At 30.1% G+C, this 72089-nt stretch overlaps 2 protein-coding genes across 2 annotated transcripts in view; both read left to right on the top strand.

The window, feature by feature from the left end:
* The window catches only part of LOC107437261 (uncharacterized), a 24480-nt gene extending 12757 nt beyond the window's left edge, over positions 1–11723 (top strand). The window contains exons 9-13 of the mRNA XM_043044132.2: positions 1429–1479; positions 2865–3033; positions 7086–7311; positions 8612–8838; positions 11467–11723. Coding sequence (XP_042900066.2) covers positions 1429–1479; positions 2865–3033; positions 7086–7311; positions 8612–8838; positions 11467–11607 — 814 coding nt within the window. The 3' untranslated portion in view covers positions 11608–11723. The remainder of the gene's footprint in view (positions 1–1428; positions 1480–2864; positions 3034–7085; positions 7312–8611; positions 8839–11466) is intronic.
* A 2423-nt stretch (positions 11724–14146) lies between these two features.
* Positions 14147–65936, top strand: LOC122269722 (polycystin-1-like protein 2). Its single transcript, XM_043044131.2, has 25 exons — positions 14147–14316; positions 17052–17245; positions 19366–19629; positions 23173–23318; positions 25759–25921; positions 27525–27676; positions 29801–29923; positions 32552–32674; positions 34026–34134; positions 34516–34595; positions 36254–36384; positions 38633–38759; positions 39536–39914; positions 41206–41450; positions 43393–43617; positions 46980–47081; positions 49525–49640; positions 51450–51615; positions 53438–53716; positions 54838–54964; positions 57317–57327; positions 58004–58124; positions 59909–60159; positions 62226–62397; positions 63998–65936. The coding sequence occupies exons 1-25, from the start codon at positions 14156–14158 to the stop codon at positions 65482–65484; spliced, it is 5454 nt and encodes a 1817-aa protein (XP_042900065.2). The 5' UTR covers positions 14147–14155; the 3' UTR covers positions 65485–65936.
* The last annotated feature ends 6153 nt before the right edge of the window (positions 65937–72089 follow it).

The following is a 72089-nucleotide window of genomic DNA, read 5'->3' as shown; positions in this document are numbered from 1 at the left end:
TTTGTTAAGTCATGAAAAATTCTAGGAATTAGCCGTGAAAAGTCATGAATTTGAAAATCCAAAATGTTGCACATAGATACCCTGAAAATATATAGAAGCACTAATTTATTACATGTCTTTACAAAAAACTTGGGTATGGGAATGTCTGAACTTAGGACAATATCATTTGTTACAATTTGAACCCATTGAAACTTCCACCTTCATCACTGTCGTGCTGCATGATCCTTCAATTAACTCTATTAAAAGATTAGAACCTTGATCATGTGATTCTCCCTTTACGACTCACAAAAAGATGTATGAAACGAGCCTTTCTGATTCCTGCAGCCCAAGATCAATTCAGTACTCATGTTTTAGTATGTATTTGTGAGGCATCGACCATGTCAACCTTCATCTATGAATTGGTACCCCAACATATAATCAAGTTAACATACCTTATATACTAGTGATGTTGGAATTGTATTTTTGTTAGTGGTAGATACACTACAGTACTCCCGCACCAGAATTATAGCTGTGATAGAATTCGATGAATGGATACCACTAGTTGATTCATTGCTGTTTACTCGGCTGACTCATCTTCACTTGCTGTTCGGAGAACCGCCTCCTCGATGCGATGCTTGTAACGTTTCACTTTCAATTCATCATATTTTAATCGCTTGCCCATGTTTTAACCAACAACGCCTTACCTTCTTTGGAAGCACGATTTTATATATAAAAGACTTGTTAGATAAAAATCACCATCCTAACATCTTTGCATTTTTACGCGCTATTGGAATTTTAAGTTGTATATAATTGTTTTATACTATTTAGTGTTTTAGTAAATTTACTGTTTTATTGATTTGCATTTGATTAGTAAATTTACCGTTTTATTGACATGCAGTTTTATTGATTTTAATGTATGTAACTTTACAACATTGTTTTAGAATTTTCACTATCTTATCTGATTTTATACGTGTGCTTTACTTAACCTCTTAATCTGTTTTTAAAACCGTGTGTTTGGCGCAGTATGTCCTTTTTTGGACCTTGTACCACTAAACCCCACATTCAATCAATCAATCGATTCATTGCTGTTTCGTGAGAATCCGGAAGAGCTGTATTAAGATCACCGTACTTTTGTGTGCTGATCGTGAGAGCTGTATTAAGTCTCGGCCGTGGTCGCTCCTGTGTTGCCATTAGCAGTCGAAATATTAAAGTATATAAGGAAGAGGAATATAAATTAGCACAGTACATCATGCTACAGAGACAGCTTAGATTGTTTTGGCGAATGTAAAGTTCAAGTTCTCGATCGTAACAGTCATGATTAAGTTGAGTCGCCGCAACTTTTTTAGAATTTCACGATTCTTCATTGGTTAATCCATTCATGTCATTATGCACATCTTAGCTATAACCCTTCATGTATTTAGGGGTCTATCTTCTTTTTAATTTCTTTAGGAAACGGAGAGATGTTAAAAAGGCAGAGTGGAAAGATGATTCTACAATCAGGTTTGTATATTTAACTTCTTCAAAACTGCTTATATTTTTTATATTGAATATATTTAATTAATTTTTTTACTTATAGTGCTAAATATAATGTCTCTCAAATCTTCGTTAATTTTTCTTTATGCAACATGGAATCAAAATCTTCAAATAAGTTTGTACTTTTCAAAGAAACTTTTTCTGCTGTTATATTTAGCAATATTAGTGCTAAAAGGTTTCATTTACTTAAGACTCCTTCATAATTCTGAAACCGTCGTATTATGTTATTACTGTGTATTTTTTTAAAGTTATTAATTTTAATTTTCAGCCTGGTATTATCAGTTTAATACCCTAAGAGGAGTATACCATATTCATGTAAACACATCTTTTAAAAATTTAAATCATCAACATGATCCACTCTTCTGTTTATTGTTTAATTTTTGCATTAATTTAAGTAAGAAGACTAAAAGAGTCAATCTATAGAAATGAGTCACCAATGAAACTTCTTGTAGTTAAATTAACTATGTTATACAGACATTTTTCCTTCCATTTTACACACTCTTATAATTTATTATTATTTAATAAAACATACTTAATTTGATATGGATTTGAAGAATATTTTTATAATACAGTAATTTAATACCCAGTTATTCTACAAAACAAGCAAACTTTAATGGATAGAAAAATTCTTAACAATTTAACTTCTTGGCGGATTCATGTTCTACAATAGATCTATGCTTTTGAGGCCTCTCATTCTTTTTCGGTTTTCTTTTTGCATTAGAACTTTTTGTTCTAATTGTCCTGCTTCATGCAGATACATTCTTTTAAAGTTCATAAAACTTTTTAAGATCCTGAAAATGTGTTTGGTTTTAATTTCGAGTTCTTAAATATTATTTTTTTCTTAAAAATTTTGAAGTTCTTCATCGATTCTCAGTTCCCTGGTGTATTTTCTGATTGCTTACAAAATAATGTTGCTAGTATTTAATTACATATTTATTAGTTTTACTTATTTATTACTTTAACATATTTATTGATTTTAATTTTTTTTTATTTAGCATTATAAGATTCCTAATAGAGTCCTTCATCAAGTAAACCTAAGTTTCTGAACTCTGTAGCACTCTAGTAATCTAATTCTTTATTTCTTTTTTAAACGAAAATAAACAGTTAGTAACGTTATTTATTTTTATTACTTTAAACTCATGATCTCTTTTAAGTTTGGCATAGTACTTTACATTTAACCCAATTCAACCAGACTTGAAAATTTAATTACCTCACATATTTTTCGTTTACTTAATCTAAGTTTCATTTACCAATTTTAAATTTCATTTCTAAATATAAATATCATTATTTAGAATTATTTTTATTATTTTTAAATTTGTTTATCCTTTCCTGATTGTGAATTCCAATTTTAGCATTTTGTATGAGTATGCTTTCGGTGGAGATTTCCCAGCATCTGTAGATGTCTTTAACTCAGTTAGTAGACTCAAGAAAGAAACAACTATTTCTGTGTCTGACGGAGAATACGAGAATCCTTTACTTTGGATTGATAAAAACTCTACAGACAAAGAACGTCCTATTGAGGTAGTTCGATTCTTTATAATTTTTTATTAAAAAAAAAAATTATGTTTCATTTCCTAACATGTATTTTTAGAAAATTCATTCTTTTTTTCTTAATTTTCCTATCATTTTTGTAATAATTTCATATTACATTGATTGTTTTATAGGCACATATTGTTTATTACCAGTCTAACATCTAAGCTTCATAAAGCTATTTACGTGTATAATGCTATTATATCCAATCATTGCTTTTTCACATTTGACTTATAGGATGTTAATACTGTAGAGCGCTGATTATCCGAAAGCCGGTGTATTAGATTGTCCAATTATGCAGACCACTCAAGGACTATGTGTTTTTCCCAGCTTCTTCAGAATGGAAAATAACGAAAATACTTTTTAATTTTCAGAATATCTGAAAGGGTTCAAAAAATGGTTCTTTTGATCTTCCATGACCTCGAAAAGAATCTTGCTTTCTTTCTACCCAGCTTCAAGGTGGGTGGGAAGTATTTTCTAATAAAGGAACAGGTTTCTAATAAAATTTTAGAAAATTAAAACTTTTTAGCATGCTATTTGTAATATGCTATAATAGGCACTACTACAATTTAAAAACCTAAGCCTGGGAAAATATGAGGGGAAGTTACGTAAAAATATTCTCATTGCTGTTTTTTTAAGCTGTCCAAATATCCAGAATTTTTGTTGTCTGGATTGGGTTTGGTCCCGATTGAACTGGATAATCAGCGTTCTACCATTTGATATTTTAATTATACAGCATGGTCACAGAGCAAAAAAATCAAGAAATTACAGTGGGTGATCGGTTAACGAACATAATCCGTTCCAAGACTATGTTCGCTATCCGAATTGTTCGTTAACCGATCATCGAATCACCATAGACTTTTATGTGAATCGATTAATTCGTTCTGGAGACCCTAAAAATTACATTTAAAAAAATTTATGATTTCTTAGTAAGTTTTTTTAAAAATAATACATACATATAGTCTTACATATTAATCAGTCCTTTTCACTTTTTGCTTATGGGGCATTGAAGAACAGGTCCAATGTCGATTGCTTTTCTCTCTTTTTCAGGATGTTCCGGAAGTAATTAATAGCATTGTCATTGTAAAGATCTCCAACCCAACTGACATCAGCTTGGTTTGGGTGCCATTCTAAGACCATTGCTCTGACATCCTCTCACTTTTTCAAAAGATCTTTAATGGCAGATGTTGGCATGGATCCTCTTTCGTTTCCTCTTGTTCAGAAGGAGACACATTTCGCTGTGTTTCTTGGTGTTCTTCATTCAAAATTTCTTGGAGTTCTTCTGCCGTCAGTTCACCTTCATGTCCCATTATGAGCTCTTCTATGTCACCCTCATTCACCTCCCCTTCCAGATCTCTAGCAGTTGTCAAGATTTCATTCATAATTTCAGGGGTGTCTCCCTGATCACCTCCGTCTCCTTGAACGAAGGATGGACACAGCTTCCGCCAAGCAGAAATCAACTGTCGCTGTGTGACTTCTGATCACGCCTTTTGAATGATACGAATAGCTTCAAGAATGTCAAATTTTTCTTTCCAAAACTTTTTTAAAGTCAGTGTTGAGGAGAATTGGCTTGCTTCAAAACACCGACGAAACAGCGCGCGAGTGTACAATTTCTTGAAAGCCGCAGTAACCTCCTGATCCATCGGCTGAAGAAGTCGTATTCGGAGGTAAAAACTGAACTGTCAGTCAGGGAAAGTCTGTCAACAAATTATCTTCAAGATCCTTTGGGTGGCCTGGTGCATTGTCCAATACCAGCAGTGCTTTCAACGGCAAGTCATTGGCATCAAGGTAGTTCTTGATGCTCGGGGTACAAACTTTAAATAGCCATTCTTTGAAAAGATACTGCATGACTCATGCCCTCTGATTCGATCTCCACATTACTGGCAATTTGCTCTTAATTATGGAATTTGTTTTTAATGCTCTGGGATTCTCAGAGTGATAAACGAGAAGTGGTTTAAGCTTCATATCACCACTAGCGTTAGCTCCCAAAAGTAACGTCAACCGGTCTTTCATAGGTTTATGCCCAAGAACACTTTTCTCATCTTTCGTGATGTAGGTACGGTTTGGCATGCGCTTCCAAAACGAACAGGTTTCATCACAATTAAATATTTGTTGTGGACGATACCCTTCTGTTTCAATGAATTCTTGAAATTTGAGACAGTACTTCTCAGCTGCTTCTTTATCTTCACTAGCAGACTCACCACGCATTAATACATGTTTAATTCCAGACCTTCTTTTAAACTTTGTAAACCAGTCAGCCGTAGCTTTGAATTCTAACTCCTCGGACGACGAACCTGGAGTTTGCTCTTTCAATTTCTCTAGCCTTCTCTTGAATGATAGGCATACTAGTTACATCTCGTTTCATTTCCCGTTCATTTATCCAAACTAAATTAACTTCTCCATTTTATCATGGATGGCACTTCTTTGCGTTGCAGATGTGATTTTCGTTACTCCTTCAGCTTCTCATAATAATAATTATTGAATGACCTTTAAATTCATTGTTAATTCAAGTTTCATTTAGAAATTATTAACACTAAGTATGCTTTAAACATTTCACCTATCAGTGATATTATTTTGTATGCAAAATGATAATAAATGTTTAATATTAATTTTTCTTCTGGCCGAGTAGAGTTCGTTAGAATTCGTTTTGTTCATTATCCGAATATGTGTTCGTTGTCCGAACTCAAAAAATCTTTTTTGAAAGTGTTCGTTATCCGAATATGTGTTCGTTATCCGAACACAAAAAACTTTCGTGAAAGTGTTCGTTAACCGATCACCCACTGTATATTAATTTGAAAAAATCAGGAAATTTTACTAAAATACCCAGAGTCAGGGAAAATGAATAAATGTATATTTGAGGCAACTAAAAATTTCATATTTTTCAAAAAAAATGAGGATTTTTTAAGAAAAACATTTTTTTTCCAACCTAAATGATATGTATAAGTTTTATGTAATAATGATAAAGCATAACTGAAAATTTAATAATAAAATTTATGCCATCAGGTTCAAAAATCAGAGAAATTCAATAAAGTCAGAGAATTTTTTTCTGATGTCCCGTGCCCTTCCCCCTTAATCTTTTTTAAGTATGTATCTTTCTAGAATATTCTTTAATACAAAATTTAAAAATTCCGTAATTTAAAAATTTTCTAATTTAAATTTTAAAAATTCTTTAATTGTTAGAAAATTATGTTCCGGTTTAAGAACTAAGTCATGCTCCTGATAAAAGTTAAGGGCCATTCAAATATTATAAAGCATATTTAGGACTCTTTCTTTTTTATCAGTCAATATAAATAAATCGCTATCCCCCTCCCAAGGTGGATCTTAGAATAGTCCCCCGACGATTTTTCGAAATCTCATCAAACTAGGTTTCTGGAAGATATTTCAGGGTTTTATTTATTAATTATTTTTATTTTATTAAAAATATTTTAATAAATTTATAATAATTTATATTGTTTATTTAATAAAAAAAAAACAATGTTGATCCAAGTAATACTCGCCAACTTGGCGAGATTTAAAAAAGTCAACAAGGGGTGGGCTGAATTATATTACTATTTACATAAAAAGGCCGCAACCCTACCCGTGGTTTTTGCTTTATAATTTTTACTCTAGTATTCTAATTTTAGGATTAAATTTAAATAAAAAATGTTGTTTTGCATTAAGTAAAATTTGCATTTTAATTCATTTTGTAAAATTTTGTCCTTTTATGTTTTCTTTTAGTGTTCAAAGCTCTTGAACTCTTTAAAAAAAAATTCCAAAATTCAATTTGAATTCCAAATTTGAAATTCACCCCACCCCCTGAAAAATTTTTTTTAATTAAGTTGTTTTAATATATTACATATGTATTCAATGGATATACTACTCACACGTAAAAAAAATCATCACTGGTCAGCAAAAAACAAAAAAAAATTAAGTAAATAGAATAAAAAACCCTGTCTGCCGATTTAGGTTCTTACATAATATTTGATTCCTCTTTTCTTTTATACATTACTTAATTTTGGGACTCACATATTTCTAAATCAATGATATTTAACTTTTTCTTATAGCATTTTAGAGGCCATTCATTTAGGTGTGAAACTACAGCCATTTTTAGAAGTAGCAAATCTTATTTAGCCTCTCAGTTGTGGAGTGCTTATCAAATAAATGAAAATGGTGAAGAAGAAGAAATAGATATCAGTGATTTGAAAACTCACAATTGCTCAGCATTGAGAATTTCCAAACGATCCTTACCTATTGGTTTATATAAATTGAAATATACAATAACAGTTTATGGTAAGTTTAATTTCCTATTATTAATATATATATAAATAATAATATATATATGTGAATGTATATAGCATAATAAATAAATACAAAAAAACACGAAGAAACTTAAGAAAAACAGTAAGTTTTATTTATTGCGCATAAGCTGCAAGTAAATGGAACTCATAAAATAAGTTCAAAATATAGAGAAAACCTGAGGAAAATTACAGAACAATGAAAAAAGGAGAGTAGAAAAATAATAATAAAAAAAAACAAGAAACCGGGGGAAAAATTCCGAAAAAGGCTAAAAAATTTTAAAAAATACAGAAAATGAAATATATAATCTTTACGTCAGCTAACACGATTATATCCGCAAAAAAGAGCTATTTTTTGCGGATATAATCGTGTGAGCTGATGAAAAGATTATATCCTTTAGTATACCGATTTTTTAAAAAATTTTCTCCTTTTTTTGGAAATTTTTTTTGCGGTTTCTTGTTATTTTTATTATTATTTTTCTTTATATATATCTGTAAAATGATGGGTGAGCAGGACAAACAGGCATGGAATTTAAAAAGAGAAGTAAATTAATTTTATTTAACCTTCATAATCAGAGAATGAATATCCAAGTGACACATATATCAAAGTAGCCCCGGATAAAAATTCGGAAAAATCTTGGGAAAAAAAATCTGTTATATGTTATGTCTTAGGGAATAAGGGTAATCTGTGTAATTAAAATTGGTCTATTAAATTGGTCGAGGTAAAAAGTCTTTCTCACGGTTCAGGAAAAATCGAAAATGTTAATTTATGCATATTAAACTAAAAATAGATTAAAAGACAGGTTGTGGATGTTAAAGTGTGAGAAGGCATTTAATTTTGAATAATAAATGAAGAAGATTTAAATAAAGGAATAACATAAAAAGATTAGTTTAAGCGTTTTATATTACATATATCTCTCTATATATATTCTTTTGCTCAATAAAGGCAAACTTTGTCACCAATAATTGGTATGAAGCATGATGGTTCTGTTTATGTTTAAACTTTCTAGACATTTTAAAAAAGATCAAAAACAAATCTAAATAATTTAATGAGTTTTTAATTCTATAGAATAACAAAACTATTCTAAATAAATGCTTCACGTATAATTTATTCAACACTACTTAAATTATTATTTAAGACAACCTAACAAAATCAATAATAACTATAATGTTGCCAATAGATAAAGAAATATCCGAGTTTGTCATGCTACACGAGAGAAATATATATATAGATGATTAAAAATTAGATTCTTTTCTTAAATGTTTGTCTGCTCATTTATATGTTTTTTTTTCAGATGAAGTGGAGGATAATGAAACTGATTACAAAAACTTTGAGATATCGTTTGATAATCATACTGTTCTCGGAAGACGAAGTGTATTTACATATCTTGAGATAATTCCTACTCCTCTTATACCAATGCTGATAAAAGGTGGTGCTTCTTTTGTTCTTCGTAGTTTTGGTCAAACATTGCATCTTGAACCAACTATTTATAGTCAAGACCCTGATTACCCAGAAGAAAGAGTATGCTTTGTTTTAATAAATGCTTAAAATTTATTACAATACTTTAGTGCATTAAAGCCCAAGTGGATAAATGTTCTGAGTTACATGTTTGCATAATTATTATTTGAGTTGCATATGTGTTAATTAGTATTATATGTTGTCAATGGAAAATAAAGGATGCCTGACAGCTGAATGGTAGTATACTTAGTATACTACCATTACAAAGTATACTTAGTATACATACAAAGTATACTTAGAGACTTAACACTTAGAACAGATTGCTCCTGTACCTTAGAAATGTTCCTGTTCCTGTCCAATAAAAACTGGATTGGGCTTAGTAGACCTTGGCCCACCATGGGCTGTAGCTCCACTGAGATTAGTTTCGTTTAGAAAATGAAAGTTACGCTTTGTCTTTATTTCTTGTTTTCTTGTCTGCCTGCTTCCATACAGTGATATCTATATCTCTTAGACACGCATATGAACTGTTTGTGACTTAGCATTTTAATATGCTGCAAAAAATAAAATGTTTTCAATGGTTGATATGGAAATATGTTTGCAAATTGCACTTAAAACCTTCTTCCACTCATAAAACACTCACAGATAGTCAACTTAGTACCTTCATCCACTAAGAAATCAAAAATTATAAAACGCAATTGCGCAAACAATTATAAAATTCATTTATCCAAAGGTAATAAAAATAAAATTTTTAATAACTTTTTATTATTTTATTTAGTAATGATTGAAAAAGTTTAGAATTGTAAGATATAAAATTTTTTTAAAGATTAAAATTTTTTTTATGGCAAAATGTTACGTTTTAACAAACAATTCTTGGAAAATTGAATTTTAAAAAAGTCCGATATTTCTAATTCAATATCTAACAAACTGTATGACAAATTTTATTAATATTTTGCCTTTTACCGTATAAAATTACACTCTTTAAGATGATGTAAAAAACTTTATACCTTACAATTCAAAATAGACTGACCAGTATTAAATAAAATTATAAAAACTATTAAACAGTGATTAATAATTACTTTTTGCATGGAATTATTTTGGGATAAACGAATTTTATAAATGTCTGCAAAAAATTTTCTACTCTCTTAAAAAGTTCTTGAGATATGATGAAATGTGCAGAAAGCAAAATTTACATTAAGTGATCCAAACTTGTGACCATCTTTCCCAAATTGCGGCCACCCCTTAATGTTTGGGATAAGGAATAAAAATCGGTCAAAATAAAAGTATGTTTATATGAAGAAAGTACGTTTTTGTGTCTATTTTTCTAATTTAAAATATTGTCTGCACATATTAATTAGCATATTTGCAGTCAACCTCTCGAAGATGGAGTCCTAAAATTCAAAAATCCGACCATTAGATAAAAAGTTATTTAGGGTGTTTTGTTTATTTTTTTGCATTTTGAATTTACTAAGGAGTTATTAGAAGAGAATTCGAAATCGATAACTCAATCTCGTACATTCTACGTGATATTTATGCATTACTACAATTTTGTCAGTATTTTAATGATTTATTTTATTTTTTGAAATTTTATAATAAAATATATAAACTTATTACAAACCACTTGTGGAACTTATTTCTGTAAAAACTGTAGCTTAAACTTTCCTGGCAGTACAAATCTTGATTACAGTTTTCCCTGCTAACAAGGTAAGTACGTATCTCAAAAGTGCCTGTGAAAACAAAGTTATGCTTAAATTAAAAAGCATTACTCAATACCTTGGATACAGTACAAGTTAACCACCAGATTTGCCCTTAGGGAAAAAATATGCCTCTTTGAAGTTTCAGTTCATTCACTTTTTAAACAAACAAAAAATTCTTAGCATGTGTGCATTCGCGGTGTAATGATGGGCTGTCCACCTTCTGGGCTGTCCGCATCTGGATCAATTTAAATTTGTCTTTAATTTTCTTTTCTAAACAGTTTGATAACTATTTAATATTTTTTATTACATTTATAAATTTTCATTTTTTTAATTTAAATAAATTTTTTTTTAAATTACATTTTTAAAAACAAAAAAAAAAGATATTTAATTTTTTAATTGAAATATATAGATTATTTAACAGGGTGCGTAGCGATTTTAAAAAGTGCTTATTTTAGTTTTTTAAAAGCCCTTAAAGGTGCTTTTTTCATTGGTTCGAAAAGTAGAATTCTTTCTTTCGAAAAGGAGAATTCTGTCTTTTCGATTTTCACCACGTATTATGAGATGGTTTCGGCGAGATTGTTGCACTCTCATGTGCAACTCTGCTGCATTTTGCAAGGTATTCTCAATTTCAGGCTTCATTTTCCACCCTCAGATATCAAACCTAAAAATCTCTTGATCATTTTATAATGGCTAATATAATCAAGAAAAAAGTTCTTTGTCAGAAACTAGTTATTTCATCATGATCAGGTAAAGTCTTTTAAAATTATTTTGCGTTTTGTTAATGTATATAGTGCTTGGAAAATATTTTTTGAGTACTTAAAAGGTGCTTATTTTTTGTTGAGAGCACCCTGGCTATGCACCCTGTTTAAATAATTTAACATTTTAAATAGATATCTTATCAAATGTTTCAGGAATGAAAATAGGAAATAAAATTCAAATATTGAAAATTATGATTTTTAAACTTTAAAAGTGTGTCATTTCTTTATTTTTATTTTAGAATTTTGAAATTACTTGGTTTTGTTCTCGATTTGATACCAGTGAATCCTTAACTGAAACGGGAAAGCATGAATATGAATCTGAAAATCCTTCAAAGCCAATTGAAGACAGATCTACAATAAGTGATGANAAATTCCAATGAGTGCATAGATTTTTTAAAAAATTTTTTTAGCTGGCCTATTTTGATATAGAATTAAAAATGAATATTTTAATATAAAAATATTGATGAGTGACTACATTTATAAGAACAATCTGTTACATTTATTTTGTCATATTAAAAATCAAGAGAAAAAAAAACACAATTTTAAATTAAAATTATGGTTTGCTAATTGATACTTAAATTTAATTGTTAAAGAGTCTGCCCAAGCCAAATTTGCTACTGCTTAGGGAACCTTCACAAATTCAACTTTAGGAAAAACGATAGTTTCACAAAATACTTTTTTTTAAAATTTTATTTTTGTGTTTCGCAAGAAACGAATAAATCCATATTTTTGTGTTGATTTTTTAATGTTATTCTTAATTTTCACAAATTATGTCTAAACTTTCACAAAATAAATACCTCTCAGAAAAACCTAGACAGACCCCTTTCATTAAATTCTCTATTTCATCTAGTCTTCAAATTTCAATTATGCATTTGTTTCAAAATGGTTGCTATGCATTCAAAGCTATGTATTATAATGAAAAATTATATTAATAAGTTAGAGCTTCTAAAATATTGTTATAATATTGCTTTCATATGAATTTAATTTTGATTAAACATTTATAAACTACTCTTAATCATAAACTAAAGTTCTTACAATGTGTTTGAAAAAAAATCAAAAAAATCTGATTTAAATAAAAAAAAAAAAACGGTTTAAATCAAAAAAATAACGAACCCTGGTTTTAGATAGGTTAGTCTTGACGTAACAGTCATGAGTAACAGTTGCAAATTCACAGCAATTCATGGGTGCCAACTCTACTGGATTTTGCCAGTTTCTCCTGGTCTACTGGTTTAATTAAAATTCTCCTGGTTTTTGTACATTTTAGAAAATTCCCTAAAATTGAGTAAATTCTCTAAAAAAAATCCCTATTGAAATAGAATTTTTTTACAGATTATTACTTACTTGATTAAATATTTAAAAGTATTACTAATACATAAGAAAGTGAACCTCATTTATATAAATCAGTTTAAAACTTTTTTTTGTTCTAAAAAGTTCAGTTTATTTTTATTCTGAGCTCTCTTTTTAAATTAATTAAAAAAATCTTTTTACTATCTTTGATTAATTAAATGCCTATTAATATTCAAAATTGTGAGTTAACATAATCGATAACATTTCAAGTATGTTTAATGTTAATCGTAACTGGAAAATATAGCAGTTTTTCTATTTTGATGACTATAAAATTCCCTATGTGTAAAATATTTATTACATTATGCAACAATTATCATGAAATTTATATATTTTCATAAAATCTACTGGATTTTATTCTATCCATGTTGGCAGCTATGGCAGTTATAAAAATAGCATATTATTTTCAAAAAAAGTATCATTTCATATTACGACGTAGTCTTCGTAAAACAGCCTTAATATACAGAGCATGCATTAAGTGATAGATTGCATTTAGAGCCCCATAACATCTCATGCACTGTTCGGAATGTTAAAAGAATTTTGTGTTTATGCTTATCAGAATACACAGCTATAAGTTTTATTTTTTATAGTATTAAAAATCACCTATAGGAGCAAAAATTTTGTCCTTCAATCTTAATATACAATAACTTGAGCATCAAGATGGCAGTCATATTAGACTACATTTGTAAATAACAATAAATGTTACTTCTTATTAACAAAAGAGCTTCAGTTGACGAATGTGCTTTAATTTATTGCACGCATAATTACTGAACCATTTATAAACATCATAGTACCATCATGTTAAAGATATTGTAATTTTCAAAACCATTTGGTAATGAACAAAAAAAATGACAAACAAGGCAATCCTTTTCTAGATTTAACTCTGCATTAACGACTTTATATTTATGTTTTCATTATTGGTGGTGGTAAATAAGTTTCATTTAAAATAAGAATTTTATTCACATATTGTCATATTTCTGTTATATGCATATTTTTCTAAATATGATGCCTATGGAAATAAAGTACATAAGCCTATGGAAATAAAGTACAAAAAAGTAATTCCTTGTTTATTTAAGTAATTCTTTGTTCTGTTTACATTGCATTTTTTTATTTATTTAATAATGCATTTATTCCAAGCTCTGTTAGAGATTATATAAAATTTTAATTTATGTGCTCAATTTTACATGCTTTATATGTTTTTAAATCTAAAGAGGGTTTTTGCTCTAATCTGCTCCAAGAACCAAATTTATTATGCTCCAAAAACACATATTTGCTGCTCTAAAATGATTATGCTGTTGATTCCAGGCCTGCTGCTGGAAAGTTAACTCAAAATGTTTTCAAACCAGTAAGAGCTAAAAGTTTTACATTAAAAATATTAAAAACTAAATTTGTTCATAAGATTGTAAAAACTAAGTTAAGATAATCTTCCCAAAAAAAGAATAGTTGGATTCAAAGGTTTTTAAAAGTTTTTAAGGCACGAAATGTTTCTCTGATTTTGCCTTCAACTTCATTCATTCATTAATCTATTTCAAGTATTGTTCTTTGTTAGTATAAAAAAATTAAGAATGAAAATGTTTAGGTTTAATGGATCTGGCTTCTAATGATTATGAACTCAGTACCAGTAGTTTTTGGACATGGGATGCAATCTATGAAATTCTGGGAGTAATTAAAAAAGATACAAGAGCCACTGAAAGCCGTTTATTTGTGAAAGTTGTAAAAGAAAAACTTCCTAGTATAATAGTTATGTGAGTAAATTCATCATCTTATTTTTTATATTTCTTGAGACTCTTAATTTTCAACTGCAGGGCTGATTGTGCTCCGGAAAAAATCCGGATTTCCGGATTTTTAGCTAACCGTGATCCGGAAGTTTCCGGAGATCGAAGGTTAAGACGTCTAAAAAAATCATTGATCACAAAGGTTTCCGGAAATCAAATTTTCAAAGGTGGAACTTAACTCAGTTTATTTTATTTGTTTGTAAGGGAGAGCTAGATATTTTATCAGCTTATATTCAAGATTAATATTCATTTTTTATCAGTAAATAGTTATTATAATCATAAACTCAACAAAGAAAGACATCTTGGTAAATTTCAATTACTTCTCCAAGTCATCATTGGTATGTGTAAATGGTATAGGTATGTGTACTATTTTAAATATATTTTAAGTAAACTAACAGGGTGCATAGCGTTTTTAAAAAGTGCTTCAAGGTGCTTATTTTCGATTGTCGTTTCTTAAAAGCCCTGAAATGTGCTTTTTTCATTGGGAGTTTTTAAAAAGTGCTTAATTTTCCCTTTTTCAAAATGAGATTTTTGCTTCGAATTATGCAAAAAGACGCGGTTCACATTGTTCTATTCAACGTTTTCATAATTAATTCAACCCCAATCTATTTCGCGTATAGTCACTCCGTGGCGTATGAAAGCGCTATTCGTTTTACATGATTCAAAATTTCATAATTTTGGACAATTGTCAAAAACAATTCCAAAACCTTTTTTTTTTTACATGACGGTTAAAACAAGATAAAACCGTCGATTGTCAAAAACTTTCCAACCCTGCCTAGTTATGATATTTTTTAAAGTGCTTAAAAATATTTTTTGAGTGCTTAAAAGGTGCTTATTTTTTGTTGAATAATTTGACCACGCACCCTGACTAAGAAGTATTGAGAAAAAGGAAAAAACCTTGTTTAATTTTTTTTTCTAATTTTCCGATTTAAAAAAAAAAAAAATTCTTACTCAAGAAATTTTCCGGAATTTCGACTTGGGCTCACAATCACCCCTGCAACTGTTAATTATTGTGCTTATGGATGCTATTGGAATCATGGATGTTAACATTTTAAAACATAATCTGTATTTTTAAATATCTTCAAAAATGTTCATAGTATGATATTGAGCTGCATATTGTACATCAAATAATGGTAGAACAAGCGTTCCAGAAAATGTACAGTAATAATCATAACTGATACAAACATAAAATCATCATCAGTAGTATACCTTTCTTTTTAGTAGTATACCTTTCTTTTTAATATAGTGAATGTTATTTTCTTTTATTATAAAAAAATTAAAATCAATATCATCAGTAGTATACCTTTCTTTTTAATATAGTGAATGTTATTTTCTTTTATTATAAAAAAATTCAAAATGAGGGGAAATTTTTTTTATTTTTTTAGACTGTGTTTATTTATTTATTTTGCCACTTTTTCCTCATCTGGAAAATTACTAACCTGTTGTACAATAGTATCATTGCTAAAGATAACTTTTTAAAAAGAAGGTAAAGTGGCTATGATTAAGTTTTATTTTTAAAAAAATAAATAAACGTAAAACGTGTGATTCTGAATGAAGGGAGAGGAGGACTGGTGTAGGCAGTTTTTATTTTTCAAAAAGCACCTATTTATCATTATTTTGAGCGTACTATCTTGCATTCATTAAAATTTTATTTTTATTTTTCATTCTGAATGATTACTAAGCTAATTTGGATAGGTAGTTTTTTAATATTTCTTTATTTAAAAAATCCCTGAATCCATTATTCAGGGAATATTTGTGTTTAACAAAAAAAATATTTTTTTTACTTTTTAATTCCAAAAAATGGTAGAATACAAATGAGAATTTACCAATAAGTAACTAATGCAAGAACACTCTGAAGTCTTCCATAGAAATTTTTGTCACATGATCCATTCTTTAGAGGAAATTTTGTCAAAGTAGCCATTGTTTTATATAAATTCTGACCCATGAGCCATTGTTCAGCAGGGGTCTGTCCAGACATTTTGTGAAAGGTCCGTTTTTGTAAAATTGTGAAAAAATTACTCGTAATTTGTGAATATAAAATAGATGTTAAGTCACATTCTTTCAACCAGGGTCTGCTTCTGTGAATTAGTGCAAATAGGGTCTGTTATTTCAAAAAAACTTTTTCAAGAAATTTTTAAATTGTAAAGACATACAAGAGTATGCTTAAAACTGTAAAATTATAATTAAAAAAATTAAATTTTTAAAAATAAACAGCAATTGCAGCTACTAAATTAGCGATGCAACATATAAATATTTGGTATTTAGCCTATACTGCTGAACCCAGAATATTCATTTTGGACGAATAAAGGAAGAAGTGTCTGCCGAAGACAAAATTTAGTTTACTTACATCTGTCTTTCTCCCCCCCCCCTTCCTGGAAAGAGTTTATTCGATTAACAAAACAATAATGAAGATAAACAAATTTGTGAAGGGTCCGATTAAAAGATAAGTTATTTTGTTAAGGGTCCGTTTTTAAGTTAAAATATTTTGTGAAGGGTCCATTTTTATGAAAAGATATTTTGTGAAGGGTCCATTAACGGACCCAAATTTCTTCGAAACAGACCCCTGTTCAGGAAGCATTTTGTTCAAGTAATCCATTCTTTGGTGAAGTTTTTGTTCAAATTACCCAATGTTCATCTAAAATTTTATAACAAAACTTATTTTTCTTGTGTAAAATATAAAATAATTGTTTTTGTTTTCATTTCAGGTGTGAAAAACAGATTGGTTGCTTTCCCAGAGAGAAGGGTATGTTCATAAATTCCAATTCATTCATTCCATTGAAAGTGGAATGCATAGAAGACTGTGGTGATGGCGATCTTAACTACGAATGGGAAGTTTCTGCAATTGATTTAGACTCACTAAAATTTACACAATTGGAAAATTGGGAGGAACATACCATTAGTTTGTTGCTTTTGAATTTTTATCTTTTATATACCATTAAAAATATTGTTTGCTGTATATGGTTTCATTTTTTTTAAATAAAATTCTCACTTTTAGAAGGAAACCTAAAATTGTCAGAAAATATAATTTGGGAAAGAGTTAATGTATAATGCAATTTTTTGCCAAAACCTGGAAAAATCTTGCAAAAAGCCTGGAATTTCAAATTTTATAATATCAATAAGTAGTCAAAGAGATTTAAAGTAAATAAGTCTAGCGTTTATTTTTTGACAAAATTCTTATGCAATGTACTAAATGTTTGTATATTTATAAAAATTAGAATATTAATTTATGATAAATAATCTTTTTTTTTTACTAAGTCGCATGTGACTTTTTTTTTAAAATTAAAATCACATTTATAGTTCAATATGCATTTAAAAATTAAGTTTTCTCTATAAATTAATATTTGTTCGATGTTGCAAGTAAGATATATGGTGACTGACAGTATGACTGATGTAGTCTACTAAAAAACTATGATACGTTACGTTTTTAATTTTTTATCCTGCGCAAGTTTTATACTATGAATATTGCTTTTGTTCATAATTTTATTTATTTGAGTGTTATAAATTAAATCTAAATTTCAATACTTATTGAATGAAAAAAATGTATATGTTCATGATGGATTATTGTCATGTATAACCAAAATGAAATCTGGAATTTTGTTGAACTTTTCTTGGAAAACAAGAAATTTTTTTTTCTTTTTATCAAGTGAGAATCTTGTTGAAATTGATGAAACTTTTTTTGTTCACTCCATTATATCTGCAAAATTTAGGAATTAGTTTCATATTTTGCATTTAATCATTATTTATTACCAATAAGACATTGTACTTATGAGATTTGGTGTGTCCTTCAAATAAACTTAAAAAGTTCAAACTACTCAAATTGTCCCTTTATGATTGAGTAAAATTAAGCAATTATTTGTTACTGATTTTAATCAATACTTTTCGATTGCTGCACAAATGTTTCGTTTGCAAATTCAAAATTTTGTGCGTTTCCGCCTTTTCACTACTTGCTATCACTTTATTCTTGATAGCTGTAATATCACCAATTTGATTAGAAGTAGCAATAAAGGAAACGATATTTTTATTCTTACATATTTTTATTTCCTTCGTTTTCTTTATTGCTACTTTTATTCTTTTTTTGAAATTTCTGCTGCTTTTTAGTGTGTTTTTTTCAAAGAATCTATTTATCTATCACCTATTTAATCTATTTATCTATTTAGAATTTTAAAAAAAATTTTGTTTTCTTTTAGAACCAATTTGATTAGCTTCTATTTAACTTTTATTTGAGTAGGTTATTGATCGAGTTATATAATAATTATATTCAAATCAATAAAGCCTAGTCTGAATGAGTTATTCATCGTATCTTTTGAAGTATTTTCTTATTTCTCTAAAATCTTCAACTGTATGAGTTAAAATATTGTCTAGGTTTTGTGAAGTGGCTGTACAGTACAAGATAAGACGGTTTAAAGCTTCACCTGGTGGAGAACTGCAATGATATGCAGCAGGGCTTATTTGTGGGTTTAATGCTTGTGCATTAATAATACTGAATATATTAACGTTTAGTTGAGTTTAATCCGTGTGTATTAATATTACTTTATATGAACATTTAGTTGGATATAATGCTTCTGTATTAATAATACTTAATATTTGAGTTATACTTAAAATAAAAGTGTTTGTGTAGGTATAGTGTTGTTAATTTCATTTAACAGAATAATATGTACATTCATATGTTTTCGAAATAAATGTATGAGCATCTGAAAGTTTCTCTTGTGAATGTAGAAATATGACGTTTTTTCAAACACCGATCGAAGAAAAAATTTAGCTAGAGTCATAGAGGATTATTAAATTAGTTCAAATCTATTTCTTGTGCACATTTTGACTAAACAAAAAAACATTTAAAATTGTGTTTTTTTTTCATGATTTTTGCACTATGGCATAGCAATATTATTTTAAGGAAAAAGTACTATTTATATCATTATTTTCAGTGTACAGACTCCTTTTTTGACTTTTCAAAATTTTCAAGCAATGCAATTCTCAATGTGTTCATTGAGCATATAGTACTCAATATCTATTTTTTTCCAGTTGATTATGATAGAATTGGGCTGAACCAAAGTTTGTACCATACTTTCTCAAGCTACAGGACATTTTCAGTGAAAGCTACTGGCATCAGACCAAATATGACTCCTGGTATATCATCTATATTTTTGACACTTAACGATCCACCTGAAAATGGAAAATGTGAAATCAATGCTACGTCTGGTAAAGCTTTACTTGACATGTTTTCAGTCAAATTCTCAGGTTGGATTGATAAAAATCAACATAATATTACAGATTATAGTATTTATGGTAAGCATGAATATTACTTATTATTCCTTTTATGATTTGTGTATTACTGGCTGATTATTACATACGAGTAAAAAAAATTTTTTTATAACTCTTAATTGAAAAAAAGAGAAATGCAGGGGCGCATAATGTGTCCCATAGTGCAAACGACATTCCGATAAAATTTAGGCAGGCCTGGAAAAATTTTGCATCTAATTAAAAAAACATGCTACAAAATTCTTTATTTTAAAAAAATATGTGTTTCTTTATGGAAGTTTTGCCGTTTATTCAAAAATTGTGTCAAATTAAATATTTTTTTTGTTTTTTAAAGAAAATATTATTATAAAAATATTTAAGCAATATATAAATTTTACATTCCAAAAATCTTTTGAAACAGCTATTGTCACTAGAAAAAGTTGCTGTTAGTTTAAAGATTCCAATAAATAAAAAAAAATTTTAAAAAAAATTCGTTATTATGAAATATTAGGCTTTTAGAATTTTCTGCACCCTTGGAAAAATATAATATGTACTTATATATTTTAAAATGCATCAGAAAATTCTTTAGAACCAAAAGATCTAGAAACTTTGAAACGTTTATAAAAGTCAAGTTGACTTCATTATCTCTAAAATCAAGCATCACTGGCAGCACTCAGTGAGCAGGTGGGCGACCACTTTGATCAGCTTGCGAAAAGACCAAGTACATGTGGAATCAGTCCTCCTTAAACCGTTCTACCATACACTGCTGAACTTTGCACTCAAGTCGTTTGGTTTCTGAAGCTGGGGAGGCACTCCTTTTTCAGAAGATCAAAATTGTGATGGCATGTCTTCAGACCATCCTCTGGGATGATCTCCCACACCGTCAAAAATAGCCACCCATGCAGCTCTAATGCAACATAATTAAAGTGCTATTTAAGTAATTGTAATTATTAATCAAAGAAATCAAAATATTTTAGACTGTAATTAATCTTAAATGGATAAAAGTTTATTAATTTTTTAGTTCCTTCTTTTAAAATTTCTTTTTAACATAGAAACTTTCAAAGTAAATGGTACAATGTCGTTACAAAAAAGAACAAAGCTAAAAGTTGTTTAAATGTTATTATTCCTTTACTGTATTCAGAGTGCAAGACAACATAATTTTTGCTTACATTAAAAAATTTAAATAAATCACACAATTGATGTTTTACCCATTCTTTTTTTTAAGAGAGAACAGGAGTGCCAACTATTATAATTCACCCCTGAATATTACGATTCCATAGTCTAGGTTAAGAATTTACAATTGAGGAATAAAAAATATTTTTATTCCTCAAAAAAATATTTTATTTATAGAATTAGATTTTGTGAATTTCTGTAATAATCTGTTTAAGAGTTATTAAACCTTATTTTAATAACCAATCTGCGATTAGTTTTTTCTACTCCTTAAAAAAAATTCTTAAAACAATTAATAAAGTAACAAACGACTTGATAGAATTGTGAAGTAAAAAATCACATTCCTCCCTTCTAAAAAGTTAAAATTCTGAAACTTTATCTTCTTACCCAAGGGAAAGAGCATAAACTCAAGTCTGAAATGCTGTGAGCAAAACTTTTTGGGATCTCATCGCAGAATGATAATAAAAAATTAAAAAAAACCATAAGGAATGACTAGTTCTAATTTAACTAAAGACTAAAACATTGATTCCAAGTTATCCATTCAATTTTATTATGAAGTATAAAATTTAGTGTTGTATCATTTTTAACTTAAAATAACTATTAAGTATGAAGTTTTTTATTTATGAGTTAATTCATGCATAATTTTATTATTACATAACTATATAGAATTAAATTTTATATTCACCTCAAAATTACAATAATGTGAATTCCATATACACTAACTGTCAATATCTATGTTTTATTGTACTTCTGATTACTGAATGTTAATTTAAAAAGTTTGCACCTATTATTAAGTATGACATTTTTTATTTATGAGTTAATTCATGTGTAATTTTATCATGATAAAACTGTATAGAATTAAGTTTTATATACACCTCAAAATTACAATAATTTAAATACTGTAATTGTAAATATGTATGTTTTATTATACTTCTGATTACTGAATGCTAATTTAAAAAGTTTGCACCTCTGTAAGAAAAAAAAGATCACTCCATATTTTTGAAACTATTTTAATTTCAAGTATGTAATAGATTCTTAGATTTTGGCACTTTAAACTGTACCAGAAAGAAGTTTTGAGAAAGGTGATTTTTGAAATTTTTGTATTAAAAAATTTAAAACTGTTAAAAGAAAAAATGATTGTCTTTTTTTTGCACTGGAAACCAGTTTTAACATTTTATAGTTAAAAGATAATTAGAATTTTTAAGCAATTTTGAAAATCTGGTTAAATGGCGAGTTGCTCTCTTGATGTCCAAATTTTTGGATTTTAATGCAATGCCTCTTGAGTTATAGGAGCGAAACAAACTCTTTCTTTTATTATTAATTCACATTTTAATATTTTATTCCTCATATTATGGGGTTCAAGCATGAGATTCTTCCCAATTTTGGCGGAATTTCCAACATACCAAATTTTAGAAGAAAGAAAATTATAAAAAAATGCTATATTAAGTATCTATTTTTATTCAATATTTCCACATTATTTCATTGTTTTACTTTATGAGTACTTTATTTCCTTTAATTATAATTTTTATTTAAAGCTTAATAGTTTTTCGATCTGTCAATGTACATGTATACTAAAAAATTACTTTAAATAAATATGTAAATAATTTAAATGTTTTCTTTTTGTGCAAAATAGTTATACTAGCTTTTTTTTTATTTTTTATTTTTTTTTTCATTTTCTCATGATATGTTTTTCAGACTTTTTATTGCTTTTCCACTCTCATACTTAAAGGTTAGAACAGATGAAAATGGAGTTCCTTCTGGCTCTGCTTGGATAATTTAAATTTGTTCTTTTAAAGTATACTGCATTTGCTGAAATGGTTTTTAAGCTTTCAATTTTAAAATATTAAAATTACTTACAGATCATGTCTTATTAGGTGCTAATTAAGTACTAATTCCTAATTGGCTACTAATTAGGAAAATTTAAAAAAAAAATTTTTTTTTTTTTGCAGAATTATTTGCTGTAGTGCGTATTAATTTTGTCTCCTGATTGCACCATTAGCAAATTGTGATTCCTTAAAAATCATTATTTTATAGAATTTCTTCGTTAACATATGTTAACAAATAAGTAATAATATGTGAGTCATAAGTTAGCAAACTTTGTAATTCACTTCACTCATTTGTGCAAAAAAAATGCCTGGTTTCTTAAACGCAAACCTTACACTTCTGTCTGTTATCATATTTTTATTGATTTTTCAAACCGTCCGTATTTTTGGAACACCATATATATTTACCATTCCATTGAATTTATTTTATTTTGATGGTTTATTATTTCTAGCATTTAGCTTTTAAGCATAATATTACTATTTATTTAGCTTAAATAAATTCTACTGTGTTTATTAATAGCATTCTATGTTGTATTGATATTTTTTTTAATTGAATTTCTATGTTTGTAAATTTCAAACTATTTCTCTCTGTATTTAGTAAGAGTTGGAGAGGAACTACTTCGTATTTTGTATGGAGAGAAGCAGATTGTTGATGTTGTTTTACCGTATGGAGATCTCGAAGTTTTATGTACAGTTAGTGATCAATTCAAAGCAACTACCACATATAGTATTGCAAACTTTTCTGTAAGTATATTCAGTTTTATACAGATCTAGAATAATTGAAAAAGTTTTAACTTTAATTAAGTTAAAATATTCACTGACAATAAGTTGATTTTAAATTATTTTTAAAATTCAAGCTTATATTTTATCGTTCTTTTTTTAATAATCTGAACTAATTTAGCATTTTGATAAAATTGTTCTTGAAAGTTGAAAGCTTATAAATCCTCGAAGTTCTTTACATCAAATATAATTTTTATTTATTAATTACATAATTATGTGTTTTATGTAATATCTATATGCATTTATATTAAGTAATTATTGCCATAATCTGAATTTTAATATTTTCAGAAGAAAAATATTTTTTAATCATAAAAATTTTTTGTGAAGTAATACCATTTGCAAATACTGCTTAATTTAGGTGAAACAACACTTTAAACTTTCTTTTAAAAGATGATGAAATGTTTAGTACTACATGTTTAGTACTACATGTTTAGTAATGTTTAGTATCTTGAAAATCTAGATTTCTCAGGGGTATGGAAGATTATTTTCCATACCCCTGAGAGCATAAAAGTTACAGTTCCAAAACTATAAAAAATAAGTGTGATTTAATCTAAAGCCCATGTTGTTTTTCGTATTTTTTTTTAATGAATTTCTGTGTGGCGCTTTAAATTTCATTATTTTAATGTTATATGAATTTTAAATCTGCGTATTTTAAAATCTGTTATTGATTATTTTTTCTTCCTTTGTTTAAGTACTTGATTTGAATCAAATGAATTATGAATTTTTCATGGTCTTGACGTTCAGTACATCCAACAACACAGTGTTTTAGGCATTTTTGCATGATTTTTAAAATCCTGATATTTTTAATTAGGTATTATTATAATTCACGAATTTGAAATCCAGCAATTAAGTATTCACTATTGGACATGTTTGATTCTATCCTAAATTCGTTCGGTTTTGAATTTTTATGTAGCACTCCATGTTATTGATCTCTTTATTTTTTTTAAAAAAAAAACATATTTTTAATTAAAAAAAATATTACAATGTAGTTTTTTTCAACAATGACATTTTTAATCATGCATTTGAGTTGCTATTTGTGTTTTTATTCGGCTCTGTATTTTTAACAACTTCATTTTGAATTCACATGGCCTTATCGGTCATTTTTCATCAGTAATTGCGCTATAGCACAATATTATTACAATATCTGTACTTTCGCCTTTGATTCACACCAATTTCGTTTTAAATTCTCCTAGTCTTGTCGATTGTTTTTCAACAGTTACATTTCAACAGCTCTTTGAAATAAATTTATTAATAAATTATTGCAACAAGCAACTTCTGCGTTTTAAGCATTTATTAAATTGATTTGTCTAATTTTTTTCTCATCATGAATTTAACAAAAATTGTCTAGATTTAGAGAATTTTCTGATTTTTAGAAGTAAGAATTTTCAAAGTTCCCCTCTATTACATATCTTTTTTCAAAAGATTGAAATGACTTTTTTGAACTTCATATTACATCATAACGATTGAATAGATACACAAAGTATGAATTTTTAACTAAGTAACAAATATTTAGCTTTCTTTCATTTTCTTCTTTAAGGATAAAAACTCTACACCATTCAAAATATTTTAAAATAAGTCTCTATATTTCTTGTTATCTATTTATTATTCTTTTTTACCATTTGTATTTGACGTTATTTTATTTCTAGCAAAATTACTACAATTTGGAGATGTGCCTATGTGTTTTCTTTTTTATAATTTTTTTTGTTTGTTCAATGTTTTATTTGTTCAATAAAAATTGAAAGTGGTTAGCAATCTTTTTTTATGCTTCTATGTATTTATTAATTTTTGACTGTTTATTCTTATGCAGCTAACAAAATGTATATTTACAGATTATAAAAATAGTATACATAATTGGAATTTCATTCAATTGATAGAGCACTGAAAAATGGGTAATTAAGTACTTGGCTATAGTGGTGTGATGTGAGGTAGGAGTTTTACTATATTTCTTCTCTTCTTAGACTCTTTTATCGTAATCTAATAAAAAAAAATTGCGTGCTGTTGAGGCAGCCAAGGCCTGCAAAGGGCTGTTGCGCTCCTGAAGAAGAAGAATAAAAAAAATTAAAGCTTATACTTCCCTGATGGGTACCAACTTGTCTTGAAAATATGGTGACCCGTTATTGTGTTGTGAGGGAGAACTGACCCTTCTTGTCTAGGGAACTTTCAGAATGAAATGATCAGTTTCCATTCTTTTATCATTGCTTACATGGCAAGTAATGCCACAGAGGGACTGAAAAGTAAAAAATAATTCTCTTTATCCCACCAGCACCTACATTTATGGCCTATACTATTTTTCTAAATTATATAGCTTTGGTTTAATCGCCTCTGTCTCATTGTTTATTGATTGTATCTAATCTAAAAAGGTTTATTGAAATAAATGTTTTTTTTTATCATGAACTTATTTCAGACAACATTACCCACTGAAGAAGAACTTGAAGAATATGAATCAAAGAGACCTTTCGAAAGAAGTCTTGCTGAAGGCAAAATGTCACTGGCATCTCAAATGGTTATTGCCAAGAATTCAATCTTAATGGAATACAGAAACCGCAAAGGTGTAAATGACAGATTTGGTATGTCAAAACGTTTAATTATCATTTAACTTTGTTTCATTTTTATCTATCTATGCCGTAGAACCTTGCTAGTCTGAATTAATTTGAACTGATGACTGTTCAATTTACTATAAATAGAATTTTTTCAAAATTATAATTGTAATTGATGATTATTGTTTATGATTGCTCTGCAATAGTTGTTTAACACGTAATTATTACCATTGCAAGCATAAGCAAAGCTCTGTCATCTAGTGTGCTCTGAGTAATCTTCAACATTGTATCACTAGTTCTATTCAGTTGATGAACAAATTACATTAACCTATGTAGTTATTATTTTTTATGCTTTAATTTGATTCATATTTACATGATCTTACATTTTTAATATGATTTTACAGTTCGATATTATATTCCAATATTTAATTATGTCATTTTATATTAATTTTATTAGTTTTATTCCTTATTAAAATCACTTCAATTTATTTACTCCAAAAATTGTTTATTTTTCTAATAACTTTGCTTGAATTCTAATTAAATTAATATTTTTTGTGAGAATTTATTTCATTTGAAAATTCAATTTCTTATTAATTAAACATGATAAGGCATTTGATGTTGATTGTTATAATGGATTGTTAAAAAAGTACAGGGTGTTTCGTAATATCCACCATTAATATGTATTTGTCATAGAAAAATGTTTGTAAATAATAAAGCAAAAATATTATGCATATTGGAAGTGAACATTAATATTTAACTGGGAAATAAATTAGATGGATTAAAACTATCAAAAAACCAAATGAGTTGCAGAACTATTAAGGTGGTTAACAAAATGTGAATGTATTTAAGTCTCCTTAGATAATCAAACTAGAATTTGATGTTAGTTTTTTATGCCTTCTTTTTCTTAGTCTATGTTTTTAATTTATTTTTTTCCGCATTTTAATGCTTGTTTACAATCCCTAAAGTGGATAGTTTTTTTCACTTTATCTTTATAAAGGTTATATTCTATGTCGCAAGATGTTTCTTTGTATTTTTCTGCTATGTGGTGCAAATTCTGGAAACTTGTGAAGTACCTATCTGGAAGGAATGCTAAGTAACTATTTGAGGTGAAAATGTCGTCTTTTGAGAAAAGTGTTGCTTATCTCTTTCTAGTCTCAATTTGTTCATTCTCATTGCCCTTAATAAATATTTTATAATCTTTGTCAAAAATGATGTCAATAAAGTTTTCTGTATCGAGATCAGAAACTAATATTTTAGGTGAGAAAAAACAAAACTATTGAAAACTAGCAAATCTAAGGAGGACGATAAGTGTAAAATATCAAAACCCATTAAAACTTATTTAATTGCCTATTAAAACTTGTGTTTATAATAATCACCTTTACTCTTTTTTTAGTTTAATCGAACAGGTTTTAAAGATTTTTCTCAATATTGATTTTTCCCACTTCAAAATTGTCTTTTACTTTTTAAGTACTAATTTCTAACCCCTAATGTGTTTGCTTGTTGACCTCACTTTTGATATGATTTTTTTAAATCTATATTAAGGGCAATAGTTACAGAACACCTTGTGTGCTTAAGGTGGTCATATCACAAGTTTATTTGAAGATAAAAGAATTTGTTTTTCTCTCTCTTGAAGATGAAGTCAGTGAGAAAGATGTTGATTTAAGATGGCAAGAATATTTGGAGCTTGAAGGCATAGACAATAGTTACTTTACATCTCAAGCCAGAGAAGAAATTTATGATGATTTGCAAGAAAAACTTGACCTTCAAATGGATAAAGAAGCTTTAGTAATTTTTTTTAGTTATCTCTACTTCTCTTTTTTTTTCTGCTGTGAATAAACAATTTAAGTAAAACTAATTATTTGCGTTAACTAAAATCTTTTTTGTTTAAACCATCTTTGGTAAATCAAAATTAGTTTTTTTTAAAATAAAAAAAATGTTAGGTATGAAAAACTTTAAAAAAATAGTTCTCTTCATTTTATGTTCTTTATTTATTTTGCTTTAATAAGAAAAGAATTTATTTTCAATCTAAATATTTTACAGAATTACATCGAAAATGCTATACAGATGCAGAAATGCTAACTTACTCTGAACAGCAGATAAATGTTTTCAAGTGGTAGTCTTTTAATGTATGATTCTAGATTTAGTAAATTAAATTTATAGTGTTTTTACTCGCCACTACTTCTAAATAATTCAAATACTTTGTTACAGTTAAGCTGTGTTGAGCCTTTTAAAAAAAAGAATAAAATTAACCAAAAATCTGCAAATTTTAGTTTGTTATTATCTCTTGTTGCTTAAAATATTTTGTCGAATCTGGAGCAGCTGGCATCGCTGCACATAAAAATTTCAATTTTGATATCAAATTAAAATTATAAAATTTTAATAAATTAATTTTGAATTCACAAATTATAAATCCAAATTTATATGGCGATTTAACAAACAACTTTATGTAAATGATTTTGATGTATCTATCATGTTAATTTTCTAGTACACGAATTTTCTGGCAATCTAATGTTTTTTTATGTACTAGTGTCCATGATATTTTGATATCTATTTCTTTTTCTACAAAGAGTCTATCCAATTTCAATTTTTTCCTGAAATATATTTATTAAAATTTATTTCTTGATGTGTAATTATGTGTCTCTTGATGTTTAAATAAAAACACATTTAATTTCAATCACACTTAAAAAAACTTCAGAAAATAACATTGGCTTAGTAATAATATAAGTTTTCCTGGGATTTGATTAAAGTTTTAATCGAGTATAGGTTTGAGTCGGGCTCTCAGAAAAATCTGAGGCCAGATTTGAACATTGTGACAACAAATTCCATAGCTGTGCTTCAATCTATATTAATAAAATGAATAGTTTGTGCCAGTCTGTTACTCTTATAGATCATGAACTGTTTGTGCTATCATCTTGAAGTTTGAGTAGCTAGTGAAAGAAGGAATATTTGCTCTGGATACTACAATTCTTTTAAAAATTTCAATTAGACCATTTGAAAAACGAATTTTCTCATTGGTTAAGCATTAGCCATTGTTTCAAATTAAACTGTAAACAGTTGTATTTATTAAAAAAAGGAGTTTATTTTGCATTCTTTAAGGTTTAATTATTTTTCACTTGTTAAAATGAATTGTGTTATAAACTCATAGATTAACGTGAATGTAGTAGCATGTGAGGACTATGTTACCAAATTAGTATTCCTATTGTTTTCTGAAACCATATGCTTATTTTGTTTATAGTTATGCTTTTGAAATATGTCTTACTAAAACTAAGCAATTTATAATCAATGGCAATTGAATTCAAAATAAAAACAAATGTTATAAGAAGCAAAATTAATGGAGAGAAGATTCTTTTTTTTTCTGGGAACCATAAAAAATCTCTGTATAATTACTAATGCCAATGGTGCTTAATTCATTTTGATAGTAGATACTACTGGTATGGTGGTAATAGAGTTAGTTAGAGAGTAATAGGTAATAGAGTTAGTAATAGAGTTATCATGAGTTAGCAAAAGTACTATACCAGACAAATATGCCAAATCTTTATTTGATGGTGTAATCTTCGAAAAACGTGTTTTGCTTAATCTAATATAACATAAAGCCACCAGGAAGGGTAACAAAAAACAATAAATAAAAATTATATTGAAACTATTTTATCTATTATGTAGGTATATGCCTTTCAGTTTTCTGTATAAATTTGTAGTATTTTTATACTGTTTTAGTGATTATTTACTTTTTTATCATACTAAGAATTAATTTTCAGCTATTTATTTCAACAACAACCATCTAAAGAAAAATATTTTTTGCAAAACATATTATTTTTTTAATATGCTTAATTCTTGTATTGTTATATCAAGTATACAATCTGTTTTCATGAGTGTGTTATATTTAGCTCATGTATTAATTGGTGTTTGTAGGAAAAAGATAGAGAAATATTCAGATTATTGCGGCTACCTATGGAAAGTTTGGCAGATGCTGAAATTTTTGGTGGTGCTTTGAGTGCAGTGTCTGAAATCGGACCCACAGATGCAACTGGAAAGGTAATGACTTTTATTTTAGAAATTATTGTCAAATATTCATTGAACCATTTTGCTACCACTTGTATTTCTCTTTAAAATGGACAACTATGTAATTTAATACGTCAACTAATATTGCTCATTTTATTTTTTAAACGGCATTGAACAGCCGACATAATTCTGAGTTTACGACTATCAATGTTCACATCCTTGCAATTTTGAACCCTATCCAAAGGACAAGAGAACTTCTGGGTCAAGCTTTGGAACAAACTAGTCTTTGTTGAAGACTTTTGATAGAACAAACCTGTATTAGCATTACATAGAGTGGAAAATTGCAAAAACCTCCCAGAGTTAGCCCGACCGCAAAGGGTTTCTAGCTCATGATCAATCTGCCGCTGAGGATATTTTGCCTCAGCACAGTGCTTGGTATGAGCCAGGATCATCGAATCTTTGTCACCTCATTGGAAGCGAACGTTCTATCCCCTATGCCACCATTGATCCATGTTTGTGGTTATAAATTTGTTACATTCACTAATTTGCAATTTGAAACCAGATAGTGTGTTTTGCAACAAAAACAATTATTTAAAGCAGGGGTCTGTTTAGAAGAAATTTGGGTCCATTAACGGACCCTTCAAAAAATATCTTTTCATAAAAACGGACCCTTCACAAAATATTTTAACTTAAAAGCGGACCTTTCACAAAATTATTTTTCTTTTAATCGGACCCTTCACAAATTTGTTTATCTTCATTATTGTTTTGTTAATCGAATAAACCCTTCCCAGGGCAGAAAACAAGAAAGATGCATGTAAACGAATTAAGTTTTGTCTTCCGCAGACGATTCTTCCATTATTCGTCCGAAATGAATATTCTGCATTCAGCAGTATAGGCTAAATACCAAATATTTGTATGTTGCATCTCTAATTTAGAAGCAGCAATTGCTGTTTATTTTTGAAAATTTATTTTTTATATTATAATTTTACAGTGCCGAGCGTAATTTTGTATCTATTAACAATTTAAAAACTCCTTGAAAAAGTTTTTTGCAATAACCGGACCCTATTTGCGCAAATTCAAAAAAGCGGACCCTGGTTGAAATAATGTGAGTAATTTTTCACAATTTTACGAAAAACGGACCTTTCACGAAATATCTGGACAGACCCCTGTAAAGATATCCTATGCATATTTTCTCTTTAAATTTTACAAACATTTATTGGACCCATACACGGATGCAGTAAGGCCGGAATGTTTTTTTTTTTTATAATAAAAGCTTTGCAATAGAAAAATCATTGCTGGGGACAAAAAATTTAGAATGTAGATTTGGCATTTTTGTATAATGAGTGATATTGCAAACACAATTCAAAAATCAGGTTTTTTATCAGTTTTCTAAAATTTTATTGTAGCTTTTGTAATATTTGTATAGGAAAAAAAAAGTTATTAATCAGCTTATTTTTAAATCATTCAGGGAAACAATCTCAATCAATTCTATCAATTGCTTGGGAGACAAGGGTTCTAACAATCCTTAAAAGCTCCTAAATCTTCCTATAAAAATCATGAGGGTTGTTAAAAGTCCTTAATTTTCACTATGGCTGGTTGATTCAAGCAATTTAATCCTAAAAATATAATTTAAAACAAAAAGTGTTAAAAACATTTTGTCTCTAAATCATATCGTTACTTCTTTTAATTGCTGAACTCCCGTTTGTGAGAACGGGGGTTCGAATACAGCCGACCGAAGACTCCTTACGTAATAAATGATTACCGGTGCACATTAAATCTGTCAGGTCACAAATTCCTCCATGTTCCCATAACAAATTATACCTCTGTTAGTGCTGAATTAGAAATCGGTCGTTCTCTGGTTCAGGTCAAATTTACGATCTGTGGATGAACGTATGAATGGGTTCACCCAATAAGTGGGTGTGGCGGAAGTTGAATTCTCGGCCATAGATGGAGCCACTAGAAAAAAGAACAAACACACCTCTTGCCCTAATGACATTCGACAACAACTACTTCTTCCTAGATAATGAAATCATGTGCTTCTTATGAAAAATAAAAAATTACTTTTCCATACAGTAACTCCTTTATAATTTGATGATTATTTTTTATTTTTTTCCAATGGCAGGCACTGAATTTGAATCTTTGCCTATACTATGCCAGAATTGTTGCTCATTTCGCGTTACCCAGTGGGCACCTGTGAACCAAAGTCACGGAGGCGAGCAACATTGCCCACGCCACACTGCCACAAACCCGTTTATAGGGTGGGCCACATTCACGCATCATACACATAACAGAGGACAGCACAAAGAGAGAGAGAAACATCCACGCCCAGAGCGGGATTCGAACCCGCAGCCTATGGCTTCGCAGTCAGGCACGCTAACCGCTCGGCCACCTGGCCGGCTAATTTGATGATTAATTAATATAAAAAATGTTAAGATCCTTGATTTTTCACAAAAAATCCTTAGAGAGAACTTTGTATAACATTTACGGGCGGAATCATCACTATTAAGTATATGTATTATTTTCATTATATTGTAAAGCTAAACTTAAGATTTTATTAGACTTAATTATAGATTTTCACACTTTGCTAAAAATATTTGTTATATACATTCAAGTTTTGTCACCATCTTTTCTCTTACTTAACACTAGGTAATTATATTTCAGGCGCAGATCATGACTGGAATTGAGCACATGTATAGTGTCATCAATGAGACTGAAGTCACACATCCTGAGGATTTGAAAGTTGTTTTCTCTCAATTTGGTAACCTAGCTGATATTTTAACTGGAGTAAGTATCATTGTTATCAGATTAAATAGACGCAATGCACATAACTTTTGTTAAATTCACAGTTAAAAATAATCATAAGATTATTTTTGATTGTTTCTGGATTAGATATATGTTTTTGCAAAACTTGCTTTAAATTAACTCTTCATAATGGTTGGCAAAATTGTTCACGACTTTAATATGAGATTCATTTTTACAATTTATTTTTATATAAGCTGATTTTCTTTTATAAATGTCATTTCATTGATGTTTGGCATTTCAAATATAGATTTTTTTGTGGTGTGGAAAATAGGTCATATTAATATTTTAAATTTAATACCGAATGGACTTTGAATTTTTAAATTATTTTATCAGAAAACATTTCTTTTAAATTTATGTTTGTTGACGTTATATATTTTAGAAGCTTAATATTTTATTTTATAACTGTCGTTGAACAGCCGACTCAATTTTTGGGGTTTATGACTATTAATGTTCAACTCCGTAGCATTGTAATTTTGAACCCAATCCAGGAGACAAGGGATTCCTGGAGAAATTTTGCGTACATGGAAGACTTTTTGATGTAACTAACCTGCATTTGTGTTGCATGGAGAGGAAAACCTCGAAAACTTCCCACGGGGGCAAAGGGACTCGAGGCCATAATCCATCTACCGCTGAAAATATTTAAACACTTACCTAGGTCGGTGCAAACCGGATGCGGAATTTCTAATAACCAGCCACAACCAGGATTAGAACCCAGTTGACCTCATTGGAAGGCGAGCGCTCTGTCCGCTGAGTCGTCATGGCCCAAAAGCTTAATATTTATTTTTTATTCCGTCGTTAAACAGCCGACCCAATTTTGGGTTAACGACTACTAATGTTCAACTCTGTAGCTTTGTAACTTTGAACACAATCCAGGATACAAGGAAACTTCTGGATCAGTACCCCCAGAGGTATTGATTAGTTACGAGAACATAGAGGACTTTGTGACTCGACAGATTTAACGTGCACCAGTCACCATTTACTACATGGGAGGTCTTCGACCTGCGGGGATCGAACCCACGAACTCTTTGATATGATCACGAGGGGCATTTCCACACCATGAAGATGACACTGAGTAAAATTAAAATCGTTTGCGAAAAATCATGTACTTTCTATAACATTTTGAAGTCAATGGAGGCAACGCCTAAGCCTTGCTACGCTAAGCAACCAGCCTCCATTAGCGACCATTTTACTGTGGAACAGAGAGTGGTCACTTCCAGTATGCTTTACTGCATTCAAACACAAAGATGTTAAGGTATATTTTATCTTACATTTATGCTGATTGGTTAAAATAAGATGTCTAGTAAAAATAAAATTTAATTTTATTTGATTTCAGACTCTTGCTGAATCTAACATGGGAGGTAAATTTTTACCTGCAGAAATGAGAGCTGCTGAAGAATTTCTGGATTTTAATTCTACAGAACCAAACAACTTCATTTATTTTAGTGAGTGCTTTCTAACTAAATAATTAATTTTCACTATTTCCTTAAAAAAATTTTTACTTATATTCATACCTATTTGAAAGTATCTTTTCATTTTTTTCAAACTTTATAATTTATATTTATCTATATATACTATATTGGTATACATAACCTAAATTGATTTTGCATGCCTATTTTATCAACTGTTCAATATCTTTTATTTAAACCGGTGTCCATAACATACAAATATTAAAAATTAGCTTGTTTGAAATTTTAGTACTGAAAATATAATTTTTTTATGTGGTATAATTACTGCTTTCATACAAAACTAAAATCCTCACTGCTTTTACAGAAAAACTTAATTTTATTTGCCTGTTGTTTGTATATAATATATGTTTTTCACAGTTGAAGGAAATCGAGAAGAAGTTAAAGAAAAACTGAAAGAAAGGCTTGTTGACGAAATTAAAGATAGTGAAATGAGTAATGTAAGTAATTGTGTGATTATTTTTGTGCTCTATTTATTATAGAACATTAATAAATGGTTTAGCTAGGGATTGAATTGGTTTTATCTTAGTAAACTTTTTTAATGAGTCATTTGTTGTTTGAAGCCATTCAACATGGAACAAAATTTACGGAATTTAAAATTATCTATTTTTTACCATGGAATGGGATATTTATAAATCTTTCTTGTGTATAGTACCATTAGCATGGTGGCAAAGTGATATTCATTTGCATGGGTACCTTTTTTTCAGTCCTGGGGATTGAAATCAGTCTTGAGAAAAATCAATGGACTAAATTCCATTAATTAGTACAGTAGGGAACCAATTATCCGGAACAATCGGGACCATCGCCATTCCGGATAACTGATTTTTCCGGTTCTCTGAATCGCCACAAAGAGCCGTTTTTTTTATTGTTAAACCCAACTAAAAAAAAAAAAATTTTAGAAATATTCTTAAAAAAAAGAAAAAACTATGAAGTAATACACTAATGATTATTTCTAAAATGATGGTAAGGTAAACATCTTTCAAAAACGAAAGAAAAATCCAAAAATCTTATGAGGAAAAAAAAAATTTTTTTTTAAATATGGCGGGAAAATTTATCGAATTTCGTTCCGGTTTTTTGGTTTTCCGGTTTTCTGATTTCCGGATAACGGGTTCTGTACTATCTTCTTCCCATTTTTTTTCATTAAATTTTGTTACCTTAAAAATGTAACATATTTTCTGTTAAAAACAAAAATTATAATACATTTTAATGAAAGCATTGTCATTTTTAACAATTACTGCAAAATGATCAAGTAATGGAGTCACACTGCAATGAAAGAATGGTGTCAGGACTTGTATTTATCTTGCTTTTGTCATTTCTTACTCCTCAACTCCTGACAAACGGGATTGATTGAACTCCAACGTCTGTTTGCGTAAACAAAATTTGTACTATAGCTGAATCTAAATCTGCCTTTACTTTGTATTCCACCCCCTAAGCATGTTGATATGTTAGCCAAAGTTAAATCAAGATTCCTTTAATTTTTTTTTTTTTTAAATGGAGATAAAAGTAAATAATGATGGAAAGAAAAAAAAGTTCGAAGTGTAAAAAAATACACCAGAGAAAAGTGTAAAAAAAATACACCAGGTTAGCTATTATTTTTATTTTGTTTACTTGTAGAAAATAAATTAATAAAATAAAGAAAAATATTTTTTTTAGAAAATATAGCGAAGTGATTAATAAGTAGGTAGATACAGGTACTGTATGTACTTCATTTACGTCGCACTCGACCTACACAATGGGATGATCCGGAGNGATTCCAATTAGCATTCCAACCCCTAAGCATATTGATATGTCAGCCAAGTTAAATTAAAATTCTTTTTTTTTTCTTTTTTTTTTAATATATGGTATGTATTTGGTCTAAAAGTAAAAATATAATTTTCAAGTGGTCACCCACAAAGTGGTCACCCACCTGCTTACTGACCGCTTGATTTTATAAGTGAGCCATTGTCAAAGAAAGGTAAATTTTGGTGTCAGTGAGCTATAAATTTCTGAAAATTCCGGTAACAACGCAAGACTGCGTTAATTTGTCAAAAAAAAAGTACAGTCTTGAAATTTTTTGTAGTGTCAACCATGCATTAAAATGTTAAACTTTTTTTTATAGACTAAGGGAATGGTGTCTGAGCTAAAAGAAATGATATCAGAAATTCAGCAGAAGTGCATTGAGGAAATAATGGTCGGACCAGATCCATTTTACTCTGAGTCCAAACTTGGATTTCAATTGACATTCATCAAGTAGACACTTCTTTTTTTAATTTTATTAGTTATTTTTATACTTTAAAAATATATAATATTAAGTACAGCGCTCCAAAAAAAAAATGATTCATCCTGAATAACTTTTGACCTAATGATCGGATATTCACGTTCTAGGACTCAATCTTAAAGGTTTGAAGGGAGGACCTCAAATATGATAATTAATTAGTGCTGACGATATTTTAAGTTACAAAATCAGGCGCAAGAAAGCACTTTATCTGAATAAACTTACCTTTTTTTCAATGGATTCGAATTCCAGACCCCAAAATATAAAGGGTAGCCGCAATCTGGGAGATAATAGTTCCCATAGTTTGATCAGGACAGCAATCCAAAGTTTGGTCCCCATAATGTTAATTTTACTTCGTATGTATTTCGCCATATCTCGAGAACTTATAAAGCGAATTGAAAAAATTTTGCGCACAATTATAAAGTTCGTTTTTCTAAAGATAATTCCATGTAAAAAATACATTTTAGTTAATATTTATTATTTAATTTAATTTAATAATAGTCGAAAAAATTTTGAATTGTAAGATATACAGTTTTTTACATTATTTTAAAATATGTAATTTTACATGGCAAAATACAAAATTTGAGTGAAGTTTGTTGAATAGTTCCTGAAAAGTCAAATTTTATCTATACGACCTTTCTAAAATTTGATTCCTCAAGAACTATTCATTTGATTTTGATTTTAAAATGATGTAAAAAACTGTATACATTACAATTCTAAATTTTTTCGGCTATTATTTAATAAAATGAAAAACAAAAAATTTTTGGATGAACGAATTTTATAATTGTATGCAAAAAATATTCAATTTGCTTAAAAAGTTCTCGAGATAAGGTGGAATAAGCACTAAGTAAAATTAGCATATTGGGGTTCTAACTTTGGATCGCACTCCTGATGAAACAACGGGGACCCTATATTTTGGTTGTCAGAAATCCAAACCTGTTGAAAAAAGCTATGTTTATTCTGAGACAGTGCGTTTCTAGAGTATGATTTCATAACCTAAAATATCATTTGCACTAATTAATTATCATATTTGTGGTCACCCCCTCGAACCATTAAGATTGAGTCCTAGAACGTGAAGATCCGATCATTAGATCAAAAGTTATTCAAAGTGGTCCTTCTTTTCTTTTCTTTTTGACGCACTGTACACTTTTAGACTTATGCCTAAGTTAATTAATGTAGTGAAAGCTGGAAACTGTTTAAAAATTTGTGCCCTTGTATATGAATATCTGGAGTTTGGACCCTTCTCTGGTTTGAGCTTCAATCTCCATTTTGAATTTACTGCTTAAAAAGGGAGTCAAAATGGAGGGAAACTTAATTATTGCAATTTATACTAGTGAAAGATCAATATCCTATTGTTATGAGACTAATAGTTCGTAAATTATAAAAATTTTAGTATGAATAAACAGATTTTTTTTAACTGAAATCTTTTTATGTTACTCACATTGCTTAATAGTAAGATATTTTTTCCTATGCATCATTTTATGCTAAATCAAAGGAAGGCTAAGTCATAATGATAGAACTAATAGTTTTGAAGTTATTAATGGTTTTATGTGTAAGTCCAAAATTGTACTCTTTATATGCATAATCCTCTACTACAGAAAATTTTAAAATGACGGCTTAAGCTCACCTCAAAGGAGACAAGAAACTTTAGATGTTCATAATAGACTTAAATTGAAGCTGTTACAACCGTGGCATAACTACCACAATTATTAAATATCAATTCACAATCACTACACAATTCACAACTCAGGAGAGACCACACACAACCATGAACTTAATATAGCTCCCAAGGTGAACTTAATGCAGTTCTCCCGGTCTTTGACAAATACAGCAACTAGTGGTATCCGTTCATCGAATTATATCCCTGATAAAATTCTGGTGAGGGAGTATTGTGGCATAACTACCACTACAATTATTAAACATCAATTCACTTGTATATAAGACATGCTAACTCTATTCAATCTCCATTCATGCCCCACACAACAATTTCAAGCTTTCCTCTTATTTTTTCTTCTATGAAACTCATCAATCATGCAAAAGTGAATTTGAATCAAACTAAAATGTACAAAATTATTTAAGTGTTATAGGTATTTTATTAAAATTTTATAGCTATATAGTATTTTTTTTAAAAAAAAATTACTTTAAATGCAGCAATTTTTATCTCATTGACACAATTACCTAAGTTATGGTGAATAAATTTTTAAAGCAGGTTTTATTTTAAAGAAATTATGCCTCTGAACTGTCTGGCCAAGTTATTCAACAGGGTTCATCTTCAATCATTCTTCCCGATCTGTGTAAAGCATTGCAGAAAAATGAATGTCAGCAAAATGGCTCAGCTATTGGAATCCAGGTGACCTGTTGTCATTATTTCATTAAATTTAAATTGTGTTCTAAAAAATGTGGGACCATTGAAAATTATGTTGTTTTTTTTAAAACACTTAAAATCAATTTAAGAAAAATGAAAGACTGTTATGAAATATGATTTAATTTTTTTTATTAACACTTAAATCTGGCAAGTATCTTATATTTCCAATTAGAGGATTCCAATTAGGAATATTTCCAAAAGCTATAGGGAGGGGATTGGCCTATAATCAGATCCAGTAACTTTGTGAAATCTGTGTGTAAATTTCCAACAAAAATAATTTTTGTTGATCGCTTATACGAAGCTTAATACATAAAATAACAATTAAAAATAAAACTACCAAAAAAATAACAATTGTTATTTTTCAGCCGTATGTTGTGACATTCAGGAATTTTTTTTTTTTTTTTAGGTAGGATTTTATTTTATTGCTCATATTCCCTCATAAACACCGAATGAGCAGTAAAAATTAAACATGCTAGCTTCAGAATGCAGACAGCTCTCTTTATTAGCATCTGATTTACTTTCTCTTTTTGAGAAATACAACTTCCAATAATCAATGGGTTTTTTATGAACAAAAGTAAACAAATAAACTTAGATTAACTTGAAAGTCAGTTTGTCTCACAACTAATTCTAAGAATTCACTTATTTTCTTGATTGAGTTTAAAACTGAAAACTGGAATTGTATCTCTTGAGCATAATTAATTTCTTTCTTTTTAAGAAAATTACCCTAATCAGAAATAATTTTATCACTGTTTCAATCATAGGCTGTGCGATGGACCCAACCCCTCGAATCCTATGCAGAGAATTCAAACAACTTGAGTGATTCGTCCAATGAAATTCAGCTGGACATCACTTCTCGGGATGGACACTCGAAACTATCCGTGAATGACTCCAAAGACCCATTTATCATTTGTATTCCAGTTTCCGCTTCCGATGATAAAGACACAAAAATGGAGTACGTTGTTCCTAAATTTCCCACTAGCTCTGATGTTCTAGTGTACCACTCTGTTTTAGTGGATGCAGAAGGAATGTCTGTTACACTGACCATTGAACCTGATTATCCTAATGTTCCTTTAATTATGGTCTATAAATATGGGGATTATCCATCTTTGCAGGATTATGATGGCATACAAAACATTCAAGGTATTTTCTATTTTCATAAAAAATTTTAAAAGTACCTTTTTTTTAATATAAATGTGTTTATAAATTTGGAAAAATTTTCTTGACATCAAATAATGACTAATATTCAGTTAAATTTCAGTATCATTATCTCAACAAAAAAAAGATACTGATAAGTGAGATCAAAATATCGAAAGCTGCAATGATTTTGACATTTTAATCAAAAACTGAATTACTGACACTGCTGTAGCAACTTAAAGTTAAATATCATTTATTTATTTTGAAAACATAAAAAATTTATTAATGTATTGATCTTACTGTTATTGTCACACAAAATTAGATTTACAAATTGAGTTTAAGATTATCTTTCTTGACTATATAAATTGTTTGTTTGTGAAATACTGTAAAAACCCACTATAACAACAATTCAGAATAGCTGAGAAAATTGTCATTACAACAAGTTTGCTGTTATAAACAAATACACATATTTAATGTTAAAATAGCAATAAAAAATCTAAACTTTGAAATAGACTTCTCTACCTCTTTTTCTTTTATTTTGAACAATGATTTTGATTTAAGCTAAATATCTTTAGCACAATGTTTTTGCTAACACATTGTAGACTACGTTACGTAGCTCCGTACTTGGCGAAATGAAAAGCAAAAATCCCTATGATAAACAACTTTCCAAATTGTAACAAGTTTTGCAGGAACATGGAATTAAGTACAATATTTTTTAATTGATAACAGAGAATGTTGATTTTATATAAAGTTATCAGGAAGGGAAATAAAGTGACATGATATATACATATGAACAAAAGGCACATTCTTTTTGTAGTATATGTTAGGATCTGAAGAACTACCAGAACTTTTAATTTGCTAAGAAGAAGATAACGCTGGTTATTTAACAATTTTTAACTCATAATAAGCATACAATTTTTATACCTTTAATATTAAAATTTTGATTTGAAATTTATAGTAATTGCAGAATTCTTGTAATTTTCTACAACATTTAGTGTATCGTTATGTAAAAAAAGAATGTTTTTAGTATATTCCTACTGAAAATATTTGAATGGGTGTATATTAATTTTGTCCTTAGACCGTATCATATTGCTGCTAATCAGCAGCGCCATCTGTTTAGAAACTTGCAGACTTTTTTTATCCTTATATGAATAAATTCATTAGTTTTCCAAGCAGAACACTGCAAACTGTACATTTCTATCTCTTTTCACTTATAATTAATTAGTTTTTCAAACAATGAGTATCTTTTTAAGTAAATTTCTTTTTAATATGTTATTCTTTAAAAAAAAAATTTTAGGTGGATTTACATCGTTTTTTGGAAAAGACATTATTACCAGCAGTGGAAAAAATCTAACAATTGGCATTGGACAATTGGGCAACTCTACAAGTGCGAACGAATTTTTTAAGAATCCAAAAAAGAACCAGCTAAATGTTGTTAACATGACCAATCAATTTTCTACTAATTATTCCATTAATATTGGCTCTATTGGTTGTTATCACTTCAGTGATGCCGAAGAGAAATGGATTACTGGGGGATGTGACGTATGTATTAAAAGTATTCATTCCTATTTTTTAAAACATATGCATTATGCTTGAACGTTTATTACTTGTACATTACTATGAAAATTTCATGAAGGCTGTTGAAACTCTTATGGAAACCCATTCAAATATTGCATAAGTACTTGACAGGGGATTTGCGATTTATTTATTTTTGCTGACCCGGGGGGTGGAAGGGTATGAGCAGTACTTACATTAAAACATTAAAATCTCCTTATTTTCAAAATTTTTAGCTGTTGCTATTTTTTATCTCAGTCCAAAAACAGATCATAATCTGATGCAGGCAATGTTTGGGAATTAACAAGGATGGAAGCCGTAATAGCCCAGTAACTATGCTTTAGTTCGAAGGGACCAGATTTCAATTTTAAAAACTGCTGAGACCCACTGAGTGCTTGCAGTGTACATGCTTGTAATGAATGAATTACTTATGAAAAGTTTTATTGAATTTAATCTATTTGAATTTAATCTTAAAATTTTATTGCTACAGTAAAAGTCAAAGTTAAAGCAAAAACCAGGACTGGGGGAGATGCAACTTTTTAACATAAACATGGTAACAAGTTTGTGATTTGATTATTTTGTTAGCGATTGGAGATGAGGAGAAAAATTACTAAAAATATGCTTATGTAATATTTGAATGGTCCCTTACGAGCTGAAAGTTATTTCTACATATATGTCAAATTCGAACCAAAACTTGTCCTTTTACTTGTGTAGCAATAACTGTTGCTCTTTTTAATCTCTGTCCAAAAACAGATGATAATCTGATGCAGGCAATATCTGGAAATCGACTAGGATGAAGGTAACCGAGTAACTAAGCTTTGGTTTAAAGGTGCCAGATTTCAATTTTCAAAGCTGCTGAGACCCACCAAGTGCTATACATGCTCATAAAATCTAGGCAATTGAAAGAATTGTGGTTGGTTATTGAGCATTACCATGGGAATAGGGAATTGAAAAAAGCATTTTTCTTCAGATTTATGTCTAAATTGTGAAAGTTAACTCACAAATGAGTGGTGCTACTTAGTTGAGCTAAGTTGTACTTTCACCCTAGCTTTACTCTCTTATCAAATGAAAGGTGCTTCTTTTTGACTTGATTTGCACTTCCAATGGCTGACAAGCTTGGATTGTCAAAGTCTCATTAGAAACAACAATGATAAGGTAAACAAGGGTCTGTCCAGACATTTTGTGAAGGGTCCGATTTTTGTGAAATTGTGAAAAAATTACTCACATTCTTTCAACCAGGGTCCTGCTTTTATGAATTTGTGCAAATAGGGTTCAGTTATTGCAAAAAACTTTTTCAATGAGTTTTTAAATTGTAAATAGATACAAGATCATGCTCAGTACTGTAAAATTATAATTAAAAAAAATTTAAATTTTTAAAAATAAACAGCAATTGCTGCTTCTAAATTAGAGATGCAACATACAAATATTTGGTATTTAGCCTACATTGCTGAACGCAGAATATTCATTTCGGACGAATAATGGAAGAAGCGTCCGTCGAAGACAAAACTTAATTCGTTTACGTCCATCTTTCATGTTTTCTGCCCTGGGAAGGGTTTATTCGATTAACAAAACAGTAATGAAAATAAACAAATTTGTGAAGGGTCCGTTAACGGACCCAAATTTCTTCTATCCAGACCCCTGGTAAAACTTCCTTAAGGTATGTTTAACTCCTGCTAGATTGAGGTCTGGCATTATCTTTAAGAATTATCTGATTGCAGTATAGCACAACCTTTTTGCAACTGGAACAGATACAAGTCGAATATTTGAAGTTCACAATACCAGTGCTGAGTCATCAAACACCCTGTGGCAGAACTGTTTTAGATATCTAATAGTTAGGGTTAATACAATAAAATGATTCTCTATTGAATTTCACAATGTAATTGTGGTTTGTGTTCTGATATAAAATATGTTTTTTTTGTTCTCCTTTTAGGTTAGTAAAGTGGAATCGGGAGTTACTTGCTGTGCCTGTAACCACTTAACGTCGTTTGGAAGTGGATTTTTTGTGACACCTAATCAAATAGATTTCAATTATGTGTTTGCACATGCTGGATTCAATCAAAATATAGCAATATACGTCACAATCATTGTCATGTTTTCTGCATTCATTGTTCTGATCATTTTTGCAAGATTCAAAGATCGGAAAGACTTGGAAAAGGTTTAACTTTAATTGTCAGCATTCTTTTAACCTATCAGTATTTTATGTTACTATTGTATTTTTAGTTGTTTAATAATGCTCTAAGCAATCCAATTTTTTTAATAAAAAAAAAACTTTTTTTATGTGAATAAATCATTTAAAATTTTAATATTAACTTTTTTGTTAGTTTGTCTACAATGTCATAGTAAACATGAATCCGTATGTCAGTGTTTCCCAAACTTATGACATTTGTGTACCCTTTCTAAATTTTTCGAAATGCTGAGTACCACTAATAAAAGAAATTAATGAGTTTTTTACTGTAAAAAAATTGCACAAAAGTTAAAAATCACAACTGGCTGTTGACACCACTGATTATTAACTATTAACTCTGCAAAAAATAGCCAATAGAAAAGTGTGTAATCGTAAATTTTCATGGCTAGCTTTGTTTTCAAATAAAAGTTTTTGAAATTTTCGTTTGTTGCAAGATATTTCGCATTAGAATGTGTACCCCCACTAAACTGTTCCCGTACCCCTGAGGGTACGCGTACCACACTTTGGGAAACGCTGCAGTAGGTGATTATATTTTTTAAATACATTTTTAACACAGCATGCTTGCTAAATGAATATTATCACAGTTTGTTTATTACCAGTTCTCCCAATTAATTTCGCACCACGCAAATTTTATTCTTTTAAAATTGAAATTTATAACAAGCGACAGTTCATACTTTATTATAAATTTAGATAGAGAGAAGAATCTTTGTCAAGAAAGTGTATACTTTCAACATCACAAATTGCACACATCTCTTGAAGAAGAATATAATACAAAAAACCTCTTTACGAGGTTTTAAATCCCTATCTAATATTAGATCAAAACCATACCCATTTTTGTTGCTTTCCTTTCATCTTTTTTTTCTTCTTCATATTGAGGAGTTTATTTTTTGGTGAAACTTGTTAGATTTCTTATAAATACCATGTAGAAAGCGGAGTGACTTACAGTTCCTGAAAAATTGAATTTTAAATATATGACTTTTATTATTCAATTTTTCAGGAACTATTTGGCCAATTTTGTATTTTACCATTTAAAATTATATTCTTTAAAGTGATGTAAAAATTTGAAACAATTAAAAACTTTTTCGATTATTATTACATAAAATAATGATAAATAATAATCACAAATAATTTTTTTAGAAAGTTATCTTTGGATAAATGAGTTTTATAATTGTGTGCAAAAATTCTTCAATTCATTTAAAAAATTCTCAAGATATTGCAAAATAGGGGAAAAGAAAAATGAATATTTAGGGGTCCAATCTTTGAACCTTTCTCCTTGCAAAACTATTGGGACCCTTTTTCCCTGATTGCGGTTGCCATCTGTATTTTAGAGGTCAGAAATCTGAACTCATCGGAAATAAAGATATTATTATTCGGAGAAAGTGCCCTTTTGTGACTAGTTTCGTAACTTAAAATATCGTGTACGCAAACAAATTAGCATATTTGAGGTCACTCCCTTGAACCATTTAGATTGAGTTCTAGTCTAGTAGTTCGATCTTTTGATCAAATGTAATTTAGAATGTCTCGATAAATGTTTTGTTAGTGAAATCAGAGGAATAATTCTCACGTTTTGTGTGCTCGGCTCATGTTTTCAGGGTTCTGTCCAGACATTTTGTGAAAAGTCCTGTTTTTGTAAAATTGTAGAAAAATTACTCGTAATTTGTGAATATAAAAAAAAAAGTCAAGTCACATTTTTTCAAGCAGGGTCCTGCTTTTGTGAATTTGTGCAAATAGGGTCCTGTTATTGCAAAAAAACTTTTTCAAGGAGTTTTTAAATTGTAAAGACACAAGATTATGCCCAACACTGTAAAATTATAATTAAAAATATTAAATTTTAAAAAATAAACAGCTATTGCAGCTACTAAATTAGCGATGCAACATGCAAATATTTGGTATTTAGCCTATACTGCTGAACACAGAATATTCACTTCGAACGAAAAAGGAAGAAGCGCCTGCGGAAGACAAAACTTAGTTCGTTGACATCTGTCTTTCTCTCCCCCCCCCTCTCTGGGAAGGGTATATTCGATTAACAAAACAATAATGAAGATAAACAAATTTGTGAAGGATCCGATTAAAAGATAAATTATTTTGTAAAGGGCCCATTTTTATGAAAAGATATTTTGTGAAGGGTCTGTTAACGGACCCAAATTTCTTCTAAACAGACCCCTGGTTTTGTAGAGGGGATTATTTGGGAAAAGATTTGCAGAAATCTGCTAATGACATAATATTGTGCAAGAAAAAGAGAATAAATCTAATAAAGTATTAAGTGAATTATTTTATAATTTAAATCAAGCATTTTTAGTGATGAAATTTTAAGATAGGTATTTACAAGAAATGTGAATTTAACTTAAAAGTAATATCTTCAACAAGGAATAGATTATTAAAGAGACAGTAAAAAGAGTTTGGTTTTGGATTAAAGATAGAGATTTAAAACTATAATTCAATATTAACAGTCTCATTAGTGTCTTTTAATATTACATATAGGGTGTTCAGTAATCATCTCGCTTAGCATAAAGTTTTAAAATCCTAACCACAAAAATGAATACATTAGTGGTCATAAATTCGAACTTATTTAAGTGAGAAGGAAGATGAACACAATTGGAATCAAAATCACTATTCTGGAAGGTGGCACTAAAACAATGAAATTTTTCTATGGTGTCTAATAATCTCCTTTCAATTCCTCTCACTTTCTTTTTGACTATCAATCAAATTATACTGTAATTGATCTGTATGCATTAATACTTTACATATACATAATATTAATACTTATGTACCGTATTTATTTACGTTATTCAAAATTATAGTTTGTCTGCGGTAAGTACAGTCTGAGGCCGTCTGTTGCTATGAAAACAAGAAGAGCTCATTTCAGAGAGGGTAGCATCTCTTCACTTTAGGGCTAACACAATAGACCGAAGAAAAAGATCCCCTTTCTCATGCCAACCCGAGCCAAAGCCAGTCCTAAACAATGATCCCACACCCCTTCCTGAAATAGTTATACCTCGTTGCCATAGTCACCGCCTTGGGTTCAGACGAATAGCTAGGGAAGTTCTTACTTTAGACAAACTATATAATGTATTGCGTGAATAGCCTTTATTATATATTTAAAAAATTCTGTATAAGAATTTAGTTATTATGATGTCTTATACTCAGTAATTGTGATTTGTTAGATTTCAATAGGGTTTTAACTTAATACTGTGACTGGTGAGCCCCTATTGTATCTGCTTTTTTTACTTAAATTTTAACAATTAGGTTTTGATTCTGTAGATATGTGCTTTAACTTTTTTAATTGAACATCTTGCATTTGGAGAAAAAGTTCATTTTATTTTTCTTTGCAGATTGGTGCCACTCCTTTAGAAGACAATGAAGCTGAGGATAAGTATATTTATGAGATTCTCGTGTATACCGGACATCAAAGGAATGCTGGCACTAAATCAAATGCAAGTACATGATTAAAAACGTTTTCATAATGATACATTTTGTCCCAACAAGAGTTGAAAGCTGAAGCTTCAAATAAAATGCTGTTGCTTTTTACATTTCGCTGCATGAAGTGTCTATTACACTGATCAGTCCATTCAATAAAATTTATCTTATTATTTTATTCCATTTTATAACTGTCATTGAATAGCCGACCCAATTTTGAGTTAATGACTACTTATGTTCAACTCCGTAGCCCTGTAATATTGAATCCAATCCAGATGACAGGGGAACTCCTGGATCAAATATTGGGAGAAATTTGATTTTGCGGAGGACTTTTTAGTGGAACTAGCGGCATTTGAGTTATATAGAGAGGAAAACCACCAAAATCCTCCCACGGTTAGCCTAAAGACAAGGGGATTCTAACCCATGAGGATTATTTTTTTTTTATCGGCACTGTGATTCGTGCGTCTGGGTGTGGAATTCGTTTCGACCAGCCATCACTGGGATTCGAATCGGAGTCACCTTATTTTGAAGCGAACTATCTGTCCCCTAAGCCACTGCAGCTTTCAGTGTGCTATTATACCGAAGAAAATTTCAACCAATCACAGAGCGGGTTCTGTTTATATGACTTTTTATACTTATTTTTTTTTTGTTTTAAATAATTGACATTTATTTTAAAGAAATCAAAGTTTATTATTTAATGATCAAAGGATATTAGAGTTAGTACTTGATATACCCTGCACTGATGTTTTTTAAAATTAAATTCAACTGCCTGGTATATATTTCCCGGTTCACCTCCCGCTGATGTTTNCCTCCCGCTGATGTTTTTTTTAAAGAATAAATGCCACTGCCCACCTTCAGGAAGACTTGACAGGGCTCAGTTTTGATGCTGTAAACTGCATCATGTATTCACATCCTGCAGTACAGAATCTTCTGTTATCTGATGACCTTGTTTTGTATAGTACCGATAAAACCAGTCAAGTCATACAAGATTAACTTAAAATAATATTTTTTTAAAAATTGTAATAGTATTCTTTAGCCCGCATTGGTTTGAAAATAAGCTTATTATAAACTTTATTTCTTTTTATTTTCACCAGCAGGCATTTTTTATGTATTTACATAATTTATAGTATCAGGGGTCTGTCCAGACATTTTGTGAAAGGTCCGGTTTTGTAAAATTGTGAAAAAATTACTCGTAATTTGTAAATATGAAATAAACGTTAAGTCACATTCTTTCAACCAGGGTCTGCGTTTGTGAATTTGTGCAAATAGGGTCTGTTATTGCAAAAAAACTTTTTCAAGGAGTTTTTAAATTGTAGACATACAGGATTATGCTCAACACTGTAAAATGATAATTAAAAAAATTAAATTTTAAAAACTAAGCAGCGATTGCAACTACTAAATTAGAGATGCAACATACAAATATTTGGTATTTAGCCAATACTGCTGAATGCAGAATATTAATTTCGGACGAATAAAGGAAGAAGCTTCTGCCGAAGACAAAATCTAGTTTGTTTACATCTGTCTTCCCCCCCCCCTTTTCTGGGAAGGGTTTATTGATAAACAAAACAGTAATGAAGATAAGCAAATTTGTGAGGGGTCCGATTAAAGGAAAAATTATTTTGTGAAGGGTCCGTTTTTAAGTTAAAATATTTTGTGAAGGGTCCGTTTTTATGAAAAGATATTTTGTGAAGAGTCCGTTAACGGACCCAAATTTCTTCTAAACAGACCCCTGAGTATAGTATAGTAAAGTATTTTTATATTCTTTTTATTATTATCTTATATTTACTGTCTTGACGGTGATTTTAATATGAATATGAATATTGACGAAGGAAAAGTATTTTGTGACGTTTTGAAACACGTATATAGGCAGTATTTATAAACCATTCTGACGACAAGAGGACAAACGTCAATTGAAACAGGTTTTGCAACCCATGATTTGAAATGTTGTAGCGTTTATCAGAGTCAAGAAAAAAAGCATTTGACCAATGGCTAACCAGTGATCGTAATAAAGCGATCACAATTGTTTTTTAATTTTATGTCATTATAGTACAGAACCCGTTATCCGGAAATCAGAAAACCGGAAAACCAAAAAATCGGAACGAAATTCGATAAATTTTCCCGCAATTTTTAAAAAATAATTTTTTTTTCCTCATAAGATTTTACGATTTTTCTTTCTTTTTTGAAAGATGTTTACCTTACCATAATTTCAGAAATAATCATTAGTGTATTACCTCATCGTTTTTTCTTATTTTAAAGATTATTTCCAAATATTTTTTTTAGTTAGGTTTAACACTAAAAAAACGGCTTTTTGTAGCGATTCAGAAAACCGGAAAAATCAGTTATCCGGAATAGCGATAGTGCCGACGTCCCGATCGTTCCGGATAATCGGTTCTCTACTGTATGTGTTTTATTTTAAATTGTTTTCTTTTATTGTAAGCTTGTTTTTCCCTCAAATATTAGGTATTTTTTATCTTATCTGGTGATGATGAAGAAACCCAAGTTCGGTGTTTTTCTGACCAGAAACGACCTATTCTCCAACGGGGAGCCATCGATGTTTTTATCATGTCTGTCCCAAGGTATTTAAAATCGTTTCTGTTAAATAATTGTTCATTGTGTATTTTCACTTTATAATATTAGGGGGACCGGAAAGTAATGTCATTTCGGTGCATTTGATATTTCTTATAAAGATTTTATTTTTGATCAATATTGTATTCACCTTCGTTTTCAGCAACCTTTCAATGCCAAATCGAAAATGGATCGGGAAAAAAAAGAATTGGTTTCTAAGACTAGCGAATATTTAATGCGCCGAAACGACATTACTTTCCGGTCCCCATTGTAAATTATTTTGTGATATGGAGTGAATTACCATTCATAGATCATTTCATTGCAGTTCCAGTATACTCTTACTATTTGATTAGTTTATATGGCGGAAAAAATATAAATGATCATTTATGCATATTTTTTTTTGCTTTTTCAAGAACTTAAATATTGAGCCTCGGTAAAAAAAAAAAAAAAATTCAGGAAGACTCTGAAAAGGAATTTTCCCCTCAAAGATTTTTTTTATTTAAATGAGCTGCCGATGAAAGTATCGTGTTGGCCAAGTAGCGTCGGTGGTTCGATCTGTCGGTGATATAAATACAGCCCGATGGAGGTTAATTGCAAATTATCAAGTGCAGTGTAAATTCCAGGAAAGAATACATTGGTTTTATTTTAAAATAATTAATTTTGAGTTTTAAAAACCAACTAACGGTATTCCATCTCAAGTAAATAGAAATGCTTTAGGAAAACTACATTAGCTGCAAACTTGTCTTACCCGCAGAAAGCAAAAGTTTGGCATCATTCAACAAAATAATACGCATCTTTTTTCTTTCTTTTTTTTCAATTTGGTGTGTATTTCCTGCAAGTTTTTTCAAAAATATTTTTGCTGACAACAACACCATCTGCTCACCAAAATGTAAAAAAGCTGTTTGTTAAATTGAGCTACTTTTATCTGAAAAATCAAAATCTCTGCAAAAAAAAAATAATAATAAGGGTTCTTGTTTTAGATGTTAACATTTCTCTCACCAAGGCAAAGAATGTAAAAAGGAGAAGAAGTTCAGCTTTTGAAATATGTAACCAATGCGGGGAACTGCTCGGTTTAGTATGCTATACCAGAAAAGCAGCTTACAGTCTGAGCAACATATTCAGATTTAGCATAGTGTCATTTGAACTAAGTAACAGCGCATGCGCATAAGAAATTAAGTGTCAGTCGGGAGGTACGTCACATGTGAACAGAATTGTTAGACAACTCTACATGGCTGGGTAGGCTGTTTCCCGCCAACTGCCATTTTATTCTTTCTTTCTATATCAAACTGTGTTAGCAGATTTAATTAACATGGATGATATAAATGTCTCCTCAAAAAAAATTCTTAACTAAAAGTACAGTACTGTTTATCAATGCTGTAAAAATACCGAACAAACCAACGATAAAAAAAAAACTTCTTCACCCCAATGCGTCCCCATTGCCAGTATTGATTAGGAGGAGATTAGGGTGCAACCCCGTTTATAGAACCCCTAAATTTTGTTTTTTTCTTTATACACAGGGACCACACCTAACCCTGGAGGACTTACATTATGTTAATGAAAGCTAGACTCCTTTCCCTATGTATATTCTTTGCCTAAAAAATGTGCTACGGGTAAATCATTGAATTATTTGCAAATATTTAGCGAAGTACATTATTAAATTTTTGATCTCATGCATTTTTCTCCCATATTTTTTGAACAGATATAAATATATATATTATTGTTTTTAAAAAAAACTTCAACACATTGAAATATTACATGAATTATGTTGTAAAATTGCATGTTTCATATTAAACATGATTTTTTTTTTTGCATATTTGCAGATCTCTTGGTCAATTAAACTACCTGAGGCTTTGGCATGATAATTCTGGATCAGGGAAATGGTCATCTTGGTACTGCCAGTTAATAATATTCAGGGATGTGCAAACTGGCTTCAAATATGAGTTTCTCATTAATAGGTGGTTTGCTGTAGAGCTTGACGATGGCATGGTAATAGTGTCCTCATTTTGCCTCATGTTTCATAGTTCTTCAACTTCTAAATCTTCACATTTTTCCAATAAATGTTTATAATGTATACAAATTTATTGCATTAGAAGAAGTTACTAAAAACTACTTAACTACTTTAGTTCTAATTTATATTTCATAGTATGAAGAACGGACACCTATCCATTATGTAGGTATTAGAGGGAGCTTGGTGAAAATCAAGAAACTTTAGCATGGTCATAAACTGTACAGTCAAATTACTGAAGAATATCAGTTATTAACTTTATAAGTGATCATTTAAACAAATTAAGAATTGAATGATCATTTAAGCATTCCAAATTAAGTATTCCAATTTTTTTGTAGCTGATTCTTCCTCAAATCTGCAATTTCATGCTTTTTTTATGTTTTATTTTTGGATATTTTAAAAACATTACCTTTTTTGTATATTTTCAATCAAAAATAAACAGACTGATGATAATTTTCTGTCTTACACTTCTCAAAATGCATAAAAACCAATCAAATAAAGCTTTAAGTTCATGGATTAATAAAGTGCTGACAATTTGGATTTTCCAAAATGGCTTATTAGGGGATCATTCACAAATGTTAATTTGTATAGTGAATCAATTTGTATTCCCTTATGAAAATATAATAAATGCCCATTCACCTTGAACATTGGAAACATGGCGTTGACTTCTTTTCTAAGACCACATTCGTCCTCAAATTCGTGTAATTTTAGCGGTCTCTTCTAATCGGTCTGTAATACAAACAAAAGCCTCCTAAAAAGCATCATTAGTCTCCACTCTGTTGTCTCAATTGTAAATTTTGACAATATGAATTGAAACACATACGTTCACAATATTGTAAGTACGAATCTTCTATTGCAGTGTTTTCATTTGATACATTCTTTTCAATGGTATTTGACAAATTGTCCTATTCAATGATTTATCTAGATCTTTTGAAAAAAAGTTCTTTTAAGCATTTGAATACTATATGTTGCTGTTTTAGAAGCAAACTTTGTGTTTCTCTGAAAATAATTATTTAAACAAATATACATAGAGTTAATGATTTATATTGTGGACATCTTTCATGTGATTCTTTTTGTATGTTTCAAGAGTCATTTCACTATTAGAAAGTGGACAATTTATGTTTGAGGCTATACTTGTTCGTTGCATTATATGGGCATGACATTTTGAACACAACTTACTTTATCTTTGATAAATACTTATTTAATAATTTCCACAAATGTAAATGCGTTTTTTTCAATGGTATATTATTTATCTAATTTAAATCTTAAATTTTAGTTTATATTATTAGATATTGGCACTAAAAGTTAAGTAGCATAACGTTAAATAAAACTTTTTATGGCTTATGATTATTAATTTTTGCTTATAACGCAAGATTATTTTTATGCAATTATGAAAGCGAAATAATTTTATTTAAGGAAGTGGTTTCAAAAATGGTGAAATATACAAATGAAGGAATCCAAATTTTTAACAGCAAGTTAAAATTTAGACTCATAATTTTTTAAGGTAAATAATATCAAGGCCCTATTTTCCGGTTTCACATTTTCTTGATTTTTCTAGAATCTGTTAAAAAATATATTTGTACAGAAATGATAAAACTATTAACCGCCTAATTTCGAAAATTTGGAAAATGTTAAAGATTTGTATCTTCTTTTTTGGTCATTTGAATACTTGAATATGTTATTTATTTCATGCATCGAGAAAAGTAATTTAGCTTGCTATTTGAAAGATGCTTGCATTTTTAGAATGGTCTACAAATTGATTATGGGTGGAACTAATTGGTTACTATCAATATTTTTTATTAGATTGATCGATTGATTCCTGTTGCTGGTAAGGAGCAAGTAACTGAATTTTCCCACATGTTTTCAACTACTTCTCAGCGTAAGTTGGCAGATAATCATTTGTGGTTCTCAATATTTCTCCGACCCCCACGAAGCCGTTTCACTCGTGTCCAGAGAGTGTCCTGCTGCATGGCTGTCCTCTGCTTGTCTATGTTGACCAATGCCATGTACTATGAAAGAACTTCTGCCAAACCTGCATCAGGGGCCTTCAAATTCGGACCACTCTCTTTGAGTCCTGAACAGGTTGGTATGATGTCTAATAAAGTTATAAAGTTCTTGTTACTGGCTAACAGAAAGTTTTTTTGTGTCAGCCACTATATAATGCATCCTAACTCACACTGTGGGGGCGATATCTTTTTCCATGGTAGTCAGAGCTTCCTACTACGGCCCCAGAGATCGTATGTTCGATTCTCTGCCTTAAATTAGCTTTGTTTCACCAAGCAGGCTTGCTGTTATTGGCAAATGACATTAGAAACAACAACATACTTAATTGTTAATGATATAACCTAATATATTTCTTAGAACTGCCATCACATTTATTTAAAGAGTTCAAGAAAAATGTAAGTAAATGTAGAAAAAAAAATAAGTTAATGTTTTTTAATAAATTATTTTGCAAACTTTTTCTTATAATATACTACAACATGGATGAATTATGCAAACTTCACATAACATAAAGTTGCAATTTTTTTTCATTTTTCGTCAACTTCGTTATTCTAAAGAAATCACAATTCGAATTACAATGAAACTTGCACTGAGACATTAAAGCTAGCTTAGAAAAAACATTGTAGCTCATATTGCAGGGTGGTGACTGCTTTTAGTATTTAATTCAAAATCAGTGTCAAAAATGAACTCACTATAGTGCATTGTTCGGGGTTATTATATTAAGGGTGTAAATTAGTATTTAAACTGAGGGAAAACAAAATCCTACTTATCTTCAACGAATTACGGCTGAGGAATGGAAACATTAAATCCTGTAACTGTCTAGTTTAAACTTCATTTTTCATTTCCTGTCTTTCATTTCCTCTCTGTTTTCTTAAGTAATCAAGAAGGTTTCAATGTTTTCAGTCCTGCTTTTCTCAGTAGTAATTCCTCAGTATTTTGTCAATGTTTTTACTTTTTACTTGTTTAAATACTAGCTTATGCATACTATCTTAATGTGTGTACTTTTTAATTTGTCTCTTAACAAGGATTCTAAAATAACATATAATGAGCCTTGGGTCATATGACTTTGAACAGGTCTGAAATTTTTTTTATTTGTGCTAATGATATCAGATACATTTAGTATAATATGTATATTTCAACTTAAATATTATTTTTCTTTTATCTAAAGTTTTAAATATTCTGAAAGATAATAAATATTTTAGATTGCAGTCGGTGTGGTAACCAATCTCCTGATATTTCCTCCAACATTCATCATGATATTCTTTTTTCGGAAATCACGCCCTCGAATTCTACGCCCATCTCATGTTGAAGAAGCTTTGAAACAGCAAAGTATGCCATTTCTTTACAAATAATTGATAGTATAATTTTATTGTAAAATAATTTACAAATCAATACCCATGCATTTATGATTTTTAACAAAAAGAAATTATCTACGACGATTTAAAAATCATAACCCAGTCTTAATTACAAAAATATTTATCGTGAAAATAAAAGCTTTCTATTTTGGTCTGAAATTCATCTAATATGATATTTTTTAATTTTAAGTATTTTTGAACACCCTATCCAAAAAAATCAGGCAAGAAACTTGTAAATTTTATTGATTACTTAAGTTGTTCTTTTCAGTAGCAGTTAGGACTGGGCTATAAATCGATGTATCGAGACATATCGATTTAACGCATATATCGGCAAGACGATACAGCGACTTTCATTCAAGGCTATGCATCAGAAATCTGATTTAAGCCGTCGAGTAAACACAACGAGCGCAAAACGATATAGCGATATAAGACACGCAAGGTTATAAGATAACGATATAGCGATATAAGACTCTTCTCTTACGTTCCGATGTCGACTCGCGCTGTGGAAGGCGATGTTCGTTTCGTGATGTTGAAATGGCCTTGATTGGTGAGCTGTAGAATCATAATCAGAGTTTTGAGAACACATATCGTTATATCGCATGTTCTTTTTCGCACCTCTTAGCTTTTTTTTNATATTGTGTATAATGTTTACTAAACTGAATGTCTAAAGGCTTATTTGAATGTCTCATTCGAATGACCAAACGGAATGTGAAAAGGCTTATTTGAATATCTTATTCGAATGACTAACTTTAATGTGTAACGGCTTATTTGAATGTCTTATTCGAATGACTAAACGGAATGTGAAAAGACTTATTTGAATGTCTTATTCAAATGACTAAACTGAATGTGCAAAGGCTTATTTGAATGTCTTCTTCGAATGACTAAACTTAATGTGTAACGGCTTATTTGAATGTCTTATTCGAATGACTAAACTGAATGTGTAAAGGCTTATTTGAATGTCTTGTTCGAATGACTAAACTTAAAGTGTAACGGCTTATTTGAATGTCTTATTCGAATGACTAATCTGAATGTGTAAAGGTTTATTTGAATGTCTTATTCAAATGACTAAACGGAATGTGTAAAGGCTTATTTGAATGTCTTTTTCGAATGACTAAACTTAAAGTGTAACGGCTTATTTGAATGTCTTATTCCAATGACTAAACTGAATGTGTAAAGGCTAATTTGAATGTCTTATTCGAATGACTAAACTGAATGTGTAAAGGCTTATTTGAATGTCTTCTTCGAATGACTAAACTGAATGTCTAAAGGCTTATTTGAATGTCTCATTCGAATGACCAAACGGAATGTGAAAAGGCTTATTTGAATGTCTTATTCGAATGACTAATCTGAATGTGTAAAGGTTTATTTGAATGTCTCATTCGAATGACTAAACTGAATGTGTAAAGGCTTATTTGAATGTCTTCTTCGAATCACTAAACGGAATGTGAAAAGGCTTATTTGAATGTCTTATTCAAATGACTAAACTTAAAGTGTGAAAACTTATTTGAATGTCTCTTCGAATGACTAAACTGGCTGTCTGAATGAAATCAAATGACTTTCACCTAATGGTTAGTAATTTGTTTAGACTCTGAAGAAAGTTCTTGCTTATTGAATCGAAACTATAGTATGTCCATTTCTGTACTTTATTTGTGCTTTATCCACATTTTTTTAAATAACTAGTGTTGCACGTTTGTCAAGGGAAAAAAAAGATCCTATGTTAATGACAGAATTATAAGAAATTTCGAAATTTATGGGGGAACACAAATATAAAAACATACGCAATTTTTGATGTGAATACATTGACATGTTATAAAGAATAAAATAAAAGCATATAAAAAAACTGAAAAAATTATTTCTTTTAATTTTATACCTACCAGATTAGATTAATATTTTTATAAACGTTTAGAATATGTTAAAAGTTTTTACTAGAAAGTGGTTACATTATACTTCTGTTATGATCTTAACAAATACTTTACTCCCTTGCAAACAAACTAAATTTCACTAACTTTAAGAGCCGTGTTGCTGATATAAATAGATGATAAAGTAAAGAATTCCCGTAGTAGCTTTCCTTAAACTTGAATAAAATGAAAGATATGTCTGAAATCTGCTTCAGCTGCTTATGTTAACTTCTTGGAATCATTCCATATTTTGAAAAATTATAATGGTTTAGTTAATTTTTTTTAGCATCGCTTTCTTTTCTAATGTTTTGAAATCTATTTTAAATTTTTATATGTCGTCGTACATTTGGGTTTTTTTTTTTTTTTTTTTTCGAACCACCATGCACCAGGTTCTTATATTCTTTCTTCTATTTGATTATCTTGTTCAGCTCTTCCTATTGTGAGAAAGGAGTTATCGATAATGTCAACTTTCATCTATTTAAAGTTACCTCAACATATTAAATAGTTAACTTTTCTTACATAATAGTGAATCGGAATTAAATAATTGTAGTAGTAGACACACACGCTACCCCCACCAGAATTTTATCTGTGATGGATCCGATGAACGAATACCACTAGTTGTTTCATATCTGTTTTATGGGAGAGTTGTTTTAAGTTTATATTGTGTCTGACATTTCGTGACTGACACTGATCTGACATTTTGTATATTGACACTAAAGGGTCTTGTTTATAGAAACAAAACTATAGCGAGTTCATTTGCGTGCTATTATTTGTGCTTTATTTACGTTGTTCAGCTTAATTCATGCAAACCAAGCTCAGAAATTGCCAAAGAGAAGGTGGAAGGACGATGTTATTGACGACTTGGAAATAATGAATATCCGTAGGTGGAGGGTGAAGTCAAAATAGAGTGTTGTATGGAATTGTAAAAAAAACCACTGCCTACTAAGACCTGTTGAGCTATAGGAGAAGAGAATATTACATTTTATTTTTGATTTGTATTGTTTTTCATGATAAAAACACAAAAGTGTTAATGTTTTGTCTTGTTTTCTTTTGACCTGGATTTAATTCATTTGATTTCTTTGTTTCTTTAATTCATTTTTTTTTCTTTCCTGTAGATTCTTCTTATGGCTATTGTCATATCTTGTCTATGTCAGTCTTTTGCTTATGAGGAAGATGATGCCGATGAAGATGAAGAAGATCCTCGTCTCCAAGCTGATGAAGAATACTTACACGATAGTAATAATTCTTTTTAACTAATCAACCAAAATCTATTATTTGAATGTGAGACACTTTCAAAATTTTCCTTCAGGCTGTTACAAGTTTCCTTTTTATTTATTACTTTATATTCGCATATTAAAAGAACTGTATGCTTTTGATCCATGCGGTAAGCAATCTGATAAAATTACTTATTGTTAAATAGAACAACTTAACCTATGGAAGGATATGGGCATTTAAATAGTTTCCTTGGATTAATAAATTCGCATTGTGTTTTTATTTTAAGTGTATTTGTTCTTGTGATAAATCAGCTAGTTGTTGTATACTCAAACAATTTTATAATATTTTCATTATTATCATCCTTTCTTTCTCAACTAACAATTCCCAAACCATTGGCTTTAGTTTGTTTGCTTTTTTCATTTCATGGATTTAGCTTTCACACAAGTTTTACAAAATTATTATCACGCTATAATTTTTCTCCTGAATTTTTTTTAAGGGGAGGTATCAAAAAAATTTTAAAGCATTATAATTCTCCCCCCCCCCCGATTATTTTATGAGACTATTCTTTCAATTTTAAAATATATATTCTGATGTAATTACTGTAAAATCTAGATAAAACGAGCACAGCATATTACGAGATTTTCGCTGTTACAACTAATTTTCAAACTACCGTCAAAATGCTAATTTTCACAAAAAATTTCATGTTTATAACGAGCTAAAAATTAATAGTCGCTCACTTTTATGACAAAAAAATAATATAGAAGCATACATTTTTACGCTCTTTAAGGGAGCAATATTATAGGAATAAATTTTAAATAGTAGGCATATGTTATTTGTTCCTGGTAGCAATAAAGAAAACCAGGAAACTAGCATAGTTTTTTTTTTCCTTACAATATCAATAAATCAATATGAAATCCTTTTTTATCTAAAGCAACGTGTATCCGATCACTTGCTAAACTATCTTCTACCTCCCAAAAAGCTCTTTCCCTATTTGTTGAAATGTCTATCATAACTTTGTATTTCTTTTTTTGAAAACTGTCAACATTCACTGTTATCAATGACTTCAAAAGATATTACTTTTCGTTTCATTTCAGTTATGAATTCTTAAATTGCTATGAATTGGAAACTTGTTGTTCAAGCATTATTTCCATAGAGATTTCTGCCTTTCATAAAGTAATGAACTACGTAATTCAGTCTATTTATAAAAAAATAGTTGTTGCAAAAGACGAAAAAAATCTATAATTTTAAAATCGTTTAAAATACAAACAGAGAAAGTGCAGGGAGTTTTTCCTTACAAACTGGGAAAATACAGGGAAGTTTATTTCTTATTTTTGTCTTTTAAAAAAAGCTGATCTCTCAAAGTACAATCTATGGGATATGTAAAGATGATAGTTGAACTATACTAATCTTATTTCATTTACTGTAGCAGTATTTGTTTTGAGCAGTTTCTTATTTCTCAAAGTTTTTCCAGCAATTAAAACTAGTATAGTTATCCTACTATAACTTATATACGAACAGAGGGATTGTGTGCTTCCTCTCAATATATTGTGTATAATGTGTACAGTGAAAATACAGGGAATTATTTTTCCAGATATGAGTGGCAACCCTATAGTCATTTATTTCTATCTAAATATTAAATATACATATTTGTTTCGAATGAAAAGCTTTCGTTGACGATAATTTCTTCTGGTATTATGACTTTTCTGTTACAACAGATTTTTACTGTATTTTTTATAAATTACATTTCTATATTCATGGGGCATTCTGAAAATTGCATAACTAAAATTTATTTATTTATTTTTCAGTTAAAAGCAAGACAAGAAGAAATATATCTTATAAACCAATGGATTTCAATGCTTTAGAAGAAGCTAGGAAGGAACGAGAAAAGGAGGTGAAAATGTACAGCGTACTCAAAGAAATAGTGGCTTACATTTTATTTTTTTGGGTTATTATGATTCTGAGTTATGGAAACAGGGACCCCAATAATTTCTATTTAAGAGAAGCTTTGGTGAATGGATTCATTAAGCCTGGAGACTTATATCTTGAATTTAATAATGTAAGTATTCATAGGACAAAAATAATTAGCATTATATGAATGATTATATAGTCCACTCTCATCCATAGTCCAAATAAATATTGTTATAACATAAGGTCACTTTTCCAGTTTAAAATCAATTTGGCCGATCACGATACTGAAACATCCCCAATTAAAACGTGAATGAATGACATTGGCCAAATTTCATCGGTTATTATTAATAATAAACGGTTAATGGGATAAATTCGCTTTAATTATTCACTTTAACAGACTTATTTGGTTGTTATTAATATTGACTATTATTTATTTGGTTATAATTATTATTACTATTGGTCAGTATTAATAATAACCGACTATTCCATTGACCGTAGCGCACACACACACACACACACACACATATATATATATATGCATTTTTAAAAAGTGCACCTATAATTATTTATATGCCTGAAACATATACTGCCAATAATAATCGTGATAAGAAAAATGAAGTGTACAAATTCTTCAAGAAAATTCTTTGATTGTGGTTCTCTGCAACCAATAGCATTATTTTAAATGTCAAATAATTCTGAGTATAGTTAATCTATCTTTTGATGAGTTGAATTTCTAAAAACAAATTTTTCTTAATCTCGTAAAGTCACACAGAAGGGCAACAAGGTTTAAATATTAAAAGAAGGCATTATTTTAATTGTGTTAGTGTTAATATACGGTTTCCTGGTTTGTTGTACAACGATTAATACTGATTTATCAATTATTTATTGTTTAAAAAACTCATTGGAGAAGAGTACTTCTGTCTGAAATGGTATTGTTCAATAAATTAGCTTCTTTGCTAAAATGAATTCAACCTTAGATTTTGTTACTCATAAGAAAAAACATAGTTTTTTTTCCGGACTCTTAACTTATAATTTGCCTGTATTATTTTCAGTCAGAATTTCCGCTTGTGCGCTTATTTAAAATCATCAAAAGTCATTAGGCGTCATCTAAGACGCGTAATTCTCTATCGAACAAAAAAATAATAAGTTGCCATCTGATTTAAGAGACCAAAATTTAACTTTAAAAAGAAAAAATTGAATAAAAAAAATAAATTCTTGCAACTAAAAAATACAAACAAAAAGGATAAATACTATTGCAAGAAATAGAATAAGTGAAGACAAATTTAGATATATTATGGTGATTTCAGCTGAGATTGCTGTCAGAGGACTGTCACTGAAAAATATATATGGAAGATTATTTTTTAAATAAGGACCCGCTTTTAGTAAGGAATGACCCAAAAATTTAAATCTTCCTCTTCTTCAGGAGTTTCCGAAGTCTAGTGAAATCACTGTTCAGTGTAAGTTGGGCTTAGATTTATGTCTAATTATTTGATAAATTAAATATTAATATAATTATTGACTCTATGGAATTGGTGGGGAATTATTAATATAAAGGTATCTCAGGTTTGACTTGCTTTAACATGTCTTATATACTGGTGAATTGATATTTAATAATTGAAGTGGTAGTTACGCCACAATACTCCACCCCCACCAGAATTTTATTAAGGATAGAATTCGATGGACGGATACCACTAGTTGCTGTATTTGCGAAAGACTGGGAAAGCTGTGTTAAGTTCACGGGATTTTGTGCGTTCGTGGTGAGAGCTGTATCAAGTTCACCACGGTTGTGTGTGTGTGGTCTATCCTGTGTTGCTATAAGCAGTTGAGTGTGTGCAGAATCCCATTGTGGGTAAATGAGACTGGGAAGCAACAGCGCGAGTAGTACGATGACGCAGTCACAAATAGCAAGTCAAGTGTTCAGTGTGACCATCCATCGAAATAGGCGTGTCACATCACGTCCGGAAGTCATCATTGTGGGGATAGTACTATGTCAACCTTTATCTATCGTACCTCAAGATTGAATCGAGTTTGCATATTTTATATACTAGTTAGTTATTATTTTATTAATTCTAATACACTAAATTACCTAATCGGCACAAGGCCTTGCAACTAATGCCATCATTGCTAAAACGGAAAAGAAAATTCGGTGATTAAAAGTATAACTTTTTGGAGCTAAAAGTAAGATCTGATATGAAATCTAAAATTATATTTCAGGTGAATACTGAAAAACGTTTTTGGAATTGGACACACAATGCTTTGATACCTGAATTGTTTGCCCAAAAGTGGTACAATGGAAGAGATCCCTTAGGCCTAAGGCTGTACTTGGATGATAGAAACAATATGAAGATTGGTTATGCTGTCCTCAGACAAGTTAGAATACAGCCAAGTAAGTTATAACATTGCACTTCGAACTCATTGTTTAAATCATATGCCGGCAGATTATTTAGGAATCGTTTATTTGTAATGTTATAGACCAGCAGTTCCCCACCTTTATAGTCATGCTTATCAACCATTTTGTAGGAGGGGGGGAAACTTCGACTTCCACTAACTATTAAATATCTAATTACAAAAATATAATGACAAATAGCAGACACCTATTATATAAGTAATATGAACATATATCATGCACAAATATGTCAGTAATTAGTGAAAAATGCTGTAAATACTGAATTTAAAAGTTTTTTTTTTCTTTTTTCATAAAGAATATAATATTGCTGCATTAACTTAACTGTCACATATGTCCTCCACGAGAGAGTGGATTCGTACTGGGCAGTTTTAGGATTGATGAATCATTCACGAAAAACTGGTGTAAGACAACACTATTTATTTTTGCTTAGACTTTCTGCTAAGTGCTACACTACTCTACTTGTATGCCACTCATGGGTTAGGAACCGATGATAGAGACAGTTATTTAAAGTTTTGTATTGTGTTTTTATATGTTTAAATTATTTTTGAAAATTGTTTTTTAAAAGTTGCTCAGAGGAAAGAGCGCTCACCTCCAATGAGGTCACGCGGGTTCGAATCCCGGAATTGGCCGGTCAATATGAATTCTTCACCCAGCTCGCGCTGATCATAGTACTGACGTAAAAAATATCCTCAGTGGTAGAAAGATCATGGATTAGTTTCCTTGCCGTCAGGCTAACCTTGATAGGTTTTCGTGTTTTTCCTCCCCATATCACGCAAATACAGGTTAGTTTCATCAAAAAATCCTCCAGAAAGGCAAACTTTTCCCGATAATAGATCCAGGGGCTCTCTTGTCTTCTGCAATGGGTTCAAAATTAAAAGGCTACGATATTGAACAACGACTGATCAAAAACGGTTATAAAATAAAAAGTTCGACAACTATATCGTGCCACTTATTAATTATTTGGAATGTTAATTCTAAGATCAACTCAGAATTCTAAATTTGTTGCTTCTTGCCATCAACAAGTTTTGGAAATAGTGTGGCTTATCATTACGTTGCCCAAACTCATCATATGCTGTGTTCTTCCTTAACATAAGTTATGTTTATTTTAATCAGCACTGTCAACAATGTGACGACCTATTAAAATTAAGCCACGATATTTTGCTAACACGAACATCCTTCAAACTTCTCCTTAACAGTAAATGCCCAATCACTCTAGTCACGTCATAGAAATGGGAAAAAAAGTGTGTTAAAGTGTATATAGTAAGCATAACATCCAGGTCTATATATATTAGGGGACCGGAAAGTAATGTCGTTTCACGGCATTTGATATTTGTTATCAAGATTTTATTTTTAATCAATAATGTATTCACCCTCTTTAGCAACAACCTTTCAATCCCGGGTCGAAAATGGATCGAAAAAAATGGCTAATGTTTTAAGACTAACGAATATATAATGCGCCGAAACGACATTACTTTCCGGCCCCCCTAATATATACATGTAATCTGCTAATATTCTATTCAATTTCTCCTAGAACGAAGAAATCGCTGATTTAAATTTCTGTCGTTTTTCTTTCTTTCAGAGAGTTGTGATGTGTCTTTTGTAATGGAAACAGTCACTCCCGAATGTGCAGGCTACGGAAAAGTTGCTTTTGAAGATGGTACTTTGTACACCACAAACTGGATTAAAGTTAACTCCACTGAAACACCTGTCCCGAACGAGTACAAATACTTGACAGCCGCTCAGCTCAAAGGGTATCCGTTCTGGGGGCAACTTGACTGGTACGGTGGCGGAGGGTATGTTGTGGCACTTGTTACTCGCAAAAGAAGCAATAGCGATCTCCCACAGTTACAAGAAAAACTGAAAAAACTGGAGAAAGAGGGCTGGGTTGACAGGCATACTAGAGCAGTTTTTGTTGAATTCGGTATTTACAATGCTCAGGTTAATTTATTTTGTTCTGTGACTATTGTTGCAGAGTTTCTACCAGGAGGTGGCGTGATCCCTTATTATCAAATATCTCCCATTCGACTGTTGAATTACCACTCGGGGTTTGGTATGATTCAGTTATCGGCGGAGATCATCTTTGTTATCTGCACGATTTTTTTCACCGTCAAAGAGGTGGCGAGTTTGAGTCGAGAGGGCTTGGCGTACTTCCACCAGTATTGGAACGTAGTGGAGGTTATAAGCATTGTCGTGTCTTACACGGGAATAGCGAATCATGTCTATAAGATATTCGTAACAGCTGGGATAATTAGAATTTTCACGGAAACGGAAGGGAGCGGATACGTCAAACTTCAGGAAGCGGTACTTCTTGATGAGCTGTATTCCTACCAAATTGGAATCGTAATGTCTATCTCTACTCTCAAGTTCCTGAAGCTGTTGCGGTTTAACAAGCGCATAGGCATACTTAGTGGAACGTTGCGAGAATGCGCCAAAGAGTTGCAAAGCTACTCTGTTTGTTTGATGGTGGTGTTCTTCGCTTTTGTGGCTCTCTTTTGGCTTCTTCTTGGCAGGTATATCCGAGAGTTTTCTACCCTTATCTATGCTCTCGAATCAACCATTAGTTTGATGTTGAAGAAATTTGACTATGAAGAAATGTATGCTGCCCAACCGATTTTGACTCCTATAGCATTTTTTGCCTTTTCTTTGGCTACCTCCGTTGTTCTAATAAACATAATGTTGAGTATCATCATCCAGTCTTTTGAACGCGCCAAGCACGATGTTGCTAATCAAGGCAATGAGTATGAAATCTTGGATTTTTTCATCGGGAAAGTAAAATCTTGGGTGGGAGCTGGAAATGCTAAAGTGAAACCAGCGCCTCAGATGTATCAGGATAAAAAGATAGCACCAGATACAGTTGCAGCGTTTCCCGCCAAAGTGGATAGACTTGTGGAATTCATCAATGATTTCTATTTTGACGGACATATGGATTTTAATAGTAAAGATCTGCTGAAAAAAGTTAACGTTAGAGATGACTCTGCAAAAGAAGGAAGCAAGAAGTCTCGACCGACTAAAATAACTAACAGCAAAATTCCTCGTCATATTTCGAAAGAGCTTTATGATTTTTAAATGCATTTTCTCCCTTTTTTAATTATTAAAACTATTGTGCTTGAAATATTTAATTTTTTTTTCTATTTAATTAATTTATACGATTGCTTTACTCACAAAATTTCTAAACACACATTTCAAAATATTTTTCTTGGCACATTCTGAAAAAACTTAATATGTTTTAAATGCATTTCTTTCTTCATAACTTATTAAAAGTATTTAGTTTTTACTCGAGTTTCTTTTTAATTTTGATTTAACTAAAAATCCCTAATCACGAAACTTCTAAACACACGTTTCAAAAAAATATATATATAATTAACTTTTTCTCAAAATTTATTAAATATTGCTCATCTAAAATTTTATATATAATATCACCAATTTCATTTGCTTGTTTAATATTAATGAAAACTAAAAATTTTAAATATTTATGTAAATAAAAAATGTAAGAAAAAGTAAAGTTGTTTTGCTCTACACATTGCTTTGTCTTTTTTTTCTTCACTAATGTTAAATACATTTGTTATTCAATGAAAAGAGTGATCAAAAGGTTTTGTTTGAGTGTAACAGTTCGAAGTATATGCAAATGAGCGTAACGCACCACCAAAACTGGTATGAAAGTCTATCTCTAGGCATGAGTTTTGTAAAGCCATTTAGTTACTTCCTTTCTATAAATTCTAGTTTTTTTTAACCCATTGGCAAAATGGGTATTGTTTTAGGTTTGATGGCGTGCTGTCCTTATTTGAACGTCATCACACTTTTCGACTGTGTTCAGGAATAATAGTAAACAGTGCACATGTGTCATCATTTGAACGATATTTTTTACTCACAAGGTTCAAAAATTATTGCCAATATGTAACCTGTGGTCGCCTTTAGGCGATCGCAATTTTTTTTTTTTTTTTTTTTTTTTCGTTTTTTGATTTTGCAACAGTATAGTTAAAGTTTTGCATTTAAGGAAAGATAAGGATTATATTTAACATATTTTTTTTAAATTTTCTTTCTTTTTTATTTTATTATCTATTGGCAAAATGGGTTTGGTTTGGATTTCATGGCGTCCGAACTTTTCAACTACAATAATTAGGAGTAATAGTAAACAATGCTCATGCGTGCTATGGCGACCGCTGCTGTTTGACAATTTTTTTAGAACTAGGAGGCTCCGCCCCCTGCTCGCTAACGCTAGCCAACCCCCGAGGATTGCTACGCTATCCTATGTGGTTCACACCGTGAACCATGGCTCGCTGCGCTCGCTCGCCAATGAACACAATGTTCTAGCACAAAGACATAATATATTATCATCAAAGACATAGTATTTTATCATCAAAGACACAGTATTGTACTTATGTAGAAGAATTCTACCAATGTTCTTATTGGCTTTTAAAAAAGTATATTAGCTATTTAGATTGTACATGGTGAAAAAATCAAAACATTAGCTAAATAAGAAACATATTAGCAAAATAAATTATCAAATATTGCTTCACTTCTTTTTTTCACTTTTAATTTTGTTATGCATTAAGCTGGTGAGTTTATTTTAGAGATATGCTACCAGAGAGATCCCATCAATACTTCTTGAGTTGTGAATAAAAGAGAATTTCATCATTTGAAAAATATTTTGTTTTAATTAAGAATCAGAAATTTTCTAACCTACTGTTCAAACGGGATTTTTTTTCAATTCTAATTCAGGTGAATATCATAAATAAAGGGCGTCCAAACTGATTGAGTCGGTCCCAAAAATTAGAGTTGAAGTAAGAAAAAAAAACGATGCCATGGCCTAAACTTACCGAGGCTGAAAAAGCTGAAGAACGTTGACGGGAATACCTTAAGCGTAACGCACAAACGGAAAAACGAAAGGATTCCATTCGCAAACGCAAGCACGAAGCCCGTCCTTTACAAAAGTACCAAAGTGGTTGAGAGAATTGAATTCGAATGGTGACACTTCGAACCCCTTTCATGCAAATACGAGAACTGGTTGTTGATCACCAGTTAGGGATAAAAGGATCAATTTTCAACGTACCCAATAACTTTTTACTTCATTTGCATTCCACAACCTCATCGAAGCACCACAAAGATCAAGCTGAAGATGAATGGGAAAAGGGCGCCTCAGAAACCCAGATGTTTTATACAGTTTAAGTACCCAATGACTTGCACAAGACTGTCTTCCATGCAATATAAATGATTCATTTACTATTCATGTAAAATTGAAAAAAAGGCCTAGCTTTCAAATCATATTTCATATATGAACTTGTGAATCCGAAACGGGTGTATGATGCAGCTTACAATCTCCATCAAACACCGCTGAAAATGTTAATATTGATCTCGATTGGCTGTTCAATATCAATTCAGTCATCAAAAGAATTTACACAGAATGTGTCTGAGCTGCATTTAAATATGTCTGCGAAATTGTGTACCAGAGCAGTTCAGGATTAACAGTTAAAGATGTCCAANATTTTCGTTTGAGTGTGTCAGTTCGAGGTATGTACAAATAAGCGTAGCGTACCACCGAAACTGGTATGTAAGTCTATCTCTAGGCATGAGTTTTGTAAAGCTATAGTTACTTCCTTTCTATAAATTCTAGTTTTTTTTTACCCATTGGCAAAATAAGTATTGTTTTGGGTTTGATGGCGTGCTCACCTTATTTTTTTATGTTATCACACTTTTCAACTGTGTTGAAGAGTAATAGTAAACAGTGCACATGCGTCGTCATTGCATGCGTTGTTATGGCAACAGCTGCTGTTTGATAATTTTTTTAAAATTCTTTTTTTCACTTTTAATTTTGTTATGCATTAAGGTGGTGAGTTTATTTTTGAGATATGGGACCAGAGAGATCCCATCAATACTTCTTGAGTTGTGAATAAAAGAGAATTTCATCATTTGAGCAATATTTTTGTTATTATTGTTTTAATTAAGAATCAGAAATTCCAAACTACTGTTCAAACTGGATTGTTTTCAATACTAATTCAGGTGAATATCACACATAAAGAGGATCCAAACTGATTGACACGATCCCAAAAGTTAGAGATGAAGACAAGAAAATAAACGATGCCAAGACCTAAACTTACCGAGGCTGAAAAAGCCGAAGAACGTAGACGGGAGTACCTTAATCGTTAAACACAAACGGAAAAACGAAAGGATGCCGTCCGCAAACGCAAGCATGAAGCCCGTCCTTCACAAAAGTACCAAAGTGGTTGAGAAAATTGAACCCTGCCGAAGAGCGAATGGTGACACCTCGAACCCCTTTCATGCAAATACGAGAACTGGTTGTTGATCACCAGTTAGGGATAGAAGGATCCATTGTCAACGTACCCAATAACTTTTTACTTCATTTGCATTCCACAACTTCATCGAAGTACCACAAAGATGAAGATGAATGGTAAAAGGGCCTCGGATGTTTTATATAGTTTAAGTACCCAATAACTTGCACAAGACCGTAGACTGTCTTCCATGCAATATAAATGATTCATTTACTATTCGTGTAAAATTGAAAAGAGGCCTAGCTTTCAAATCATATTTCATGTATGAACTTGTTAATCCGAAACGGGCTTACGATGCAGCTTACAATCTCCAAACACCATTGTACCAATCCAAAAATGTTGATATTGATCTCGATTGACTGTTCAATGTCTATTCAGTCATCCAAAGAATTTACGCAGAATGTGTCTGAGCTGCATTCAAACATGTCTGCGAAATAGTGTACAGAGCAGTTCAGGATTAACAGTTAAAGATGTTCAAGATAAAAACACTATAAAGTTACTTTTCCGGAGAAAAAAATTAGACAACAGCCAATGGGTAACCTGTGATAGCTTTACGGCGATCACAATTTTCTTCATTTTGTAGTGAATCTTCAAATTTTGTTTCAATACTTTCTATATAATCAACTAGTGAGGTTCAGTACGTAAAAATACTTTTTTTTATTTATTTATTTTGCTTTATTTTATTTTTTTTTACCGTAATTTTGTCAAAATAAGGGAATGGCTTTGACGCAGATGGTACATCAATGGTCCTCGCGTGCTTTACTCTTTTATACTCTAATTTTAATCCTGAAAAATTCTGCAGTGTAATTGTAGAAAAAAAAGGGTTTTGAAAATTACTTGGATTTTTAAAAATTATGCTTCAGAACTATGAAAATTCCGTAAGTTTCGGAGGCCGGGTAAACGTGATAAATGTAATATGATGTAATAATTTTTTTGTTCCCAAACAAAGGCTGTTACGATACAACTATTCTCATTGCAGGTGGATGCAAAGTTTAATACATAAAAATAGTAAATTAAATATGATGTATTTTACAAAATTAGGGAAATTTCAAGGACCTGGCATGGGTCTTAAATATATTTTGAATTTACAAAAAAAAATTTACAAGCATTTTATACCAATATGCAACTTTTCACGCCACAGACGATTTCAGTTTTTAAACAAAAAAGTAAAAATAAGCCCATCCTATACAACACTGTGATTTATAGACAAGTTTAAAAAAATTTTGACAAATTACAAACAAAATTTGCCACACAAAAAACGTATTGACAATCGTTTTTGAAACGGAATGTTCTGCTGTTGTTGACTTTTTTTTAATTTGCCCGTACACTTACTCGGGTTGTGTATTTTTTCACACTAATCCACTAATTTGCTGGATTATAAGACTGTTTCCTTGGATAGGTCTTTCATTTAGACGGAGGATTTGAGAAATTTTGATCCCCCCCCCCCCAAAATTGAAAAAAAAAATAGAAATAATAATTTTCTTAATAGTTTGCAAAAGAAATAAAATATTTTAAAAATTATTTAAGGGGGCATATACACCTAGCTAGGTCGAAAAAAAATCGATTTTTTTTCTCCATCTAATTATGTTCTCAGGGATGAGATTTTTCCGCTTTTTAGCGGATTTCCGCTTTTTTCACTTTTATCTCTTAAATTTCAGCCTTTTTATCAAATATTCAAATTTTCTAAAAATTTCATTTTTTTAAACAAGTTATCTGCTTTTTCAGAAAATTCACCGATTTTCAAAGAGAAACAGAAAATTCAAACTACATAGCTACCAATCCTTTCTCATTTTTACGTATTTTACCTATTATCTCCCCTTTTANAATCAATATGTTGTTGAGAATTTTAATAACTCTGCCAGTTAGTGCAGCAACAGCAGAACATTCCTTTTCAACTCTTCGACGTCTCAAAACTTTGCTTAGAGCAACTCAAAATCAAGAACAATTAAATGGACTCGCGTTATTAAACATTCATCGAGAAATTGATTTGGATGTTGAAAAAATCATTGACAGATTTGTCAAAGTTTCTAAAAAATGCATTACATTTATTATTTATGGATTTTGAATACTTGAATTATTTATGTATTGTTCATTATGAAAAAAAATAAATAAGAAAACTAGCATTAAAAACCCCAGGATTTTTTTTTTCAAAAAAAATATTTAAAAAAAAATTTTTTTATGGAAAAAATTAATAGTGGGGTGGGTCTGAGTCTATGACCCCCCTCCCCAGGAAAAATTTCCAGATCCGCCCCTGGTATTATGTCACGAAATAAAAGAAAGATAGTTGACAGTGGCTCACAGCAAAATATTCTGATATCTCCATGTTTTAAAATATACCACACCAAAATTAAAGTATAAAACGAAATAAAAATATAAATGTTAATAAAATACATGTTTTCTATGTACCATTCATCTCCTGTAAAATGTTCTTTCCCATTTTATACTTTCTTCAAAAAGAAGAAGAAAAAGCCAACTCTAAGGAACTTATTTTTTCGCCACAATAAAAATATATCTGAAATTAATGAATTTTTTCAATATTCATCCCAAATTTAACAATGAACAAAAGAATTTCGTGCTTATACTTACTTTTTTAAACACTAAGCATAATCATCATGGAATAAAGTCCCGGTCTTCTATTACACTTCTGATGCAGATGTAACTTTTCAAACATATCTTCGTATCCAGAGCACTAAATTATAAATTCGTTTAACTTTAATTTAATATCGTTACTATAATTTATAAAACCCGTGACAACCTTGCAAAAATAACTGTCGACTTATACTCTTTTAAAAAAAAAAAAAAATGTGCTGCTGTGATTCAAACAACAACGGGACAACATGACACTATGAATTTATTTGAATCTATTAGTTTACTCTTTTAAAAAAGAAAAATTTTTATAAGAGAAGTTTAAAAAGCGGAATCATATGCTAGGTCCATTTTCTAAATAAGTTGTTAATTTTTTTAAATTCGTATTCGTAGCTTCGCCCGTTTTCTTAAACACGCATTTCGGATTGTACATTTCGAACTGTATCCATTTTCTCAAGCATTCATTTGGGGCTGTGTTTATTTTCCAAAACACGCATTTCGGACAGTATTCATTTTATTAAACACATATTTCTAGCTGCGTCCATATTTATCAACAGTCGTTTCCAGATGCGTGCATTTTTTTAAACACGCATTTCGATTTGTGTTCATTTTCTAAATTTATAAACATTCATCTACAGATACATTCATTTTATTAAATACACATTTCGAACTGTGTCTATTTTCTTAAACACGCATTTCAAGCTGTATCCTGATATGAAAAGCTCTCCGGTGATAATTTAAACTTCAACACCATTTAAAAAGACTTACCGCTTCTCCCACCAACCGTACGATTGCAAC

This window comes from Parasteatoda tepidariorum, chromosome 10 (assembly GCF_043381705.1).
Source record: "Parasteatoda tepidariorum isolate YZ-2023 chromosome 10, CAS_Ptep_4.0, whole genome shotgun sequence".
NCBI classification, from domain to species: domain Eukaryota; kingdom Metazoa; phylum Arthropoda; class Arachnida; order Araneae; family Theridiidae; genus Parasteatoda; species Parasteatoda tepidariorum.
Note: the sequence above shows the minus strand (reverse complement) of the source record. Positions and strands in the feature narration are given on the sequence as shown.

Coding starts and splice junctions, on each gene's coding strand:
- LOC122269722 (XM_043044131.2), top strand. CDS start 14,156: ATGGATCTGGCTTCTAATGATTATGAACTCAGTACCAGTAGTTTTTGG. Junction 32,675..34,025: donor TAGCTGATATTTTAACTGGA/GTAAGTATCATT, acceptor ATTTGATTTCAG/ACTCTTGCTGAATCTAACAT. Junction 34,596..36,253: donor AAGATAGTGAAATGAGTAAT/GTAAGTAATTGT, acceptor TTTTTTTTATAG/ACTAAGGGAATGGTGTCTGA.